General features: G+C 50.7%; 1 protein-coding gene across 3 annotated transcripts; it reads right to left on the reverse strand.

Moving 5' to 3' along the window:
- Positions 1–22,440: 22,440 nt before the first annotated feature.
- Positions 22,441–50,648, reverse strand: CXCL12 (C-X-C motif chemokine ligand 12). 3 transcript variants are annotated; one of them, XM_068981754.1, is made up of 4 exons: positions 50,523–50,648; positions 46,410–46,527; positions 44,227–44,313; positions 22,441–22,700 (listed from the first exon to the last, which is right to left on the reverse strand). In XM_068981754.1, exons 1-4 carry the CDS (start codon positions 50,581–50,583, stop codon positions 22,616–22,618), a joined length of 351 nt encoding a protein of 116 aa, XP_068837855.1. In that variant the 5' UTR covers positions 50,584–50,648; the 3' UTR covers positions 22,441–22,615. The 3 variants fall into 3 exon arrangements, with proteins under 3 accessions (XP_068837855.1, XP_068837857.1, XP_068837856.1); XM_068981756.1 differs by lacking the exon at positions 22,441–22,700 and adding an exon at positions 35,880–39,070; XM_068981755.1 differs by lacking the exon at positions 22,441–22,700 and adding an exon at positions 41,536–41,629.
- Positions 50,649–70,598: the final 19,950 nt, after the last annotated feature.

Below are 70,598 nucleotides of genomic sequence, written 5' to 3' on the forward strand. Positions count from 1 at the left end.
TCTTATAGTTCTATCAGTTGCTGAGAATGGGGTGTTAAGGCCTCCAGCTGGAACTGTGGACTCGCCTAGTCACCTTTCAGCTCCATCAGTGTCTGCGTCACGTGTCTGATGCTCTGGCATTTGGTGTGAGCATATTTAAGGTCCTTACTGTCTTAGTGGCATATTTTTTTTATCAGACATGACTGAGCGACTGAACTGAACTGAACTGAATGTCCCTTTTGGTTTATATTTTTTCCTCTGCAGTTTGCTTTATCTGATATTATTAGCAGCCACTCCGGATTTCTTTCTTAAATTACTGTTTTCGTGGTATGTCTTTAGCCATCTTTTTGCTTCAGCCTGCCTAGGTCATTGTGTTTGATGTTTGTATCTCGTTGTATTTGTGTGTCTTGTAGACAGTGTATCTTTGATTATATTGTTGAATCCACTCTGTCCATTTCTGACTTCTGACTGGCCTTTAGCTCACTTTCCCTTAAGGCAATCAATGTTCTCATGGGCCTTCAGGCTGCCGCTTCATGGTTTCCTAGTGTTTTCATCTATTTCTCATCCCTTAGTTTCCCTCTTCTTGTCTTCCTTCAAGTTACTTGAACACTATTTTAGGACCCCATCTTTATTTACTTGTAGTGACTCTTTCTGACTTGCGAGTAGCTGCCATCTAGCCGTCATGAGCTTTCTCTGTGGGCAAAGCTTATTTCGGGCGCTGCATGTGGCTAAGGCAGAAGCCGCAGCACCCATGGCCCCGGTCTCTTTGGGATGGGGCACCCGTAACTGAGTGCAGGGCTTTTCTTCCCCTTCAGCATGAGGAATCTTTGACAGAACCTGGTATCTGCAGCTACGGAGCCTCTGGATGACAAAAATCACCAAGGCTGATCTTCCAGAGCTGAAATAGATTTCTCAGGTTTATGATGGGAGGGAGATGCCAGAGTGGGGAGAGAGACTTTCCCACAGCTTGCAGGATGGGAGCTCCAAATTTAATCCTATAAAGCTGTATTGGCCTCGGTTTGTACCCTGAGCCAATGAAAACTATTCCAGAAATGCCAATGCTATCTCTTCCTTCTCCAGAAATAGCATCTAACTGCAACCTTCATGTAGTAACATTTGAAATCCAGATTGTCTGCCTCAGATGGTAGAGAAGAGAGGAAACCACCTCTGTCTCCCTACACACCCCGCAGGAGGTGAGAGTGCATGGCCCCCGCCCGGTGGCAAGCATTTTCCCTCAAGATGCTCAGAGCACTCACATAGCCCCCTTAGTCCTCGAGTTAAAGATCAAAGTCTCTGTCTTTCCTGTATTAGTGAGAAGATTAGAGAAGAACTGATACTTGCTTGAAGTCACATGCTAAGCCAGTAGTCAACTAAGAGTTAAACGCCCTCGTTGGATATATGAGATAATTGGCTACACCAGCTGATGTCTCCAATGCTAATTATTTCTGATGCTTAATTTATAAACTCTGCCTTCTCAGTAAGCAGCAGGTAGTCGGATTCAGGGAGAACTGACTGGGTCATGGTTTATTTAGCACGCTACATAATAATGTGTAGGATGGACAATGATTAGAGTTCACCTCATCCCAAAGGTTTGGAGACTTTTGCTTAGAGTTTCCTTGGATTTGTACATTCATCATGCCCTTCATTCATCAAACAACCCCTGTCCAACGCCTCTAGAGCCTCGGAATTCTCGAGTAAAGGAGCTATGGAGGTGACAGGTGAGGCAGGCAGCCAGGCAGCAGACAGTCAGAGACTCAAGGACATAAGCTGTCAAAAGGGAGCTGTGAACAGCGGAGACGAAGGGAACTTTGCAGATGTGCCTTCCCTTCATTCAGAAATGTGGCAGGCAGCCAAGGGGGCTGAAGCTGTTCTAAGTAGAGTGTGTTCCAGATCGAAGGGACAGCAAGTGCAAAGACGTCGACTTGGGACGTGCATCCATGAAAGGCGAGGAATTCAGCGTGACTGGAGACCAGGAAGGCGAGCGTAGATTTATCGAAGACCAGACCAAGGGGAGAAGCTGAGCCCAGGTGGTGGGCGGCCTTAAGTCTCTGCTGCTTCCCAGGCAGTGCGCGGGTGGAAAGGTCACAGGCAGGGGAGTCACAGCTAGTTTAATACCAATGTTGCCTTGTTTATGGGATTCCTTGCTTCCCCTCCTCCCAGCCACCCAAAGAGTTGTCCAAGGTCTAAGGCATTAGACAAAGAACGGATTTACAAAGTCATAAAAATACCAATGCAATGTCATCTAATAGTTTGTGTGTGTGTGTGTGTGTCTGGATTTAAAATCAGCCAAGTGGGGCTTGAAGCCACTTTGCTCTGGTTATAGGATCTGGTGAAGCTTAAGAGATTGGCTGGGGACCAGGTCGTGCAGAGTAATTGTTTGCCAGCATCTGCTTCAAAGGTACCTGGAGGCCCTGTCTTCAGTGATCAGATTTCCCCGCTCCCTCACCTCCCTCTTATCCTGGGGGTGTGTTCCCCGCTGCACAGCGCCGTGTGGGCAGTGCTGACACTCAGATCCAGGACAGGCTAATTCTGCCCAGTGATGGCACTTGCATTCTCACACTCTTCCTAAACTCCTCCCTGGGAGACAAGCTCTGGGGATCATTATCAGTCAAGACTGATGCCTTTTCTCTTTTCTTTCTTCTGTTTTATTCCTTTGTAATTCCTCCAGAGAAGATGATTTATTGAGAACAGTAGCCAAAAGTGGAAAACATCTACTACTGTGTCTATTAAAGCAAAACCAATGGACTTACCATTCCGTTTAGAAAGCTGTCTACACCTACGCTGCGTAACAGCTGTGTTGACAGTCCTGGGATAAATGAGGAAAACGTTAACAGAGATTTAAAATGTGTGACTAAGTGACTCAATTCTTCGATGCTCCACTCTCAGAGGAGGGCTTCTTGGAAAACTTGGATTTTTCTAGAGCTGAATTCAGCAACAGTTTGGGTGGTCACAGTTTTCCAGGTTTATTTAAGGATAGCCATTCAATGGACACACACTACTTTGTACACATCTCACACCTAAGAGTACATACAACACACAGACACCATATAATGTGTACATGCATCTTCCAAATTCAAAGGGCCAATGCAAGTATTACCAGTAGGCACCTCCCACTTGAGAGGAGCAGGTGGATCAACACTATAGCTGTTGTGACCACATATACAAGAGGCTTTAGCGTGCATGCTCAGACATGTCCGACTCTCTGTGGCCCATCAGGTTCCTCCGTTCATGGAGTTTTCCAGGCAAGAGTTCTGGAGCGGTTGCCATTTCTTACTCCAGGGCATCTTTCCAGCCCAGGGATCAAACCCGTGTCCCTTTCGTCTCTGACATCGGCAAGTGGCCTCTTTACCGCCAGCGCCACCAGGGAAGCCCTGTGATGGGCCAGGCGCTCATCTGACTAATCCTCTCAGCAGCATTAGTCTGAGAGGCAGACGGATTGTCATCTGTAGGCAGGCGCTGTCATCTTTACTCACAGAAAAGGGAAGAAAGGCTCAGTGAGGCTAAGTTATTGGCTCAAAGTCACACAGAAAGTGACTCTAAGTTTGATTTCGAGCCCATTCTCTACCTCTTCAGCAAACCAGGCCAGCCTCTACAGATGACTGAGGCAGAGAAACATATGCAGAAGCTTGACTCCCACAAAAAGTGGGGTGGTCTCTCCTGCCTCCCGTAGCCATCAGTCATCGATTAATCCATCCATTCGCAAGCATTAGTGCACAGAGTCTGCTGCATGCCAGACACTTGAGAGCCCTACGCCAGCCAGAGCCAAACGTGCTGAGAAGCAACTTCAGGCCTAGGATTTGCTTCATTTGCATTTCACATGCCAAGAAGCAGAGATAATTTCTCACATCTGGTCATCAAACGAGTAAGAAATTAGAGGTCTCTGGAAATGTCACCGCAGCTGTTTCAACAGGGATGTCCCTTCTCACTCCTGAGTAGGTGTATTAGTGTCCTGGGGCTATCAGCACAAATCACCGCAAATCAGGCAGCTTAACACACCAGAAATTTCTTTTCTCACAGTTCAGAAAGACATAGTCAGAGATCAAGGTGTCAGCAGAGCCACACTCCCTCCAAAGGGAAGAGCCTTTCTTGTCCGTCAGCTTCTGTTGGTCGCAGTTGACCCTTGTGTCCCTCGGCTCGTGGCAGGATTGTGTCTGCCTCTGGCTTCACGTGGCCTTCTTATCTGCATGTATTTCTGCATGCCTACGCCTATTCTTACAAGGACACCAGGCGTATATAGGGCTCACCCTAATCCAGGATGGCATCATCTTAACTATTACATCTGCAAATATCTCATCTCTAAATAAGGTCATAGTCTGAGGTTCGGGGTGGACATGAATTTGGGACCGGGAGGAACACTGATAACCCCACTGCAGTAGGAAAAAAAAGCAGGGGAAACCTAGCTTGGTTTCTTTTCTACTCTCTTGCTACCAACATGGCCATCAATTGCTTCCCCAAATTTGCATCTTGATGCCCCTTCTTCTTACCCTGTATCTCTTGACCTAAGAAAAATCTTTGTTAGGGAGTCCTTGGAATCACCTTGTTGCCGCTTGAATCTAAGCGCTCTGGCAAGTAATCTTCCTTCAGACCTGGACACCCAGGAAAGGGGACCCAGTGCTCCAAGACTCTAACTTAGCTGGGGAGAGTATAACCCAGCAGACAAGGTGAGATCCGGACTAGACTGGCGTCAGCTGTCAACTCTATCACCAACTGATGAGGTTTTAGGGAAGTCATTTGGATTCCATAAATCTCAGTGTCCTCATCTGTGAAAGGGGAAATGTATAACCCACAGGGTTACTGCAAGGAATAAATTAGGTAATGGCATGTCACTGCTGCTGCTGCTGCTAAGTCGCTTCAGTCGTGTCCGACTCTGTGCGACCCCATAGACAGCAGCCCACCAGGCTGTCCCATCCTTGGGATTCTCCAGGCAAGAACACTGGAGTGGGCTGCCATTTCCTTCTGCAATGCATCACTAGTAGCTTTTAGTGGCAGCAGTAAGAGAAAGAAGCACAAGACCCATGGGAAGGCTACAGAGAGCCCGCTACTCCTTTCACTGGGAGGGGTTCATCTGGCATGAAAGGAAATCAGAGCTCCCTCCAAGTTCAGATGTCTCCAGAAGTAGCAGGGCCTTCTACCTCCTGAACCAGAGAGACTTCTTTAACCTGAAGCAGGAGCTTGATTGGGAAAGAAGTGGAACTGGGGAGAGAGATCTGAAGAGCTCGAAAGGTTCGCCTCTATACTCGGGGCTTCTCTGGCGGCTCAGTGGTAAAGAATCCCCCTGCAAAGCAGGAGCTGCAGGACACCTGGGTTCAAAGGGCCCCTGGAGGAGGAAATGGCAGCCCTTTCAGTGTTCTTGCCTGGAGAGTCTCGTGAGTGGCAAAGAATAGGACACACCTGAAGTTCCTTAGCATGTGCACGCTTGGCAGAGAACCATGCTTACTGCTTTCCTGGCACCTCATGGGGACTTTGCTTCCAACTCTAGGCCCACTCTTGTTGCTGCAGATGGCATATGTATATATATATGATGAACACAGGGTACATTATCATGTTACATTATGCACTTATAAATTATGAGTTTATAAATGTGGTGTTTATAAACCTGTGTATATGCCTAGGGGTTGGATTACTGTGATCTGTCGATTCTTGACACATCAGGGGCCTCAAGTGAGACTCTTAAAACAGATTCTTGAATAAATCCCAGGTTTTGAGAAATCAGCATTTCTATAAGAGGTGAACGGACCCATGCGGGGAAAAGCCTGTCTAGGGGCAGAGATCTGTCGCGGCGAGTCAGGCAGGAGAGATTTGATGGGGTGGTGGGTGGCGTGGTTGGATCACAGAGAGATTTCTCTCTTAGTTGGAGTCTGAAATTTGGGCAAGTGGATAAGTAGAAGACAAGATCTGAAAGATAAGCCAGGGTCCTTTTTTGGAGGTCTGGGAAACTGGCACGTCCTCCTGTTGAGAACACAGACCGTAGTCCTTTTCCAGGCCAAGCAGAAGACTCACTGGGACTTGCTCTCCTGGCGATGCTAACTGAGCTTCCCAGGCTACAAGGAAAGAAGCACCTTCTACTAGCTCACAGAGCCCCGTGAGCATAGCACAGTGGCCGCACGCCTCGTGGGAGGATCTGCTTGTCCACACCTTGGGAAGACCTAGGTGCCGACGAGGAGCTCCCTGTCCTTGAGCCAGACTTCTGGTGTGTGCACGTCGCCTCTCTCCTCTCTCATATCCCATGTCTGTACTTCACCTCCCTTTATTTATTTGTATTTGTAATGACTCACAGACACAGACTGGCAAGGACCCAGGGAGCCTGACACTCCTGGCGTGTGTTCAAGCTCCAGAGAAGTGAGCAGGTCACAGAGACCCACCCACACGGTCCTCAGGGCAGCCTGGAGCGTGTGTGCGCAGGGCCCTAAAGCCACTCACTGCCTTCCTAGGAACGGCGCTAAAGAAACCCCCTGAGCATGCACAATGGTTTGTGCGAGGTGTTGGTCACAGAAGCAGTATTTACAGAAGAGATGGGTTCGATAAATTACGGCCCGTCTTATGGTGAAATGATGAGCATGCTCTAAGACGCCCTTTTTTTATTTTTAAGGAACTTGAATGATTTAGGGGGAAAAGGGACTTCCCTGGTTGTTCATGGCTAGGATTCCATGCTTCCAGTACAGGAGTCATGGGCTGCGTCCCTGGTTAGGGAACTAGGATCTCACATGCTGTGGTGTGGAAAAAAAAAACACAAAAACTGTGGGAAATTTGTTTCTGTTGAAATAATAAGTGAAAATCAAATATATATATATGCATATATATATAACTATATAGAAATAATATGGGGACTAAAATATTATATTTATTTAAATATATAAAACTTTATATAAATGATGACCCCCAGATTTGTTAACCATGTATGTAAATATGTGCATCCATAAAAGACCAGAAGAAGATATATTTAGATGCTAACATGTACTTATCCAAATTGTAGGAATTTAGAGTTTTTATTTTCCCCTCTACACTTTTCTATACTTTCAAGGGCTCCTACAGCTAAACTCGTATTAATTCCATAACCAGTCACAAAAGGTGTTATTTAAAAAGAAGACTGAAGTACTCTACTTAACAGCTGCTTCTTGAATACTTACTCCATGCCTGGCTTGATCTCTCCTCAGTGAAGAAATAGAGAAAGAGAAAGGGGGAGAAAAGGAAAACAAACAAAGCCTGACGCTCTTCAGAAACGGGAAAAAAGACGTTCTCTCGGGCCCTCCACCGTGCAGGAGGGTCACAGAATGGGCCGGAGAGAAAGACACGCCTCCTGTGGCAGAAGCTGAGCTCAGATGCTCGAAGCCGGGAAGCATTTCAAAGTGAGGGGCCCTTCTGGTCTGCAGGGTCCCGGCGGCACTCACCAGCTGGGAGGCCGGCCTCTGGTCCCAGGCTCAGCCCTGCTCCTGCGTCTGGGTGTCAGGGAGCCTTTTCCTAACCCTCCAAGACCCCTGTCTCCCTTCCAGTCCCCACTAAAGGAGACACCGAGAGGCTCCCTCGCTGTGTCCAGCTGTGAGGTTCTCCTGGATGACAGAGGCTTGCCTCCTTCCTTGGCACAGGCAAGCCTTTCTCCCTGATCCAGCTGTCAAGTCCAGATGCCCCCACAGCCCGGTTTACAGTCCAGGTCCGGACGTCGTGGAAGCAAGGAGGCCAAAGTTCAGGAAAGGTGGATTTGCTTTCTTCTTCTTGCTCAGCTATAAACGATGCTGTTCCGAATAACAAACCAGGAATAATTACTTTCAAACTCCCTTAGATACCCAGCATCACCACCTGCTTGATTTCCCAGGGGTGTAAGCTGATCCCCCAGCAGCTCCAATCACTTCCACGTGCCCGCTGAGCAAGGCCGCCTCCTTTCTGCACTTTCTTCCTTTTTTTCTCCTTCGTCTCAGTCTCTTCACGGATTCTTTTGCATAGACCATGTTCTGCGCCTTGTGCAGTGATGCATATTGGGAGCCAAGTGTCTGTCCCATCTGTGTGGTCTCTAAAAGTGCGCAGTCAGCCGCAATCTCAGATTCCACAGGCTCCACCCGCCCTGAAGCAGGCGTCAGGTTTCAAGCACAGGGCCAAGAAGCCACCCCCTCTGTCCCTTCCCTGGGCCCCTGGATGACCTAGAAGAGGCGAGTCAGCACTGCCACCTGCTTCCCTGATGAAGCCTCGAGAAGGAGCCCCTGGACTTGCCCCGGGGCGAAAGAGCTCTGAGACTCGTCAGGCCTTGTGCGGGGGGAGCCAAAGTTAGTATTAGCCGGCAAATGATTGTGACTCACAGGACACAAATAAGGACGGACTGCCCACGAAATCCGTGGCCCTGACCGCTGCTGTGGTTAAAAAATAAAAGACAACAGGCTACGTGAGGCCACTGTGACCTCGGAGTAGAGGGACAATGCGGGGAGGAGAGGAGGGTGGCCGGGGGGCGAAGGCCAAGGGGAAGGATGAGGGTGGCCCGTGCCTGTGCAGCAGCGCCCAGCGGCACACGCAGCGCCTGCCGATGCTGCACAGGCCAAGGCGCTCCGTCCTGTAGGGGGGTGTGTGTGTAAACTCCCAGTTTGGGTGTTTGTTTAAATTTCAGCTGAGAGTGGACCACAAAGTTTAAGAGTGAGACTGTGGTTGTGAGAGGGCTGGAGGGTGTGAATTTCAGTGGGTCATGCCTGCTCTGTGACCTCGAGGAGGTCACCTGCCTCCCAGTACCTTGGTCTGCTCATCTGCAGTAGACCAGCATCAGTGGGTTCCAGTTCAGAAGCTGTCCGCAAGAACAAGGGGGCGCTGGAAGGTGAGGTGGGGCCTGAGACATCCGGTCAGTTTGGCGTTTTCTCTGCCAGGTAGAAGGGGAGGTGAGCAGGCTCAGAGCCCCAGCAGAGAGACCCAGTGCAGCTGACGGAGCTGCTCAGAATCCTGCTGTTCAGTCTCACCTTCATCTCTTACTGACACGTGTCTTCACCGTGTTCCTCCTGGCCTACAGCCCTCAGTTTCCCCAAAAGTAAGCAATAGTGGAAACCACAGGGTGTCGCCCCCACCGCCCACCACCCTGGTAGGATCCTCCCATGGGGTTCACTGTACAGGATTTGAAGACAGGACCTCAGGGGTCATTCTTTCTATCAGACACTCCTTCTCCTCCGCCTCCCCCTCCTGAAGAGATGCTGGGGAGGTGAGGGGTTCCAGGCCCGTCTCCACTCTGGGAGCCCCCCCTTATTCCATGAGAGACGCCACAGGCAGCACACACACACACACTGGGAGGAGCCGCAGCTGATGGATCACGTAGTCAGACACAGGCCCCTGGCAGGGCAGACACAGTCACAGACACAGACAGACAGGGAGGTGAGGCCAGCTCTCCAGCCGCTCTGGGCCCCGCCTGGAAGCCGAGTGTGCTCAGAGGACACTTGCTCGTGGAGAGAGTGCCCTGGCCTTCACTCTTGACTTGAAATAGAAAGCTTGTTGAGACAGGTGGGGAAAATGGTAGCTTTAGGGAGGTTCAGACAGAGGAAGAGCAGAGAGGTTGCCTAAGATATTTCCAGGCCAGAATTTTCCAGGTGGTGCTAACTCCCACCCTGGTGTTGGGGGCCAGAGACCAGTTCCCCTGCCTCTGCTTCTGTGGCCTCTGCTGAGACACTGGTCAGTGCTCAGGGCTGTGGGCTCAAGTCAGAGCCCGGTGACTGTCGGAGAGAAGGCTGACACAGTGTGCTGAAGCCCAGGCTCGGCTCCATGTGCTCCTGAGTGGCTGAACGTCCACTCGGCAGGATCTTTCTGGGTGGGCCTCAACAAGTCCTCTAACACCAGTCGACCACTCACCGATTGGTGACTGGACCATTCAGCCCTGAAGGGCTAATTCAGGGTATTAAACTTAAAACATTTAATGTTTCAAATCTGCAAACTTGGAAGATTTACCAAAATATTTATTAATGTCTCCAATAACATATTTGATGCATTGTCAGGCCTAAGAGAGCTGTTAGAGGACTTGGGGCTCCGGGGCCTCCATAGTCCATATTCTCCGAGTACCCCCATCTCCTTTCTCTCTGAGTCAGGCAGTTGAGGCAGGGGTCGGGGGTGGTAGTCTGTGTGCTGACCACCTTTGCCCGTCCTCCATCAAAGAATCCCTCTTGGTGCTGGTGCCCTCCAGGACTCTGAGAGCAGCCCAAACGAAGCGTTCCTTAAAACATTAATAAGCTGATAGAATCATCACACCCAGTAAGAGTGCCAAATTCTCAATAAAGAATCAAAAGGAGCAAGTTGTTGGCAAATCTATTTGATATAGTCACTGAATCAGTCACCTGACCAAATAATTTGTGACTTAATTGACTTTCACTGAATGGGAAGGGTGGCTGGGGACAGCTCAGAGAAAGAGACATGAAGTCTGTAGCACTCCAGTGGGGAACACAGGAGCGAGGGAGGCGCCGAGCACACAGGCTGTCAGGCAGTGGAGGGGCGGTGGGGCTGCGGAAGGAAGGAGTGAGAAGCATGGGTTCTGCAGCACCTCGCTGAGGGTCCATGGCCTTGACCACGGTCAAACAGTAAAGAGCCATCTTCCCAACTTTCTCCTCATGTTATCCTCACACAGACTTGTGAGACAAGACCAGTCTTTTAATTTCATCTGCGGATGAATAAAGAGGCCTAGAGCTGTGGTCTTCCAAGATTAAAGTTAAGACTTTATAAAACTTACAGCCCAAATCCAATCTTTAGCATTTAAGATCCACACTCTTGTCCCTCCTACCAATGAGCTCTCAGCAAAGGAGAGACAGACCCAGAGAATGGGCCACTACATTCTCGGTGCTTTGCACACTATGGCTGCACAGCAAGTACCTCTTTGATAAATGAATAATGACGATGACAACAAGGAAAGTGATCATTAAAACATCTAATATACATTGAGTTTGCTGGAGTTACTTAATTTTCAACCGTGTGTGGTAGGTCGTATTGTTAAGCCCATTCTGCAACGGCTTGGTGGAGCCAACAGACACTATAATGAAGCGTGAAGAAGAAAACGCTGGACCAGGCAATGCTTTCCCCCAGGCAACCCGCAGAGAGTAGCTTGACTGTGTCACAGGAATCTGCGTCTGTAACCCAACCCCTGGGTCCTCAGTTTATATCCAAATTCCTGGGCCATGTGACTCAAATTTGTAGAGAAACTCTTCATAGCCCAGCGAGGCTATCTGTCCTTAGAGGGGATGCTGTGAAGGAGGAAGGGCTCAGAGCCCCACCGATTCCCAATAGTCTTGCCTCCGCCGCCACCCCTGCCCCACCCTCCCCTGCTCCTGCGCGCGTCCAGTTGCATATGGTGTCCTTCACAGACACGCGTGTCTCACGGAGACAAGCGTCTGCTCTCTCGCTTCAGTCTGCCCAACACACCACGACCAGCGTCCTCTGCTTCAAGACGACCTCAGCTCACAGCACTCTCTGAGGGATTCCCCAACACCTGGGAGCAGAGGGTCTCCAGTCAGAACCTGCTTTGGAGGCTGTTGGTCCCCCTCCCCAGGGTTCCTCATTTATTAGGTCTGGGGTGGGGCTGAGAACTTGCATTTCTGGTTCCCAGCTGATGCTGGTGCCGCCCATGCTTCTGATTCAGGGGTCACGCTTTGAGAAGCTTTCAGCCCAGTGTTTAAGCTGTTTTCATCATCAGGTGGCATTTCTCATGCCCTGCATCTTCTCCCAAGAAGTGCCTTATGCGCAAACAGCTGTTAATAGTTAGGGCAGCCATATGTGTTCCTGCCCGTGCATATCTGCTCAGACTGTGTCTCAGCCAGGAAAGCAGGTGCCCCTCCACCTGCCCCACTCTCCCCCAGCTTCTCTGCACATTGGCATCTCACACAGATCCTTCCCCTCTGCTCCAAGCCGCCTGCTTCAGGAAGCCTTTCCTTACCTCTCTGAGCAGACTACCTCACGCCTTCTTTGTTCTCAGGATAATTCATCAGTTCCTTTCCCCTCATGCGTGTCAGCTCCTGGTCCTGTGCACCTGTTTCGGTGCCCTGCTGGAACATGGGCCGCACAGAGGTCGGGCACGGCACAGGCCTTGGCGTCTGGCTGAGCTGGCTTTAGGTCTCCTCTCTGCTACTTACTAGCTGTGTGAGCCTCCTAGCTCAGCTTAGCCTCTTCGTCCTCATCTGTAAAAGAAGGGGAAGAAGGCTGCCTGCGATGGTTTTTAGCCATGTCTGAATGTGCTCTGATGCTCCTCATCTTGAATATGCTCCGACCTCAGTAATGCTCAGATAGAATGCAGTAGACGTATGCTACGTGAGTCTATGGTCTTGTCAAGTTAACACCTGAAAGTAACCATCACAGGCCCTTCCACCTGGAATCTGGCAGCCAAGAAAGGCAGCACAGAAAGGCAAGGGCTTTGTGCTGTGGTCAGCAGTCACAGTGGAGACCAGCAGACCATCCAGCCCGGCTGCCTGATATTCAGAGAAGGTACCTCCAGATGACCCCAGTTCAGCCCTCAGCTACAGGCATCACTCCTGGCCATTCAGATGTTTTTCTAGCTGAGGCCCCCAAGTGCATGAAGCAGAGATCAATCACCCCTTTCTTTCCTGTTCAAGCTCATGATCCAGAGACTCTGTGGGCACAGTCAAATGGCGGTGAAGTGGCTTTATGTCACTGTGTTTGGCTTGGTTGATAGACAGTGATATTAGGTTGGCCAAAACATTCATTCATGTTTTTCCATAACATTTTACAGAAAAACCCAATCTAACTTTTTTGCCAACTGAATGCGTAACTGAACTACTGACATCTTGAGGAGAAGTATTCCTGCATAGCCCTCTCATGTTGCTGAGGGGGATTTTTGCTGGTTTGGCTGAAAACCTATAACTCCCCAAACAGTGCTCATTGTACAAAATCCTAAGATTTCTCACCTCTTCCTGTCTCATCTTTCTTTATTTTCCTTCCCCAGAAGTACAGCCTTCTCTGAACCAACCCAAGAAGTCTCAATTTTAAAGCGTTAACTCCCCAGTCTCCCTCATTTCATCTTCTCATGTTCCACTGAACCCTCAACAAACCAGGTCTTATAGGATGGATCCATTTAAAGCTTAAAAAGGAATCCAATTATGTATAGGCTCTGGAATTTATATTTGATAAATTACTTAGCTGAGGATACATTGGAGGGTTAATCTATTAATAAAAAGAAAAAACATAATCACTAGAGTTAGTGAGTGATTCTTTCCATCTACAAGGGCTCTCTTGTGAATTTCACAGTTTGCCTTGAGCTGGCTGCCAGCCACCTGTAATGAAGGACACTGGGAACATACACAAATTATAAGATTGCTTTGGAGGGAAATGCATTTTTTAGGAAGGGAAGAGAAAGGAACAGGCTATTTATTTCCTGGTCTCCGCTGCCCAGACTGGTGTGAAGAGCCATGACCACTTTTGTGGAGGGGAGGGAGCAAGGGGACGGGAAACCTGACTCTCCACATCTTGACTTCAGCAGGACTCCAGGCCCATCCCTTCTCTTTAAATCTTTTCCGAGAAAGAATGTTTGGAAAAGTGTCATTATAACCTTTGGTCGTTGTCTAGTAGCTCAGTCATGTCTGACTCTTTGCAACCCATGAACTGCAGCACACCAGGCTTCCCTGTCCTTCAAATCTCCCGAAGTTTGCTTAAACTCATGTCCATTGAATTGATGATGCCATCCAGCCATCTCATCCTCTGTTCTCCTCTTCTCCTCTTGCCCTCAGTCTTTCCCAGCATCAGGGTCTTTTCCAATGTGTTGGCTCTTTGCACTAGGTGGCCAAAGTATTGGAGCTTCAGCTTCAGCAGCAGTCCTTCCAATGAATATTCAGGACTGATTCCTTTAGGATTCACTGGTTGGATCTCCTTGCCGTCCAAGGGACTCTCAAGAGGCTTCTCCAGCACCACAGTTCAAAAGCATCAATTCTTTGACACTCAGCCTTCATGATGGTCCAACTCTCACATCCGTACATGCCCACTGGAAAAGCCATAGCTTTGACTAGACGGACCTTTGTCGGCAAAGTGACATCTCTGCTTTTTAACAAGCTGTCTAGATTTGGCATAGCTTTTCTTCCAAGGAGCAAGCTTCTTTTAATTTCATGGCTGCAGTCACTGTCCTCAGTGAGTTTGGAGCCCAAGAAAATAAAGTCTGTCACTTGGTGTATCTCTAACATATGAAAATGGGGTTGCAGTGGGCAACATGGGGCATCCTTTCCACAATGAGTGTAAATGAGCCAGAAGCCAGCTGAAAGAGTCAAGGATGACTGTCAAATGGATGAGAAAGGAGAACCTCTGATTGTACCTTTTCCCCTGGGAGAGGGAAGCATCATAGTCCTGCTTTCCAGTCCAAACTCAATTCTGGTGCCATTTTTTAAAGGTGCCTAAAAACGTGTACAGCATGGAAGAAATCCATGGTAATAGAGAAAGAATTAAAAGACATGTCCTAAAGTCAGTGATGCCCTCCAACCATGACATGCTATTCATGACTCAAAGACATGAGTTTGATTTGGACACAACTTAGTGGCTGAACTACAAGAATAAAAGAAAAGAAAGGTTCAAAATGCAGGTAGTCCTCAACCTGCTTCCCAGCTCTCTCTCATCACCTGCAGACTAAGGGAAGAAGGGCAAGCTGCCAGAAGGGCATTTAAGATGTTGGTCCACTGTAGAAACTCTGATCAAGACTTCGTATATAGCTTGGAGGAATTTCAGATGCCTTGGATGAGAGAACCAAGATCCAAAGTTAACTTACCAACCCAGAGATATGTATACAACCCAGCAGAATGAAAGTTCAAAAGGAGAATCTTTGGTTTTGAGCGTGCCTCCCAACCCTGCTGCAGAGAAGAAGACCGGTGAGAACTTGAAAGCTGAGGACATCCAGCAGCGATGCCTCTTAGGGCTGCCTTGAAGGTTACTGAGACCTTGGGGCGTGTAGTTCAGCTGCAGCCCTCAGAATGCATGCATGCTTCTCCTCTACACGGTTCAGGGACCAGCCCTTTCACCCCATATTTTGCTGAAAGGGCAGAGATCCAGGAGCAGAGAACAGGGCAGCTCTGGGTGCATGGGCAGTTAAGAGTGTCTCCATGCAGGGTGCCAACGACACGTGCAGCTGGGAGTTGAAGCCTCCCAGACCTAGCTTCCCAACCCAATCTCCCACCTCATGTTTCTTAAACTAGCGTAGCTTCAGGTCCTAAATTTTCTTGCATTTAACTTTCTGTACTTTCCTCCAAGGTGGGGCTTAGGAGCATCAGACTAACACAGATTCCTCTGAATTTCCTGCACATTATTAAGTTGTCCCTAGGGCTCTTTTTCCTGAGGGGGTGGGGGTACTCTCAAAGGTTAAAAATGTACATGTCCAGTACTTTTAAGTTGTTATCAATTTGTTCTTATAAATTCATACCAACCACTTATCTCATCTAAAAAGAAGTTTTTTTTAACATTGTCACCTGGAACTTGACTAAATGTAGGATGTATGTTTGAATTTCAATAACCTGGCAAAAGAAAGAACTTGGATTTTGGGAGTTAAAGGAATCGGTAGGAATCAGCCGGTGAACTCTTAATTAGCATGTTGCATGTTGAAACTCAGTTATTTTTCATGACCTGGAGTAATGAATCCAAAGTTTAAAAATCCGCAAATTACTTAACTGGCAATAAAGTGAGAGTGGGTATTTGAAGAGCAACTATGTCTTTCTGCTCTTGAATTTATGAAGGCTTTGGACGTACTGACCTCCCTGGGTGCAGGCTGGTGAGATAAGGTTCCCCAGAGACAATATCTCTTTAAGGAATGCTCATAGTGAGCTCTGAGCAGTAACTTCCCTCTTAATCTGGATGCTGGGGAGAAGACAGCAGGGATGGTTGGGAGATATCCTGCATTTTGACCACTAGAGGGTGGGCATTCCTGGGAGAGGCACTGTGGTGCTGCCAGGACAACTTCTTCGGTAGGTAGGGGTGGTGAAAGAGGGCTAGATACTGGGTACACAGGAAAATCACATGGAAATACCTGCAGAAGGAGATGTCTTGTATTTATGCGATCTAGGCCCTCAACAAGGGATAGGGTTTGAATATGTTGAGAAATGACCCTTCAGGTTAGGGAAAGAGCAGAGGTAAGCATTGGGGGAGGGGCTCACAGGAGCCAAACTGGAAGGTCTCCAGGGACTGGCAGCCCGGGAAGAGGCAAGGCACAGGCTGGAACCTCCCGGGGATGCCGAGGGAAGGACTGGCTGCTACGTTCTCCAGTTCTGAGGAGCAGTGTTTAAGTGAGAGCCCAAGAGAGCAGTGCAGTGATCAGCGGTGACGTCTCCACATGCTTCCTGCCTCACCCTGGTGAGCTGTGCCGCCTCTGAGCTTGATTTTCCTCTGCCTTCAGTTCAGTTCAGTTCAGTTTAGTCACTCGGTCATGTCCAACTCTTTGCGACCCCATGAATCACAGCACGCCAGGCCTCCCTGTCCATCACCAACTCCCAGAGTTCACTCAGACTCACGTCCATCGAGTCAGTGATGCCATCCAGCCATCTCATACTCGGTCGTCCCCTTCTCCTCCTGCCCTCAATCCTTCCCAGCATCAGAGTCTTTTCCAATGAGTCAGCTCTTCGCATGAGGTGGCCAAAGTACTGGAGCTTCAGCTTTAGCATCATTCCCTCCAAAGAAATCCCAGGGCTGATCTCCTTCAGAATGGACTGGTTGGATCTCCTTGCAGTCCAAGGGACTCTCAAGAATCCTCTCCAACACCACAGTTCAAAAGCATCAATTCTTTGGCGCTCAGCTTTCTTCATAGTCCAACTCTCATATCCATACATGACCACTGGAAAAACCAGAGCCTTGACTAGACAGACCTTAGTCGGCAAAGTAATGTCTCTGTTTTTGAATATGCTATCTAGGTTGGTCATAACTTTTCTTCCAAGGAGTAAGCGTCTTTTAATTTCATGGCTGCAGTCACCATCTGCAGTGATTTTGGAGCCCCCCCAAAAATAAAGTCTGCCACTGTTTCCACTGTTTCCCCATCTATTTCCCATGAAGTGATGGGACCTGGTGCCATGGTCTTTGTTTTCTGAATGTTGAGCTTTAAGCCAACTTTTTCACTCTCCTCTTTCACTTTCATTAAGAGGCTTCTTAGTTCCTCTTCACTTTCTGCCATGAGGGTGGTGTCATCTGCATATCTGAGGTTATTGATATTTCTCCCGGCAATCTTGATTCCAGCTTGTGTTTCTTCCAGTCCAGCGTTTCTCATTATGTACTCTGCATAGAAGTTAAATAAGCAGGGTCACAATATACAGCCTTGACATACTTCTTTTCCTATTTGGAACCAGTCTGTTGTTCCATGTCCAGTTCTAACTGTTGCTTCCTGACCTGCATACAGGTTTCTCAAGAGGTAGGTCAGGTGGTCTGGTATTCCCATCTCTCTAAGAATTTTCCACAGTTTATTGTGATCCACACAGTCAAAGGCTTTGGCATAGTCAATAAAACAGAAATAGATGTTTTTCTTACTTGCTATTAAATTTTTTAAATTGAGATAAAGTAGATATACAACATTTTATTAGTTTCAGATGTACTATACAATAATTTGACATTTGCATGCGTTATGAAATGATCCCCAACATAAGTTTAGTTACCATCTGTCCCCTTAAGAAGTTACAATATCATTGACCTTATTTCTTATGCTGTGTATTACATCCCAGTGATGTGTTATGCAATTGAAGGTTTGCGCCTCTTAATCCCCTTCACCTATTTTATCACTGCCCTCTCCGCCCCCGACAAGCATGCCTTGGCCCTCTGTAGCTATGAACCTGTTCTTGTGTTTTCCCATTAGTTAGTTTTGTTTTCCAGGATTCCACATATAAGTGAAATCCTGCGGATTTCTTTGTCTTTCTCTGTTTGATATATTTCACTTAGCTTAATATCGCCTAGGTCCATCCCTGTTGCCACAAATGGCAATATTTCATTTCTCGTGAATGAATAATAATCCGAGGTGTGTACGTATACACTACATGCTCTCTATCCATGTGTCTACTGATGGACAGTTAGGTTGCTTCCATATCTTGGCTCTGTGGATACCTCAGACTCACCAAAATCTGGCCTCTGAGCATTAAGTAATGTACAGAGACAGAATACATCCAAAATAAGAAATAAGAAAATTGCTTGGAGAAGCAATTTTGTAATTCTGAAGTATTGTAAGTAATGCTACAAAGAACCCTGGAGCTCATATATCTTTTCAAATTGCACAGAGGGTCCCCTTGCCTGGTCCCTATATCTTCCCACACTGTCCAGCTTCACCCTCAATGTAAAGAAATCTCTCCATCTCTGGGCCTCTTCTGACCCCCTCTCCTCCTCAGTGGCGCCTCTGCATCCCAGAGTCTTTGTTTCCTTTGGGTGAGTACATAGAAGCAACGTTGTTGGATCATATGGCAGTTCTATTTTTAGCATTTTGAGGAATCTCTGTGCTGTTTTCCACAGCTGTACCAAGGACAATCCCACTGATATTGCACGAGGGTTTCAGTTTTCCTCTTGGCCGTAGGGATGGGGGAGAGAGAGTGGCGCCGGCCTAACAGGCTGACTTTGATGAGAATGTTCGCCACGCATGTGAGATGTTTAGCACAGAGCCAGGCACACATATGCGTACATGTCAAATAGGAAAGCTTCGCTTGAGAAAGATTAGCCAGCAAAATGTATTGGAGTGGAGAAGCTGAAGAGGGGGACAAATGAAGATGCTACGTGGCACAGTTCAAAGCAGAACACTTGAATGAGGGTAGGAGAGGAGGAACAGGGAGGATGGCGGGGCGGGGCTCGCGGGGCTTCACCATGGAGTGACTTCCGTTTGGGTGAGTTGTGAGGTCTTTTATCAGTTCATTCACTCAGTGCACAGCCATTGATCGACTGCACTGAAGAACCTAGCAACGTGTGGGGAGCTGGAGGAATACTTCAGAATTACAAAATTGCTCCTCCAAGCAATCCTCTTCTTTCTTATTTTGGAGGTATTCTGTCTCTGTACGTTACCTGATGCTCAGAGGCCAGATTTTGGTGAGTCTGAGGTATCCACAGAGCACCAGGCTGGAGACGACAATAGATAACGTGAGACTGACTTTTGGAAGTGAAATGAAGACAGAATGGAGATTTGGGAGCGATTCACCTGGAACAGTCGGGCCAGACGAGCTCTGTGATGGAGACAGCGTAGGAAGCAGGAAGAGGGCTGGAGAGACCCATCAAGGATGGCACTAAACTGCTTGACCTCTTCCCCACAGAGGGCACACACTAAAAGCCGAATTTCTGAAGAGAACAGTTTCTCGCAGAAGAGTGCTTCTGACTCGGTGTCTGCAAGCAAGGCACCCACAGAAGTGCTAACCTATGAAGCTTCACACACCGATCCCCTCACAACACCTCTAGCTTTCGCAAGGGTCCACTTTGCTGAGCTGGCGTCACTTTAGAGAAATCATGTGAGCACTCGGCTCCTCCTCGGCTCCTTCCTCCGTGTCTCACCCTCCCCTTCACTTCCCTCCTCTCTTTTCTGCCGCCTTCCACCCTCTTCTCACGCACCCCCGTCCCTCCCGCCCCTCTCCTCTTCCAGGCGTCCTCTCTCCGAGCCCCCTCCCGTAGTGCTGAGTCTGGAAGGAGGAAAGAACCTACACTTTCCAGCCTGTTTTCCTGCACCGGGGCTGTGGCGTCAAACCGACAGAGAGACTGTTTGGGAGAAAGAGACCTCCGAGGACTTGAGGACTCACACTTATCAAAGCACATCAGCGTCTGGGCAGCGGCAGCGGCTTCCTGTTTATACAGCTCTCCTCCTCCAGGGAGGCTCAGCTGAGCCTGGCCAGCTGTGGCCTGGGCAAGCCGCCTAGCGCAGAAGCCCAGCGTCCCAGCAGCCGGCGCCGGGCCCAGGAGCCCTGGGAAGCCACGGTGTCCTCGCCTGCGGCCCAGTGCTCCGCACACCTGAACAGGCTCGGTCTCTCAACACCCCGTCTCCTCAGCCTCTCTCCATCAGGTGCACGCTCTTCGCGAACCAGGCTGGGGCATCTCCTGCCCCCATTTCCCTGCTGGCAAGCCTGCCTGGGCTCCTCCTGGGCCCCTGGCCTGGAGCCAGGACCAGGCTCTAAACTGCAAGGCACCTGGGAAATCATTACCTGTCTTCACATATTTATTGAGTCCCTACTATGTTTTCTGAAATGTTCTAGGGCCCTGGTGATGGATGGAAATAGACAAGGCTCTCAGCTTTTATGGGGCTTCCCAGGTCGCTCAGTGGTACAGAATCCCCCTGCTAATGCAGGGGACGGGGTCTGATCCCTGGGTCAGGAAGATCCCCTGGAAGAGAAAATGGCGACCTGCTTCTGTATTCTTGCCTGGGAGATCCCGTGGACAGAGGAGCCTGGCAGGCTATAGTCCATGGAGTCAGAAGAATCAGACATGACGTAGTGATTGAGCACAACGAGCTCTGCCTTTACTCACTTAATTCACAGAAAGACGGTGAGGGAGAAAATGTCAAATGATACATGGGGTGGTGCAGAGGCACGGCTCAGGAGGAGAGGGTGGTCTGCTTGGGGGTCAGAAGAGGCCCAGAGATGGGGAAATTTCTTTAAGTTGAGGGTGAAGCTGGACAGTGTGGGAAGATACAAGGACCAGGCAAGGGGACCCTCTGTGCAGACATCCTGGTCCTGAAAATGGAGCAAAGAGGGCTTGGTCAAGGGACAGGAAGCCGTGGGGAGGATGGGTCACAGGAACAGGCGACAGGGTGTTTTTCCATGAGCACTGGGAGGGAACCAGAGGCTGAGCTTCTTGGGCCTGTGGGTTCTAGAGAGATGCTTGAATTTTATTATGACAGCACAGAAGAAAAAAATTGAAGTGTTTTACTCTTGGAAAAGGATGTGAATAATTTACATTTTAAAGATCAGTCTGGCAGCTGGGAGCCTTTGAGTACCCCGTGGAGGGTCTGGTGCCCCAGAGAACCCACTGGCAGACACACCTCCTATGACTGGAGCTGGTAACTGCACACTGGACGCCACGCGGATGCTACACCTGCGATCTCCACGATGCTCTGGCAGACCCGGGCTGTAGATGGGCCAAGGGAGAGCGGCCAGGGAGGGACTGAGGCAAGACTGCGGCACAGCCCATGGGAACCAACGGTCCTCCCCACGCCGCCCTGCAAGCCTCCGTTGCCACCCTTTGCTCCCAGTCCATGAAGCTGGACAAGGAACTGGCTTTGCTCTTTCACACCTGGAGACGTATAGCTTCAGAGTGACTCTCCCACCTTCACATAAGATGGCCCCCTGATGAACAGCATCAAACACTTTGCGCTTTTTATGCAAAGCTGTGGATGGGCCCTCTGACTGTGGCAGAGTGGTTGGATGGGCAGGAAGGACATGGTGCCCTTATAGGGGGATTGTCCCGTGTCCTCTTGCAGGCACTGAGTGTGAATCCCATTTAGGAAAAGATTCTTCCTGAAAAGCTAACATTTAAGATGGCGGCCCCAACGCTGCAGTGAGTCCATTGCAAAGCCCTCAGTGACTGACAGCAAGATGCTTGTCCCAACCGACCACGCAGGCCGGCGGCCGGAGTCCTAGGAAACTGGTTGGAGGGGGGTTTCTTCCTCAGACACCAGGTGGTAACGCATCTGTGCATGAAGTGGCCTTCTGATGATTGCAGACCTTCTTCCAGCTAGGAGGAGGGCTTGCTACCCCAGAGCAGAGCCAGCTGGGCCTCAGTAATTTGGGACCCACAACTTACAAAGGACAGACTAGCGGTTGAAGACCTTGAGGGAGCTCAGGCCAGACTGGGACCAAAATTACCTTGTTTCCATACACATCTTACAGAAAACTAGAGGCGAGTAGATCACTGCCCACCTGACACTCATCATTGCTAAGTTATAAATACATTTATAATAATTATATGAGAATTAGCTCTGCGTTTAGAGGACTTGCTGGGTGCTTATTGTGCTAAATGTTGAAAATATATTATCTCAGTCATTCCCACAGAGAACTGAAAAGGTTCTGCCAATGACAAGGTTGTTTCCAGAGAGGTTAAGTGACTTCTCTGAGATCACACAGAGCTGGACTGGAGCCCAGGTCTGCCTAACCCCAAAGAGATCTGCAGCCTCTGAACTTGCTGCAGACCGCGAAGTTATAACATTCTGTTTCCAGAGGGGGAATTGAGTTGTTACTGGCAAATCCTTTTGTACCATCATAATTTGCTGAATTAAAATCTTCCACTGGGTCACTTGTGCACAGATGCAGGGACCTGGGTCAGCTCTGTGTCCCCCTGGGGATGGAACCTGGGCCCAGGGTGAGCCAGGTCGGGGAGCAGTTCCCTGCCCCTGCCGCAGGCTGAACACTGCCTTTCCTGATTCTTCTCTTTGCTGCTCAGTTTTACTGTAGAAGTGACATGGGCTTGTTATAAGAAATGCAAACCGCATGGGAAAATATAATCTGAAAATATGAAAGTGAGTGTAGCAGCTAGGGTCCCAGCAGAGAAGAGACGCACACTCCAGTTAGCGTCAGCTCAGAAGAGTTTATTAAAGGAGCTAGTTACAAAAGTGCAGGCAGGACACGGAGAAGGGGGAGGAGGGGGCAGTCAGTCACCAGAGACAAAGGCAGGGAGGAACAGAGGGTCAGAGTTCCAAACTTCATCAGCAGAGCAGGAGCTGGGCAGGGGCAGGGGGGCTGTGGAATGACTTGGCTCAAGGCTCCAGGGAATAAGCCTCCCGCCGTCCTCAGCTCCCGCTGGTGACGCCGACGGTAGTCCTGGCCGGGTCGGTTCCCAGGGCAGAGGTCAGGCCCGAGAGAGTGGGACTGGGTCTGCAAGGCGACAGAAGATATTCCAAACAGCCCCCAGCATCCCATCCCATCCCATAAAGTAACCTCTGTTGGCAGCGGAGTCTCTGAAGACCATTTTAGAAACTGGGTCCTCAAGACATGCACTGAACCTGGATTGTTCCTCCCGCGTCTCGCTTAGCCCTTCAGCTCTGCAGGGCACTGGGTGCGTGAGCAGCGGTCTGCCGCATATGCCAGGAATCCCACTAACAGTGAGAGACACAGAAATTACTGAGGAGAAGCAGCCACACGGAGGCTGGGTCCATGGCGACAGGCTGCCGTGTGGAGGAGGAGGATGTCCAGGGCTTAAGGCAGCACATGGGCAGGGCACCTGCTTCAGTGAGGCTTCTGGACTGGCCCTGCCTCGGCCTCCTGACACCCCTCCCAACTCCACGTGCAGTGAAGGCTTCCTGTGCAGCCTCGGAGCAGGTGTAATGAGCCTGGGGATCCCAGGGGCTGCGGGAAGCTGTTAGAGAATCTGATTTAGCTTCCAAACAGTCCCTGCAGCTTTGTCATTTCTCCAAGGCTAAGCATCCCAAGTGCAGAGTCCAGGTCCACCATGGTCCTGTGTCCTGGGCCTGCAGCATCACAGCTTCTGGAAACCATTAGGGATGCACCTGTTTAGGTGTCACCCGGGCCTGCTGAGTCAGAAGCTCTGCGCTGCAGCCACGAAACGTGTCCTAAGAAGCCCTCTGTTCACCTCTCAAACTTGAGCACCTCTGGTCTAGAGCAGCGATCTCCCCACTGTGAGGGTCCCCACAGAGCAAAGCGTACTGCCACAGGGGCCCCAGCCCGCCTCTGACTTCGCTGGTCACAGTCTGGGAACCCGGACTGGGCCGCTCGCCGGGGCCTTCCCCCGCGAGGCCTCTGTTCTCTCTGGACTTCCTAGCTCTTTGCGTTTCTATATTACTTTCACCAACCCTTCCTCTTGGATTTGCCTTCTCTATGTCTCTCTCTTTTTTTTTTTTTTTTCATCTAATCACTGAAAATGAGTTAGGGTGATAATCTTCTTTCCCAATGTTTACTGAGACAAAAAAAAATAATAATAAGTGCCTCAACAAGATAGATTATTGTGAGTAAAGCCTCTGTCTGGGGATTTTGCACAAGTATGTTAAAAATGGTGTGTTCCATTTCTCCTAATGCTTCAGCCTATAGCCTTGGGGACTTACTGTGTTCCATATGAAACCTGCCAAATGATTTTTTTTTAATAAAATGAATACTATGGCTTATGTTCATATAGTAACATGCATTGCAAATGTAACCACATGAAAGTGTTTAGAGAAATATTAACTTGCCGCATTATTCAAATTATGTCAAATTGACCAAAGCAAAGCCCTCAGGGCACGTGAGCAACAGCGAAAACAGAACGGCTTTGTGAATAGTTAGCAGGTGACAGGCTTCCTGCTTGCTGCCTTCCTTCTCGGGATAGTAGATCAGAGTAGACAAACAAACTTGGACTTGGCTTCATGATGGGAGGAAACTTCCAGAGAGACAAGAATGAAGCATAGCAGCTGCCCTCACAGGGCGTCGCAGCAGGGGCAGCTGGGGCTGGTGCGGAGGAGTCTGGTGGAGCTGGCAAGCAGAGGGAGGACAGAACCCAGACAGAGACACAGATCGGTGAGCCTGGGGTGAAGATGGTGCGGGGATCTGGGGTTGTGCGGGAAACTGGTGGAGCAGAAACGGCGCTCAGGGAGGGCTCTTGGTGGAGCGGTCAGTGCAGTTCAGTTCCGACGCTCAGTTGCGCCCGACTATTTTTGACCCATGAACCGCAGCATGCCAGACCTCCCTATAAATCTCCCACTCCCAGAGCTTGCTCAGACTCACGTCCATCGAATTGAAGATGCCATCCAACCATCTCATCCTGTGTTGTCCCCTTCTCCTCCTGCCATCTGTCTTTCCAAGCATCGGGGCTTTTCCAATGAGTCACTTCTTTGCATCAGGTGGCTGAGTATTGGAGCTTCAGCTTCGGCATCAGTCCTTCCAATGACTATTCAGGACTGATTTCCATTAGGATGGACTGGTTGGATCTCCTTGCAGTCCAAGGGACTCTCAAGAGTCTTCTCCAGCACCACAGTTCAAAAGCATCAATTCTTCGGCGCTCAGCCTTCTTCACAGTCCAACTCTCACACCCATACAAGGACTTCCCTGGGGGCTCAGAGGGTAAAGCGTCTGTCTACAGTGCGGGAGACCCAGGTTCAATCCCTGGGTCAGGAAGATCCCCTGGAGAAGGAAATGGCAATCCACTCCAGTACTATTGCCTGGAAAATCCCATAGATAGAGGAGCCTGGTAGGCTACAGTCCATGGGGTCGCAAAGAGTGGGACACGACGGAGCGACTTCACTTTCCTTTCCTTTTCACATCCATACATACCACTGGGAAAACCATAGCTTTGGCTAGACGGACCTTTGTTGGCAAAGCACTGTCTCTGCTTTTTAACATGCCGTCTGGGTTGGTCACAGCTTTGCTTCCAAGGAGCAAGCGCCTTTTAGTGTCATGCCTGCAGTCACCATCTGCAGCGATTTTGGAGCCAAGAAAATAAAGTCTCTCACTGTTTCCAGTGCTTCCCCATCTATTTGCCATGAAGTGATGGGACCAGACGCCATGATCTTAGTGTGGAGTTGGTTTTTCTTTAATGGATTAATTTATTTTGATTGGGGGCCGATCACTTTACAATACTGTGCGGGTGTTTGCCACCCACTGACACGAATCAGCCACTGATGTACGTGTGCCTCCCTCCCCCCTCCCCATCTCGTCCCTCTAGGTTGTCCCAGTGTACCGGCTTTGCATGCCCTGTTTCATGGTTTGAACCTGAACTGGTCATCCATTTCACGTATGGTAATATACAAGCTTCAGTGCTGTTCTCTCAAATCATCCCACCCTCACCTTCTCCCACAGACTCCAAAAGTCTGGTTTTTACATCTGTGTCTGTTTTGTTGTCTTGCATATAGGGCCGTCGTTACCATCTTTCTAAATTCCATATATATGCATTGCTGCTGCTGCTGCTGCGAAGTCACTTCAGTCGTGCGACCCCATAGATGGCAGCCCACCAGGCTCCCCCATCCCTGGGATTCTCCAGGCAAGAACTCTGGAGTGGGGTGCCATCATTAGCGTACTGTATTGGTGTTTTTCTTTCTGGCTTACTTCACTCTGTATAATAGACTCCAGTTTCATCCACCTCATTAGAACTGATTCAAATGCATTCTTTTTAATGGCTGAGTAATACTCCATTGTGTATATGTACCACAGCTTTCTTATCTTATTTGTCTGTTGATGGACATCTAGGTTGCTTCCATGTCCTGGCTATTATAAACAGTGCTGCGATGAACATTGGGGTACATGTGTCTCCTTCAATTCTGGTTTCCTCGGTGTGTATGCCCAGCAGTGGGATTGCTGGGTCATAAGGCAGTTCTAGTTCCAGTTTTTTAAGGAGTCTCCACACTGTTCTCCATAGTGGCTGTACTAGTTTGCATTCCCACCAACAGTGTAAGAGGGTTCCCTTTTCTCCACACCCTCTCCAGCATTTATTGCTTGTAGGCTTTTGGATTACAGCCATTCTGACTGGCGTGAAATGGTACCTCATTGTGGTTTTGATTTGCATTTCTCTGATAATGAGTGATGTTGGGCATCTTTTCATGTGTTTGTGAGCCATCTGTGTGTTTCTTTGGAGAAATGTCCGTTTAGTTCTTTGGCCCATCTTTTGATTGGGTCCTTTATGTTTCTGGGATTGAGCTGCAGGAGCTGCTTGTATATTTTGATGATCAACTCTTTGTCAGCTGTTTTGTTTGCTATTATTTTCTCCCATTCTGAAGGCTGTCTTTTCACCTTGCTTATAGTTTCCTTTGCTTTGCAAAAGCTTTTAAGTTTAATTAGGTCTCATTTGTTTATTTTTGCTTTTTTCCCCATTACTCTGGGAGGTGGGCCATTAGAGGATCCGGCTGTGATTTATGTCAGAGAGTGTTCTGCCTATGTTCTCCTCTAGGAGTTTTATAGTTCATGGTCTTACATTTAGATCTTTAATCCATTTTGAGTTTATTTTTGTGTGCGGTGTTAGAAAGTGTTCTAGTTTCATTCTTTTACAGGTAGTTGACCAGTTTTCCCAGCATGAATGTGGAGTTTTAGGTCAGCTTTTTCTCTCACTTTTATCAAGAGGCTGTTTAGTTCCCCTTCACTTTCTGCCATAAGGGTGGTGTCATCTGCATATCTGAGGTGATTGATATTTCCCCCGGCAATCTTGATTCCAGCTTGTGCTTCACCCGGCCTTGCATTTGCATGATGTACTCTGCATATAAGTTAACAAAGCAGGGTGACAATACACAGCCTTGACGTACTCCTTTTCCTATTTGGAAACAGTCTATTGTTCCATGTCCAGTTCTAACTGTTGCTTCCTGACCGGCAAACAGATTTCTCAGGAAGCAAGTCAGGTGGTCTGGTATTCCCATCTCTTTCAGAATTTTCCACACTTTATTGTGATCCACACAGTCAAAGGCTTTAGTGTAGTCAAGGACGCAAAAGTAGATGTTTTTCTAGAATTCTCTTGCTTTTTTTATGAGCCAACGGAGGCTGGCAATTTTACTGAGCACATAGGGAACCCCAAAGCAAGGTGAAGCTGGTCTTCCTGCTCCAGCATGTGACATATTCCTACCTTTGAGCTACTTCTCATTCTTCCGTGAGGGAAGACAGTTGAATCCAAGACCCAAAAATGTTCAAGACCATTGCAAAGGTTATCCTCACACTGTTTAAAACTAAATGTTTAATAATGTTACTTTATAAATCGTGTCTTTCTTCCATCCATTTCAATTCTGTTTGCTTTCTCTCTTCAGGCTCATCTTAAATCGCTGCATATCTTTTCTTACTGTGGATGACCTCCTTGACCCACGTCCAGGGAATTAGCGAGGCTCTTTGTTTCTCTTTCTGGATGGGAAACACAAAGTTCTGAGAACCTGCCTTCCCTTGCCCTAAGCATTAAAGACATACCCAAAGAGCCACAGATAGGGCCAGAGCTGCTCCTAAAGTCTGGTCCTGACTCATCCAGGTTGGGTTTGACTGGGTCCCTGAGATGTGATTTCTCATAAATACCTTTAGTTCCTGCCACAACTCCAAGCCCAAACCTGCCAAAGATGCCTTTTTCTGTCTTGTTTTGTTTCAGTTTGATGCTGAATTGTGTGAGCATGTGAGAAACAGCAATGGGATGGGCGCACGTCACCGCTGAAAACTTTACACTGCTCCACTTTGATCCGATTCTTATAGAATCGCACTGTGTATGTGGAGAGGAGGAGATTCAAGTCATTTTCAAGCTGCCTTGGACTTCCTGCTAAGCAACCCCTGAGTGGGGACCAGGTTGAGCGGTGGGGGGTTTAGGTTGAGGGAACCAGACAGAGGGCTCTATCTGTCTTATTTCACTTGGGAAACTTATTTTAAAATTTTCAAAAAATCTTTTGCTCAGGAGGCCATCTGTCTGCACTGAAAGGGATCTATCTGTCTTTATTAACACTGGCATGAGGTGGTGAAAATTGGAAGGATGAAAATTGGAAATTTGAACCCCCAAGAACATGTATTTCAAGCTGTGGAGATCTGTGGTTTGTGATCTCTCAGCAAAATTAAGAAATGGTGAAATCCAGATGAAAAAATTTTCAGTTCACAGATAAAGGAGCAAAAATGATTTTCAAACCACACCCTCATCAGCAGCCTTGTAATCAGATGTGCCCCATGTGTGCTGAGATGTCACAGGGAGCTTTTAGGTCCAGCCCAGACCACGATTGTCCCAACCCTTCCGGAGGTACAAGTCAGGGAGCTGAAGCCAGTGGCAATTACATAAGCTCAGGTGTTTTTGTTTAAATATTCTGTTCAACAAATAGTTAAAATTTCGCACAATGAGTGAGTGGTGGCCCCAAGATGGACATTGAGGAGTTGGAAATTTCCATGAAACTGGCAGTTGCTGGTGACTCTTGGTGATGAACCCAGGGGAACAGGGGCCAAAGCCCCTCTACATAGGAAATCTTGGAGGGGAACTGAGCTAGGAGCTGAGGTCCCTGAGTATGGGTCTGAGATTGCAGACAGGGAGCAGCGTGGAGATGAGGAAGGGAGAAAGGAAGCGACGGGCTGAGCCCAGGGTTGGGGGACTGTGGGGCTGTGTACCCTAAGGCCAAGCACAGAGCCTGAACACATAAATCTGGAACAATTCCTGAACCAGGGCTGCATGAGAGCATCCCGCCCTGGGTACTTCAAACAGCCCAGCAGGAGCACACTGGAGACAGGCCTGAGGGAAAACCTGAAGTAGGGGGGCTTCAACCCTTTATCCCAGCCTGGTCTTCTGCAAAGGAACAACCTCAACACAGACAGCTGAGGGACAAATATCACCAAGAGCACCTGGTACTTCACTAAAACACAGGTTTGATTACAAATGGAGGGCATAGGAGACATCTCTGGAAAACGAAAGGGCCTCATGATGGCGGTTTTGAGCAGCAAAGCTAGGCAAGTGAACCCGTACTCAGCACTACACTCTCTGAAGCCCGACATATCGAGCCGCAAAACCCCAACACGAGCCTGCACACCCCACCATGCAGAGATGGGACGGATCTGGTCCTGCTCTGCTACTGATCCTGAGTGTCCCTTCCTCCTGGGTATGTCAGGGCAAATGAGGCCCCTGACCTGGGGCAGCCAGCCCTGAGCCTGGCACCTAATCAGCACGTGGACAACATTAGCTAGCATCCATTCTATCCTCATTATTGATATTCCTGTTATTTTTTATCAGCCTCTGTCCTGGCTCTTGGAGGAGGAAATGGCAACACACTCCAGTATTCTTGTCTGGAGAATCACATGGACGGGGAGCCCGGCGGGTTATAGTCCACGAGGTCACCAAGAGCCGGACGCAGCTGAGCGACTAAGCAATAGCTAGCCCTGGCTCCCTCCACGCCAACTGCTCAGGGCAAGGTCTAACTCTTCGTTTTTCCAACACAAGAGTGCAGGCTCACGTGCAGGAGACACTTGTGCACACCTCACGTGTGCAGGCCCCGTGAGAGTCGCAGCACCCAGCCCAGTGGGTGGCGAAGGAGTGTCCAGTGCCTTTTAGGCTCAAAGTGGCTCCCTCCTGTCACCACAGCCCCTCCCCATCCCAACACCTCGCTTCCATCCCTCCATGGCTAATGGTTGCTTCTGAGACACACAGGGAGAAAGACCACCTGGTGACGCGGATGTGGAGACTCAGGCTCTGCTACTGTCACACACACGCTCAGGAAAGCGCTGAACTTGACTTTTCTCATATGCAAAAGAGGAACACCATCTCCCTTCCAGGGGTGGTCTGTTAGCATGTACTGTGTGTTGGGCACGAGGAAGGATGCAGTGAATGGTAGTCTGTACCTTTCCTCTCACGAAGGCGTCAGCGCTGCCCACCTCCGGGGCAGTCCCTTGACCCTACTCTGTGAGCTGCAGATGAGGAGCCGCAGACAAGGAGATCAGGGCTCGGCGAGGTACACAGGCTTCCCTGGGTCCCCAGTGTGGTCTGTGGCAGGCGGGCATTCGCTACGGGTCCAGTGATTCTTCAAAATTCTGTGGACTCTCATCTCTCCTCTTCCTAGGCCAGCTGCCCTGGCTTGAACCTGGCCTCTGGGGAGAAAGAGGAGCCCAGCACTGGGCCAGGGAGTCACCTGCCCTGGAAAGCAGCTCTGCTTTGGGTGAACAGAGATGAAGGCCAGGGGACGGCATGGGACAGGCACCTGAGTCATGTTCGGCTTTTCTGAAGGGCGAGGAGGAGGCAGAGGAGAAAGGGGCTGGGAGAAGCAGGGGAGAGCTTAGCAGAGCTCACAGACTCATTCATTCTCTGATAATGTGTCATTCAAGCTGAGACATTTTGAGAGAGAAAGGACACTGTTGGTGATTTTGTTGGGACAACAGGCAGACACCGGCACTGTTTGGGCATATCCAGGTGGACTGTGACTCCATTTTTAAGAGCTCTCAAAGGGCATCTTCATAGCATCACTGATGTCTTTGATGGTCCAGAGGATATCCTCTTTGATTTCCCTCTTTGGGAATCTTTGGATTCAGACCCTCTCCTTTCTGGGACCCAGACTCCAGGTTCTTGCTCCTTGTGTCTTCCCGAGTGCAGACCAGGCTTTCAGAGGTCAGCTGGGGGCTCCATGAGCCTCACTCTTTTGGAACTGGACTCCCTAGAAAGGTTTAATGACAGGATCTAGATCCTGTCCTCCCGCCACTTGAGACATGGGCCAAGAAAGTACCTTGTGGATTAGGACTGATTTGGCTATAAAAGCTCTTTAAGGAAGGGAAACGAGAGTAGCCATTCGATGTATGCTGTTATTGTCAGTGTACCCTGATTTTAGAAACATAAGTGTTTGTTGTTTTTTTAACTCGTATTAAATCAAGGGACTCTCCTGCTATCCTCTAACTTCTTTCCTTGTACTCAGGGAGGGTAAGACCCACTAACCACTGGGTTTTATGTACACAGGACCTGTAAGTATACTTGTGATCACCATCTACAAGAAAAATTGCATTTGACATTGTGAAACACTCACAAACACACATACGTGCAAACTGTTCTTCCCTTTAGTGAGTGTGATGTATGCCTGCCTGCGTTTTCCAATTTATCTTTTTTTTTTTTCTATTTGATGCTATTTCATTTTTAAAGATTGCTATTTCTGACAGGCTGTACTGACATCACAGCCAGAGTTTGCCCAGCATTTCTTCCAAATTGTCTCGTTTGAGATCTGAAAACACCCCGGAATCATACAGGGCAGAACTCGATCTGAAGCCCAGGAGCCTCTGCCCACCGCCTCTTGCCTGGGGCTCCTCTCTGCAGATGGCAAGGACGACTTGTCTGAAGCCAAACAGCCCAGAATCAGATCAGCCCTCCCCGAGTCCCAGCTCTGAGACACAAAGGCCCGTGCTGGAGCCTGGTGCCTTGTCCCTCAAGCATGAGAGGGCTGGTCTCCCGCAGGACTGTTGAGAGGATAAGAAGATTGTATCTAGAAAGTACTGTCAGGGCCCTTGTAGGTGCAGGCTGCCCTGGAAATATCAGCGGGATGGACAGCGCCTGAACAAGGTGCTTGTTTGTTCCCACTGGGAACTCTGTCCTGCCCACATGAGAACATATGCCGTGAATGCATTAACCTCCAGTCCCCCTCGGCCTCCTGAGCAAGCGATCTATCCGCGGGAGAACTGGAAAGAGCTGGTCTCTCGCAGGCCTGGTTCCCAGGTGCCAAGGCCCCGGCATGGCTCTGGGGGTTCCCACAGCAGCCGGTCACCTCCCCCAAAGCTCAGGAATGCCCAGAATGGTTGTTTCCTCACGGCCCTACAAGCCCCCATGACCCAGGCTGATGTTCCCACGTTCAGGAAAATGCCTAAGAAGAGGCCAGGACAAGGTGAGAACCCCATGGCTGCATCTGGGGCCTTCTAGACTGACCAAGACCGGTCCCTCCTTCCGGGGACTTCCACAGCTGCAGTGCAGGGCTTGGCTGGGCTCAGGGGAGCTGAACACTGGGTGCCAACCTTCCCAAGCCTTCGGCCACTGGCCTCACCTCCTCCACAGAGGGTCAGCCATCCTGCCTAGTTCTGGCTGCCGGCATCTACCTTGAGGCCAAGCCAGCAGCATCCAGCTGCTGCCAGCAGAGGCATTGGGGCCCCTGTAGGTGAGTCAGGGAATCCCAGGGGTCATGGAGCTCAGACCTCCTCCAAGCTGTTACTCACTTGTGTCCATCTGCGGAAGGACACAGCCTCATTTCCCTGAAGCTGATCCCTGATGATGGTCCTTTTCTGCTCGGTATTCCTGGAATCACACTCTTCTAAGGGCCTGGCTGTGTCCTAAGGTGTGGCCAGCCAGCCACTGCCTGTGCTGAAGCACCAGCAGCAGAGATCTCAGCCCCGGGGACCCCACTGACCGTGACTCAGGGAGTGCGTGCGGGTCCCTCCAGTGGGGAGGAGGGGGCGCCTCTGAGGAGAGGGGTGACTCCTTAGTCTGGACTCACAGGGAGTGAACCACTCTAGCTGGTCATGTGGTGGAGATTCCGGGGGAAGGAGGACTCTAGAGAAGAGACAGTGTGTGTGAGCACTCATCTGCAGACATTAGCGTGAGATACACTGGGGTCCGAATCGTGACTTAGCAGCGTGGCCTCAGGTGCACAGAGGAACACAGTCTTGTGAGCATTGCTGTCTTTATTTTAGAGCTGAACAAAGAGAGGGTCCCATGCGTTAGCGTCTTGTTGATTTATCAGGCAGTCATTCTAAAAGTTTTCCTTGAGTGCCTTCTATGGACCAGCCACAGGGAATAAGTAGTGAGTGAAAGAGGCCAGGCCGCTCTCTTCCTGTGTGGTGGTACTGAGCCTCTCCTTCAGAGGTGCGGTCAGCAGGCAAGTGAACGGGGAGGGTGGCGCAGCGGACGGGAAAGCAGGGTGAGGCGCCGGGGCGCATGCAGGGGAGGGGCTGCTGTGCGGGGTCAGGGCCCACAAAGCCGCTTCTGACAAGGTGATGGCGACCAGAGATGGAAGGAAGGAGGGGCGAACCGTGTGAATCCTAGGCAGAGACCACCGACAGCTAAGTCCTCTAGAGGGGCAGCCCTGGCCTGTTCAAAGTCAAAAAGGCCAGTGTGGCAGGAGTACAGACGGGCGAGTTCTGAGCGGGGCAGGGGCCGCAGGTATAAGGGTCTGCTGGCCACTGAGGATCTGGGTAGGGTGACATGGCAGGGCCTGATGGCCAGCCACTTGCTGCCGAGAGAGGAATCCGCGGGACATGACGGTGAGCCAGCTAGCGGCCTGGTGTAGGGGCTTCAGATAGGAGGTGGCTGTGGCTCGGACCAAACAGGAGCATGAGGGGTGTCTGGGCTTTGGATGCATTTCGAAGGTAACTAACTGGGTTTGTTAATGGTTTAGCTGAGGGCTGTGAAGTAATAGGATAAATCAAAGATAACTGAAAGGTTTTGGCCTGAGCCATGGGAAGACAAGGAGTTGTTATTTGCATAAATGAGGAAGGCAGGTAGGGGGAGTGGGAACTGGGCGTTCTGTCCTGCAGAGGAGGAGGTGGGAGTCTGGGAGAGGGGTCCCTGGATTCCTTAGCTCTGGGCACAATAAGCTCCCATTTCTAACTCACAGCAGGACACCGCACGGGCTCACAACGGCAGTCCTCAGGGGTCAGTGGGTCGCCCCTCCCTGAGGGCGGTAGAGAAATAATCTCCCTCTCTCAAGGCTGGCTTCACCAGCACTGCTTTTAGGGAACCCTTGGTGGTGCTCTAAGTTTCCCTGATCCCTGGATCAGTCCTGACCTACAGTCACCATGCTTTATGAAAATGCTCACGTCATTGCAAGTCACTCCCCCAACCCCTGACTGTAGGTTCCGTGAAGTCAGCGGACAAGCCGGCTTGCTCCCCACAGTATTCATACCGCCTAGTGATGAGCTTGACGTGGCAGCTGTTGGCTGGCTAAATGAGGGCCACCAGTTGTGTACACATGGTAGGCCGTGGACTTTTTTTTTTTTTTTTTTAATGCAGCATCATTCTGAAGAGTCAATATCATTCTGTGGAATGAACCCAGGGGCTCGGCTGTGGGCCCCTCCCTGGTGGTGGAGCATTCCGGACCGGCACTGCACAGGCCCCAAGGCACCAACAACACTGGCCCAAAAGGTTCCCCATCAGTTGGCGAAGCAGGAGAAACTCAACTTTTAAGATCGCTTTCAGCTCCAGCTGGTGTCCAAGCTTTGCTCAGAGTCTAAGCAGAGGCAGGCAGGATCTAATCCCAACTCTGTAGACTCCAGGGAGCATCAGAGCAAGAGAGGGAGCAGGACAGCTTCCATGCACGCCAGCCGTCAGATCCATGCAAGTGTGGGTGATGCTAAGCTCCAGAGTTATGTGGGGAGGCTGAGACTCAGGCAAGGGTCTCAAATCACAGAGTGAGCAGAGAGAAGACCAGGACTCAAGAACTGGCCTGTCCCAGGACCCCACAGTGCCGCATGACATGGCCTCAAATCCCTCCTTCCTCCAGCCCGTCTGCAACTAGGTAACCGTATCGCAGTCACTCTATAAATGACCGGGATGTACCCAGCACAGGGTGACAGTCACACGTGGGCCTACGGGCAGGAGAGTCTGGAGCACAGAACACTCTGGACTCAGGATTTCGGGGCCCTTTGTGCTGACCTCTCCCTTCCAGCATGGTTGAGAGAAGGTGGTAGAAAAGTGTGGAAGGCTGACCGACCTCTGTGTGGACAGAACCCAGTATCTGTCGGGCTCTCTCCCTGTTCTCAGTGTCCAGGCCAGTGCTGGCTGAATCAGCATCTGGCATCCATCAGGGGCCCTAGAGCAGGACAGCAGAAAGTGCTGGGTGTTTGGCCCTGCCATCTGGGACAGAGGCTCTGCTGCCTTCTACTAAGCCTGAGAAGCAGAGTAGAGGTTTCCCTCCCCATCGCTGATGCACACTCAAGCCCTTACACAAAACTATCCCTTTGGAAGTAGAGGGCTGACTGGCCTTAAAGAAGGGCTTCTAGCAAAACCAGGTGCATTCGGGGAAGAGGGAGTGCCTTCCCCCCGCTAAGGATGCAGACTAAAGGATGAGGGTCTGCGCCAGGTCTTGCCTATGATGGATGAACGTCTGCCCCCAGGTCTTGCCTACGATGGATGAACGTCTGCGCCAGGTCTTGCCTACGATGGATGAACGTCTGCCCCAGGTCTTGCCTACGATGGATGAACGTCTGCCCCAGGTCTTGCCTACGATGGATGAACGTCTGCGCCAGGTCTTGCCTACGATGGATGAACGTCTGCCCCAGGTCTTGCCTACGATGGATGAACGTCTGCCCCAGGTCTTGCCTACGATGGATGAACGTCTGCCCCCAGGTCTTGCCTACGATGGATGAGGGTCTGCCCCAGGTCTTGCCTACGATGGATGAACGTCTGCCCCAGGTCTTGCCTACGATGGATGAACGTCTGCCCCAGGTCTTGCCTACGATGGATGAACGTCTGCCCCAGGTCTTGCCTACGATGGATGAACGTCTGCCCCCAGGTCTTGCCTACGATGAGCATCATCACTACGGCTTGTTCTCCACCAACTGTTGCAGAGAGGATAATATAACCCCTCCGTGTGTTCGGTTTGAGGAAGAAAAACCAAGTCTGGAGAGTTCCACATGGTTACACTAATTTCAAACCGTTGGCTGCTACATTTGAGTACATGTCTTTATTAGGAAAATTATAAGTGCACATACATCTTTTCATTGATATGATTTCAAAGTAGAAATTGTTGTTTCTTAAAAGGAGTTGTTACTTGTTCTTTTTTTAAAAAAAAAAAAAAGCACACTGCATACAGGAAGCTGCCTTCTCCGGGACCATTTTCACATTTTGTGGGAGATGCCATTTAAACAATACAAAATACAGTATTTATCACATTTAACACTGAACCCATCACTGCTCAGAGACTGAGAGTCCAGCGAGGTTGCAGGATTACAATCTATGGGATTTTTCAACTTGGCAATGCCGGTGGTCTCCTTAGGGGACATGAAGGTTTTTCTAAGGGATATTTCCAAGGGATGGGAAATTTCCCAGCGAAGATGCATAGAGGGATCAGGACCCCACCATTCTCATTCAGCTACAAAAGGGGGTACCACCTGGGAAAGGTGATAAGCGCCCACTGAGAGATCGCACGGTGATTACACCAGGCAGCACTCAGAAAAGGCAGGTCAGACTGGATCCTGTGACAAGGCGTAAGGTCTCTGGACTTCACGCGGGGGAACTACAGCCTTCTGTTACGCAGGCCCTCTCCTCAAAGCTGGCCCTCCTTTTTCTGGAGGGCCCCTCCTGAGCCTCGCTGGGGTCTTAGCACCTGGCCGGAGTGGGGCAAAGAACAGTGCAAACAACACAAGGCACAGATTCAGATTCCAACACGCAGCACGTCTGTGAGCTCCGTCCCCCCAGTCTTCCCTGCCCGGGTCCTGACGCAAAGGCTGGTGGCGGAGGACCACCCTGGGGTCACACAGAGCACAAGGGAAGGTCAGAGGGGGCAGCGCTGGGCCTGGAGGAACAGCTGGGTACTCCCTAATCAAAGTGATGCACAAGATTTGTATTTTGAAAGCAAAAGGGGATCACGAGAGTCTTTTCCTGTGCAAATGGACTATTTAAATGCATATTTGCTTTAGCTGGGCAGTCTCCACTTAGGAGCGACTGCAAGGAGAGGAATTGTCATACAAATAATTTTCCAGGCAGTTTCTCCTCTTATCTATTTTCCTCCCAATAGGGGAGAAACGAAAATTATTCTTTATTTAACTGCAGTCAAGATTTATTTAGGGCCATGTTAATTTTCTAAGAGAAAGAAATTTAACGGTTCTGGTTCATGGATTCCAGCGGAAGATGCTTCTAAATTTTCCATGAGATTTTAAAATATCTTGAATTACTTAGAAAACGACTCTCCCACTAACAGTTCGATCATTTTATGTATAATTCAGGAGCCCTGTAGTGACAGGTTAATTTCAGAAGAGGGTTTTGAAACCAGTTCTGTATCCCTTATAACTAATACAGGCCCCTCCAGACTCTATTTAATCAGTATAACAAAGCTGGTTTGACGATGTGAATTTTTGTTTGGTTGATGGATTTGCCATATACTGTGAAGATCTAATGTATAGGAATATTTATGGAAATGCCTAACACATGTTACTGATAACTCAGAGATTATTAAATCTGAGGACACCTACAATTCAAGATTATTTTACAACTATATACTTTCTGCATGTTATTTACAGTTCCTGTCAATTGATACATTTCCTGGTTTTGCCCTTTTTTTTTTTTTTTTCCTACTTTCTTAACTTAAAAAACCTTACTGGGAAGTTTAACCAGAGAGGAAAAGTATTAGTGAGACCAAATGAAAAGCAAAACAAGCAAAAACCTTTCAAGTGCCTAAACCTTTCCAGAAAGTGAGATTTTTAACTGTTTAATGCAATCCTACAAACTGCTCTCAGTAAAGGGAAACACGCTAAATGTCAGAATTTGTAAGCTACTTTCCTAACCAGCCCATCATTTTCTAAGAGGAACGCCCTGCTGCACATCCTGTAAGCACGAAATGGCAGTGGCAGCAGAGAAGGCCCAGGCCCACTGTGCAAGGCAAAAGTGATAGAATCATCAAATGGGGGAAAAGGTGAGCTTAGACTTTAATTGGGAAGGAATCCTCATGTTCAGCTTTGATTGTTTTACGGGTCGGGCTTTCAAAACCAAAAAAAGTTGAAAAAAATTTTTTGTTATTCCCCAAACAATGCTGACACCACCGTAAGAAAACCTTCTGTATTTCTGAGATATCAACAACTATAGAAGCCTTGAGGGTCTACATCCTCGGAGGTCCATACTGCTGCAAACTGAGTTCCCTTGGGCTCTGTTGATACAACCAGGGGTTTGTGATCACGGGGAAATCAAGGTCCAAACGGATCACAGCCCTAATCAGAAACCTGGTCAAAGGCCCCAAGGGGCACCTCCTCACTCTCAGCCTTTGCATTCAAGGAAGTGACAGCGCATGCACCAAGGACGTTGGCTTTGAACAAAAACACAGGATTGGACGCAGGACAGTATTCCAAACAAGACACAGACGTGCACAGGGATCTCAGGACCAGGTGACATGAGACATTTTGGGTTGCTTCTTAGTGCCCAGTTTAAAGTAAAGCTTTGGTCTTGAGAGAGTCCTTTTCCGGGGTCACGGAGACAGCCTTGGATACACATGACGATGGATGAGAGAGAGAATGATGAGAAGGACGTGATGGGATGTAGAGGAGAGCTCGGGATGAAGGGTGCATCTCACCCTACCCTGGCCTCACACTCCTGCCTGCTCAGCTCAGGGAAGCCCTGCAGTGCTCACCAAAAAGGCCCACCCCTGCTCTCACCCCCGAGAAGGGTGAGCCTCCCGCCTGGCCCCCTAGAACCTATCTCCTCCAGCACTCGCAAAGGCGAGCCTTCACTAGAATCTGCCCAGGCTGGTTGGTGCGAACCCCTCCCGGTGGCTCTCCACATGGTGATGTTGTGGGCCAGCCTCCCTCCCTCTGGGGTTCTGGGGTTCCGGCCTGCACAGCTCAGGAACCTCTGGCCAGATAAGGGGTTCCGTGGGAAAGATACAACAAAGCAAGGTAATAGAATGGTCTTAATCTAAGTTCCTATTTGTTACCAGTGACATTGGATAATCAAACTAAATGAGAAATAAACACCATATACTCTGCTACATAATCAAATGGTGAAGTAAGGCAAACTGTGCGCGACAAGGCCCTTGGAAATGCACTCAGCCCTGCCTGGGTGCAGGGGGGTGGCTACAAGCCCTTCCTAACTCTGGTTTCAGACCTGGGCTCCTACTGGGAGGCTTCCTCAGGCGTCTGACCCAACCTGCGCCTCTCACATCTTGAACCTCCTGTTGACAAGAACAGAGGGAGACACGTTAAGGCGGGTTCCCGCAGCGGCGGGGCAGCACGCTTGAGACGCCGAGACCCGCTCCAGCCGGGGACCCCCCTCCTGGTTTCCAAACGGCTGCGGGGCTTCTCCCTTCCGGGACCCTGAGCGAGGAGGCGGGAGTGAGAGAGACAGACGGCAGAGGCGAGGCACGGACGGAAGGCGGGACGCGGGGAGGGCAGGTGGGCACAGCGAGCTCGGGGCGGAAGGACGCACGAGGGCACGGCACGGCGGCCACGCGGCGGGACGAGGCGCGAAGCCCCGGCCCCGCACGGGCGCCAGCGCGGCCGCCGCGCGCCCAGCCCAGGGCCTCGGGGCGGCGCGGGGCCCGCAGCCGGGCGCCGGGACCGCGCATGCGCACGCGTGGCGGACGCAGGAGCGCCGCCTAGCGGAGGGTCCACCGCGGAAGGGAGGCCCGGCTGCTCGGCTCTCCAGGCGGCCCTGCTTCAGGGGGCTGGGGCTGCGCCGGCCGTCAGACACTGAGCGGCCCCAGGGCCAGCGGGGCAGTCTAAGGGCAGACGGAGGCTTGCCTGTGCTTCTTCATGGGGCGGGGGGCAGCTCCCGCAGCTTGGGCTGCCCCGGGATGGGTGGCAGGTGCCGTCTTCCCGAGCACCGCAGAAAGCAGTTTGCAGCCTCAGGGAAGCAACAGCTTGGCCCACAGTCGCTACAGGACAGACAGCTCTCCCAGAGCAGACCTGTCAGCCTCTTTGGCACAAAGATATCCTGTTCCTGAGGTGGGAAGAAGGGAGCATGGAGACACGTGTCTGGCCCACTTTTCCAGACACTTGTAACAGCAGTGCTACCCTGGCCGAGGTCTCGCAGACCACTGCTGCTGGATCCCACAGAAAGGCCTGCACCCCTAGGCAGTCCAGCCACCACCCAGAGGCCCTCAGAGGCGCCGAGGGCAGGACGAGGCAGATGGGCACCCCACACACCCGGGAGCAGGCCCCGTCTCCCCCGCCCCCGCCAGAGGGTACAGGCCGGGGGATTCGCCAGATACAAGGGCTGCGGGGGAAGTAAAAGGTCCGTGGCCGCAGCGCCCTAAGGGGTACAGTCCTCCAGTGGGGAAAAGTAACGACTAATTCTTAATTATGCCGTCAAGCAAGAGGAGCTCACAGTGCTCTGTGACCCGGGTGACAGGCAGGGGCCCTGAGCTGCTTCGCCTGAAATCCATGTACTCCGCCCTTCACCCGTGCCATCTTCTGGATCTGTGTACTGAAATCACGGTCAGGGCTGGGAGGCAGGGTGCATGTGCGTCCATGTGTGATGGGGGTAGGGAAAATAGCATATATCTTCAAGGGTTCCGTTTGCAAAGTATCACTGAAATCAGTCCTTCTCTCCCCTGGGATCCCTCCTCCTCCCAGTCCAAATTAGCGACTTGGGAAGAAATCTCAGCTATAAATCTGTGTGTGTATATGTGTCGGATTGGGGGCTGGTGAATGAGGACTGAGACAGCTGTGTCCCGGAACCTAATCACTCAAGGCCGGCAGCAGCGGGGGAGGGGACACACTAGGAGTCCCTGGAGCTACAGGCCCTTCACACAACTCCTCTGCTTTGGGGCCTCGGGGACCGTGGACAGAATCTACAAAGCGGATTAATTGCCCTGCAAAGAGGCTCCCTGAGAAGCATTTCCACAGCTGCTCTCTGGAAATTCAGAGCTGCCAGCCAGTTTCCCCACGTAGTCTGAGGAAACCCACCTGAGCTTGGAGGTAAGGCCACTCGCACAGTCCCAGGCCTGGGGGGAAAGGCCCGCCTCACATGGCAGAGCGGTGGAGGACCAGGCAAGGCACTTGTGGCAAGGTTTCAGTTATCACCTGCAAATGTCATGCCCACAGCCAGCTCTCCTCCACGAAGGCAGGGACGCCCCAGGCAGGGGGCAAGCAAGAGGGCATAACGCACATGCCTCTCGCTGGCTGTCGTGAGATGCCCCTGCTGGGCTATCAGACCGCTCTGTGCAGAGTTCAGGTGGCCACATGCTGCCCTCAGACAGGAATGCAGATTATAAGAGTGTGGAGCTGTGTCAGCTCTGAGGGATCCTGACCATGGGCCTTCCGAGAGAGGGAGTAGAGGGCTAGGTGGGAGGCTCATCAGCCCAGGGAGATGCTGGCGAGAGATGCCGGGTCACTCTAGATGGAGCCCTGAGCCACTCTAGAGTCCAGGCTGTTCTAGAGAGAGTCCTGAGCCCACAGGCCCCAACCCCCGTCTCTGCACAGCTACTTTCTTCTTAACGCAGCAAACCAGGAAGGGCCCTGAAAAGCACATAAACACAGGAGCCAGTGTGGCCACAGAGGCGGCAAAGCGCGGCCCCCCCTGGGCATCTGAAAGCCTGCCCAGGAGGCAGGGGGGTCTGCCCTGGAGGAGGCTGAGAGCAAATTTACAAAGCGCCGGAGCAGAGTGCACTGCGGTCCATCTCGAGGTGGCAGATAACTAGTGTTTCCTTTTCTGAGCAGCCTTTCTCTTCTTCTGTCGCTTCTTTTTTCCTATCTTTTCTTTTTTCCCCACTTTTTCTTCTCTGCTCCCCCTTAGATAGAATTAGTAGAACCATTAATAATGTTGAAATAAACAAGAGTACATGTCAGTCTGTGCAATATTTAAAACTGGCCCGTGTATTTGTTTAACCCTGTCTTTAGTCTCAGGCCTGGAGGCCCCTGGGCAAAGTACTGTCTGTCAGTATTTCATTAAAATAAATCAGACATTTTCCCCCATTCCAAAAAATATTACGCGGGCTTCCAGAACACTGATACTTGTGAACTGGTTGTCGCCATGGTCCACTGGCCGGCTTGACCCTGGTTCCCGCTATTGCCTGAGGCTTTAACAGGGACCAGGGCTTGATATCTGTAAGGGTGCGAAGGCAGGCCCAGGGCCAGACTGCGTCACCCCAGCCTGCTCTCCCAGGGCCTCTTTACATCTCAATGCAGAGCTGAACTCCCTGCTTTATCTTAAACATCTCTGCATTTCAAATCGAATAAAGGAGGCTGGAGGACCAAGGTTTAAATGACCGTCCAGGAGAAAAAAGAAGGCAGCCCGATCCCACCTTCTTTCTGGATGCCCGTGGACACCCCTGGAAATGACTGGGATTGTTCTGGAGAGCAAGGGAGAGAGCTGGTTAGCAGGATTTTATTAGAGCAACTTTATTAGAGCAATTGGCTCTTGACTGTCACATTAACATGATTCAAGCTGAATGGTATTTAATGATTTATGGGGTAAGGCCACCTGTTCCTGAGAAAGCTTGATATTAACCATGGGCTGGAATTATGGGATTTTTACATGGGAAAATGTGAAAGCTGGGTATTATGAGGGTTGTGTCTCTGGAGATTACATGGGGATGTTAGGAGAACCAGGTTGGAGGAGGAAGGGGAAAAGGAATTAGTGAGTCAAATATTATTCTTCAGAAAACTAGTGCCACTGATTCCACTGTTTAAAAAAAAAAAAAAAAACACAAACACTCGCGTTGCAGATCTAACCTGCTCCTGAGCAAGGCCCACGTTACCGTCACTTGCGATGTGAACGCAGCAGAAGGGAGGCAAGGCACCTGACCAGCAGGCCAGCTTATGTTTATAAATACCAGAAATGTGTGTGAGCCCCACGTCTGACAATCAGTGGCCTTTAGCTCAGGTAAATAAATTCCCACGTACAGTAGGAGGTTTATACCATGAAGCAATGTCATTTTATTGCTAGTACATATAATGTCACATTTGATACAGTTTTAGTACAAGTGAAAAAATACACTGTGGGTAACATTAAAAGGCTGCAATCACACTTATATATCATATATATTTCTTCACAAATTGCCAGTAGTTTACGATAATAGAGGAATGTAACCTACTGACATTCATATGGCTCCACTTCAAATATAGGTATTGTTAGACTATAAATATATTTTGAAATACATCTGTCTACTAAAGAAACGTTTAAAAAAATTGTGCACGAAAATATATATAAAAAATGCCTTGCAAAAAGTTACAAACACCACCAGGCCCATCTGTGGGTCCCATTTATGCGTGGGGATTTCATCTTGCCAACATTTCTGACTGGAACCTGAAACTGTGCTGTGGCTTCAGGAGGAGGGGTTAGTGGTCAGAGGCTTGTTTATTCATCTATTTTTTCACTTCTGATTTCAGAAACCTCAGAATTTGTAGAGCCTCCATGGCCTAAATAGGCTTCAGAGGCAATCACAGAAACCAAATTCCTCAAAGGAAACCCTCAGATTGAAAATTGCATTTGATTCTGCAAAGACCGTCTTCCATGGGAAGGCGGAGACATGATCTCATACCCCCAGCAGAGGGCCAGCCCCATTCTGGAGAAGGCCAGAGAAGGATCTCACAGAGGGCCTGTGGACGAGGGGTGGGCAAAGGGAGGAGGGGGGCCGCAGAGCTGGAGCCCGTGTGGCCACCCTCCTCCAGCTGGCTGCGTACAGAAATGAGAAGCAGGAGCAAGATGAAAGCATGCTCTGGGAAGCAGGGAGAGGCTGGGAATGACCCAGAGAGGGTCTCTGAGCACAGTCCCCAGTGATGGCAGTTCTACATGGAGCTCTGCTCCGATCACTGAGCCTGAACGGGGAGGAGTAAGGCAGTGGCCGCTGCCGAGCGGCAGCCAGCATCCGGGCCGTCAGCCTAGCGGTGGTCCCCCCTGCCCGAGCTGCCCCAGTCTTCCTCCCAGCCTCAGCGTCTGGAGGAAGAATGCTTTTCTCAGCTCCCTGCTTCGCCATCACCTGACTGTGCTCAGACTCCCCAGAGGAGAAAAGGAGAATCTCCAAAACAAACCAAATAGAGCTTGAAGTAATTATCAATTTAAAAAAGGATAATGAGTGATGATGACTGTGATGATCATGAGGTAACTGACTGGTGGGAAATGCTGATGGGATGATATAACTTCTTAGAAAAACCCCAGTTATAAAACAGCCAATGTGAAGAGCATGGGTGAGTACACGCTGCCGTATTGTACCACGTGCTATAAACGCAGTTGTCTGCGTGCTGGGCAAAGCTCACGTCCATCCCAGGTCAGTGCACTGCCCCCAGGCATGCCTTCCTCCCCCACACCTTTGCCCTCTCGTCTCGTTCAGGTCTAGCTTTCCTCGGCTGGGTCTAGTGGAAAGTCCGTTTTGGTAGCTGTGCTTACTTGTTTAAAGCTTTGTCCAGGTACTCCTGAATCCACTTCAATTTCGGGTCAATGCACACTTGCCTATTGTTGTTCTTCAGCCTTGCCCTGTCAAGACAGAAGAAGCGACAGTGTACAGCTGGACAGACAGGGGCACGGCTGTGACCTGGGCCACTGCTCACCCGATACCCGGGTTTGGACCCGACTGGAGCCTCCCAGCTGGCTCAGGCTCGGAAGCCCGAGATGTCCTCGGGAGACAATGCTGGCCACGCTGCAGCTCTCACCCCAGAGATACTGGGAAGACAAGGGAGTCTTGAAGGAGTCCAGAGAGAGTTCACACACAGAACATTTGCGCTGGCTTTCGAAGGATAAGTAGGAGTGGGCAAGTAAAGAGGGAAAGAGAAGTAGGAGCCAACACCCCAGGGGGGTGGCACTGCAGAGAGGGTGTGGAGGGACTGGAGAGACAGGACCCTGAGCAAGCCTGCGGCCAGGTATATGGAGCAAAGAAGTGGGGCTTTATCTGCAAGTTTGTTTGTGATGGGAACTCGTGGGGACTTTGAACTGGAGGGTGGCAGAAGCAGATTTTTATTTTGATGGATCATCTTCACAGTACATGGAAGACAGACTTAAGAGTAAGCCTGGGGGCCTGGAGATCTACAGAGAAGTCAGAGCAACAGTCTGGGGGATGGGAGAGGTGAGAGTGCAGTGCGGGCAGGGACAGTGTGCGGGGTGGGAGGGGTGGGGACGGGGCTGAGGGAGAGGATGTGTTGGCGGTTTGCCAGAAAATGGTTTCCAGAGAGATTTTACAAGTTCACGGAGTGTGCATGGTCTCATTTGTTCTCTGCAAGTTTGGTCTGCACCCTGTCACCTCCATTCATAGCCTCCCTTCCTGAAGGCTCTCGGAGGAGAGCCTGGACTTATCTCTGGATCCCTCTCCATAAAACCCTGGTACCAGGTAATGGCAAGCAGCCTGAGGACACTACCAGCCCCAGCCACTCGGCATCCATGAGGACCCCTGGGGCCAGCACAGTGGCTTGGCAACACTAACAGGAGTCTTCACACAGCCTGCCTGTTGAGCCAACACGCTGCGCAGGGGCCCGTCTCAGAGCAAGTGGACTGTGGTCCAGTGCTGGGGTCTGCTGTTTTTTAATGTTGTGTTTGTGCAAACAGATCTGAGGACTCTATTTGGCTTCTTCCAACTCGAGATGCAGTCCCAGGCAGGAAAACCTGCAGAGTCTCCACTGCAAAGTGGCCCATCCCCACTCAATTCAGTATCTGATTAAATACTTCTCAAATGACAGAGTGTTTTATTACAAGCAAAGAAAAAAATTCATCTTCTAGTGCCCTGAAACATAGTGTAAATGACAAACACATTCAAGGCAGCAAAGGCTAGGAAAAAAAGACAAAGACAAATCAAACCTAAAACCAGTTGCTGTCGGGTGGAAAATCGTCAGGTAGCTTTTGTTCCACCTTTTGCGTCCCCCACCAAGCTCACTGCAAGTGAGCACGCGGACACGTGGGCACTGGAGGTCTGAGCAATGGACAACCACGTGCGGCTTTCTTTCTGCACCCGGCCCAGCCTCCCGCACTCCAGGAGAGATCTTTGTCATCTGCATATGTGATTTTGGTGCGTCTCATTCCCGACATGAATGAAATCAAATGTTAGCAGCTGCCATCAACACCAGCAAAGCAAAAACCTTGTGTGTTGGGTTTCAGAAAATGCAGTTAAGTGAGCTGGTGATTTTGAGTTTCACCAAACTATTTAATGATGGCTTCAGCTGCATTTGGGTCTTGTGATTTTGCACTGTGTGATAATGGATTAAATGAGGGCACTAAAACCCTGAAACTGGTAAAACTATTACTAGCAAGGGGCTGGTTAATTTACTGTACTTCAGCAGAAAGAAACTTTGGTGAAGTTCATGTTCCTCCCATCTAAGGGGCGCATCGGAATGTGCTCCCATCTCTTACACTGAAGGGAGGAAGCTTGGAAAGAGGAGGCAAAGGCCTGTGGGAGCACGGCACCCAGGCTTAGGGCACCAGGGTTAAGAGCAGCTTCTGAAACCCCTTCCCGGAGGTAATATCAGCTGCCGCTAATCACGCCAGGTTCGAGGCGGGGCACTCGGCGTGCGTCATTTCTTAGCTCTAACACGTCTGCGGGTTAGGTGTCACTGTGCCCGTTTCTGGAGGATGACGTTGAGACTTACACGATCTGGAGGGCACAGTTTGGAGTGTTGAGGATCTTGAGGTGCTTGACGTTGGCTTTGGCGACATGGCTCTCAAAGAATCGGCAAGGGCATCTGTAGCTCAGGCTGACCGGTTTGGCTGGAAAGGGCAATGAGAACAAGGCAGCTTGTTATTTCCCTGCTGGGCCTTGGGGATACGAGGGTGACTGAGTCTGCAGCCGAGGGATCAGGTGGTGGTTTGCTGGGGAGTGATAGGAGGAGTCACGGGTGCCCGTGGCAGAGACCTTCACCTTGGGCCACGCAGGGAGCTCTGAGTGGGCTTGGGTTCAGCTTCGACAAGGCAAGAAGCCAGAAGGACCTGAGGAAGCCGGACCCTAGGAGGGTAGGGAAGCGAACATGAGAAGCCTCCTGCTCCTGCGTCTCAAGATAAAGGGCATGCATTACAGGAGAGGACTGCTTCAGTCCAAGGCACTGAGGTTCCCAGTGATTCTTTGCAAAATCAGCTCCTCCAGGGCCTACTGAGAAAGACTTCCCCATCCAAGGAAAAGCAGGAGGAAAGAAGGAGCTCTAGGCTTGCTCTCTCCCCCTCCTCCCCGCTCCTCCCCTAGAAGCCACTGCAGCCTCCCTGGGAATGCTGCCCTCCCCCACCTGCAGTCCCCTCTCCTCACATTTACCTTAAGCTCAGGCAAACCACAAAAGGATTCCCGACTGGCTTCCTCCCTGGGAACCCCCAGAGGGCAGGCAAGGGCCCACCTTCTCCCCCGCACTCCCAGGGCTTCAGCACAAGGGCGCTCCAGCCTCCTGGGTGGATTCCATCTTTGTTTGCCAATCCGCCAATTTGCAAAATGCCATAATTGCCACTCATTAGTGTGAATTAGCAAAGGGCTCCTGCAGAACCCACAGCTCACCCTGTGACTCTAGAATTGCCAGCCCGGGGGCAGGGGTGGGGGGTGGCGTGGGTGCGGGTGGCAGGTACGGCTGGGGGGAGTGGATCCTAGGACTTGTGTGTGGGGGTCTGCGTGCACATTTTCTGCAGATTTTACCCAAGCCCTACTTAATACCCCAGATTATGTGAAGTTGTGGGTCCTTTCATCAGGGATTAAATGTATGTCTGAGAATATTTAGTCCAGAGATTTTTTTTTTTAAAGTTTGCCTGTTTACAGAGCTCCCAGAAGCCTTCTGGTGGTTCTGAAGTTCCATGCTTTGGGGCAAGAGAGCTGGGGAAGCTTATGAGCAAGGGACTTTTTGTTTTTTTTTTTCTTCTAAAGGCTGAGTTTAGTTGAGAGAGGCCATGACCACCAAGTCAAGGGGTAAGCAGACCACCTGGCCCCTCCCAAGATCAAACTCGACTCCCTGAAAACCAGGAAGAAGAAAGCCTGGTTTCCAGGCGCTCAGTGACTGTGGCCCTAGGGAGCCCGGAGCAGCCTTCAGGTTCACACCTGGGCTGACTCCAGAAAGGCACTGCTGGGGCCGGGCTTTTAGCAACTGCACCAGGTCCCTGCACAAGTCTTCTGTAACCAGAGCACCTGGGAAAGTGGCCCGGAGCTGGGGGCTGGGCTGCCTGAATAAAGGATGAGCAGAACCAGGCCGTGGGTCCCAGTGGTGAGGCAGGACTGGTCCCAGTCCCAGAGCATCAAGCTGGAAGGTGCACCGCGTGACGGCTGCCGGGGCGATGCTGTGGACAGTGCGGGCTGCTCCTCGCCCCTGTCCCCCAGACGCGGCTTGGACTCCATTAACCAAGCAGTGAGATCAGGCCAGAAATCAGAGCCCATTCTGAGCTCAAAACACAAGCTTTCTCTTTTCTCCTCTCCCCTCTCCACCCCCCTGGGATTATCCATTTCCTTCAAAGGCAATTTTTCATTCTTGCTCCCAGGACCTAGTTGCCTGCCTATCAAGCAGAGACTTTCAACAGGTTTTTTAAAGTGACAGAGCCCCAAGTCTTCTCACCAAGAGAGCTAGGTGCTGTGTCCACCTGGCAACCTTCCTGCCAGCTTCTTACCAACATTACTAACTTTTCCAACTGTTTTGCATATGTACAGGCAAGAGGCCTGACTGCCTCAGATGTTACCCAGGCAGGAGTGGGGTGAACTTGGCTTCTGGTGAAGCTGGCATCTGGTGAACTGGGTTCTGCTCCGCAGCAATCCTTCCACACTAATGCAGAGACAGGAGCCCCCGAGTCAGCCCCTCCAACCAGGCCTGGGAATGGGGCCCAGCCTGGCTTTAACCCCTAGAAGCCCAGGGCATCCAGGGACCCAGCTTTGTGGTTGAGGTCAGCCAGTGGGATGAGGGTAGAAGCCAGAGGCAGAGCCTAAACATGGGGACTCAGCGTGAGCACCCGGCCTCTCGGCGGTCACCAAGTGCCTCCTGATCTAGGCATGCAAGGAGGGCATGACCATCCTGACCTGGCCACTCAGCTGCCAAGAGGGCAACTCAGATGGACAAGCAACTAACACTTCCCAGAGTTAGAAGGAGCCTATGAACGAGGCCTCCACTCCTTCCGTGTTCCCCAGGGTCAGCTGAGCCCAGAACTCCAAGACCTGGGTCCCTGCATTCCAGTCATTTCTGCAGTTCCCTAGGGGAGGTGGCAGCCAGAGGAAGCACCATTTCCTCCTCCAACAGCTGGATGGTAACACCTCCACTTTCGCCAAACCACTCAATTGTTAACAGCCTCAAACCAGAGCGTTCCCCATGACCTGGGGCCAGGACTGTGTAAAGAAAAGGCTAGGTTACTTTTTCACCTTACAGAAAACAAAACAAAACAAAACAATCTAACTTCCCTTTGGGAGCAGTCCCACTGTAGCTTTAACCAGCAACTTGCTACACTTTTAAGAAACACTTCCCAGGTGGTCAGTCACCAGCAATGGAGAAGGCAGCCTGTGGTCTTCTGTGGGAACCCAACTGACTGCTCCAGGGTCTGAGCCCCCAGACTGACCTCAGCTGCAGGGAGATCTCAGTGTTCTTCAACCCTCTCTGCAGGACTGGTTAGAAACTTCACAGCCAAGAACTCCCAGCAGGGCCTGACCAGGCTGACTCGGTTTTGTTTTGTGTGTTCAGAGGCAATGGTTTATTTTGGTTTGCAGCACTGGTGTCCTGTAACAGGACAGTGAGTTTTCTCTTAAGCCTCAAAAGGGAAAAAACGCTCTCTCCCTCTCAGAGTGAAATGGGACACCACCTTTCCCCGTGGCCTAAGGCGTTGGCGATTGAATTTTGCAGCAGCGCTCAGCTCGCTTCGAGGTAGAGAGCTCAGCCGGCTGGTGACAAAGCCGCCTGTCTGCAGGTGTGCTTAGGGGACTGGGTAGGAGCATGCATGACCCGAATGGCGCCTCGGTCTCTCTTGGGTGACCCCAGGAAGAGGCAGGGAAGGCACTGGCTGGGTGCGCGTCCAGCTTCGCCGCGTGACTGCGGACCGCACTACGGGTATGGAAGCGCAGCCAGACGTTTGGCTCAAACTCGACAGCTGCTCGGAACGAGACGCCCGCGGAGCCCCACGTAGGTGGGTGCAGAAAGAGGGTAGGCCTCGCGTGAATGGCACACCTCGCAGCTTACAGGATCGCATCGCCACCACAAACAAGTCGCGGTGCCAGACTGGCTTGGCAAAGCGCTCTCTCCAACACGACCCGCAGATCGCATGTCCAGTGCGATGCGATGCGGGGCCTCGGAGCCCATTCGCCTCCGGAAACTCAGCTGCGCTCGGGAAGGCGCTAATCTGGGAGGTGGGTGGTCAAGGGCCAGGGACCCGCGGCTCCCGGTTCAGCTCCACACCTCTGCGCCCTTGCTCGCCGACTCCGAAAGCGCCCAGGGCGCGCTCGCACCCAACTATCCTGCGCGAACTCGCTCTGCAGCCCGCCCGAGGTCGGGCGGCTGCTCCCGGGTCCCGGAACCAAGCCCTGTCGCGGAGTGCGAAGCCTCGGAGCGGGGGGCGCTTGGGGAACGGGGGGACTTCGAACGCCGTACGCCGAGGGAGTGCGCCCTGCGAAGCGGGCTGCCTCAACCTCCGGGCTGCAAAGCGGCGCGGGCTGGGCTCGCTCGGGACAGCTCGGGCTGGGGCGTCAGAGCCGGGGCCCCTCCCCGAGCCCGGAGCCCGGAGCCCGGCGCCCGGCGCCGGCCCACGCCTCGGTCGCGGGGCGCACTCACCGTCGCTGAGGCACAGCGCAGTCAGCACGAGGGCCAGCACGACGCAGACCTTGGCATCCATGGCACTGGCCGGCGGCGCGCGGACGGAGGCCGGGCGCGGCGGGGAGGCGGCGGCGGAGAGGCGGCGGCGGAGAGTGCGAGTGCGGCGGCAGGAGGCGCGCGCCCGGCGCTTTAGAGGCGAGAGCGGGGCGGGGCGGGCGCGCGGCGAGGGGCGGGCCTGGAGCTGAGTCCCGGCGGCGGCAGGGGGCTTGGACCGGAGTCCCCTCCCAGCCGGCCGCTCCCCCTGTCCCCTCCCTTCCCACCCCTGCCCCGGCGCTGGATGCTCCCGGGACTGCGGAGAGCTCCAGTTTGTGACCTCTCGGTTGCGCTGGGTCCTGCTTTGGAAATCTGACCTGCACGGAGGAAGCCAGTGCCCAGGGAGGGTTGGAGACAGGGCTGGTAACTGTTCCCCGTATGCAGATGGAGAGATCGAGTCCCAGAGGCTAGAACTGAATGAGAACCGAGCGAAAACAGGTCGGTCCTAGAGGTAAGGGCCAGCCAGGCCAGTGGCGGCCTGAGTAGGCTAAGAGCGTCCTATTTGGGGAGTGTAGGACCTGGAAGTGACCACCGGCCTCGGCTTGCTGCACTGCGGCCAGGTAAACTGGAACCAAGGGAACCAAACTGGTCTTTGCATCAGAGCTTCTCTTATTCCAAGCCGAAGCTATCGCTTATGCCTTAGCCGAGTCTCAGTTTCCTAAAGTATGGAGTTGAAGCTTTAAAATAGAACACTGTGCCAAAAGGAAGCAATGCCAGTTCGCCCCAGAGGCTTTTAGTGACCATGCATTTATTCAGCCCTTTGCACCTGCTCTTCAACTGAGAAATGGGTTAGTTTCCACCCTGCGAAGGGGAACTGTGGGAATTGACTTGAGACCACCGCGAAGTGCTCAGCATTCAGTCTGACACATAGTCAGTACGCAAGAAATGTAATCTAGAAATAACTGTTTACACTTCAGTATTTTCTCCCTCTTCCCATCGGATGTTCTTACCACCTGAAACAATGAGAAAACTCTCCTCTCCTCCCCACATCCAGGACGGTGCTCCTGGGGTTGGTCTTTCTGGTTTAGAGACTATACCAATAGGGTCGTCCCTCGGCGGTGTCCAGCCCCCGCAGCAGGCTGCTGCGCCCCAGCGTGGACACATGAGAAGGTCCCGAAGTGGACAGGGGTCCAAGCAGGCGGTCTGCAAGGCGCGGGGGTCTCCAGTGATCACACGCCTCCCCCGCCAGCTCCGTCTGCTCTTTCCCTTGTAACCTGACAGCGGAGTGGACTCTGTCCCGGCGTCCATGCAAGGGGCGCTTGCTCGCTGGGGACAAGTCTCTGGAGCCCCGAATCTCTGGCCTTGGGGGAGTGGGCGGGGCCTGCCGGCCCTGGGCTCAATTGCTCCAACTGGGGGCCAAGGGAAGGAGAAATCAGCAAGGACCAGCGAGAGCTCCAGGAGTCCCGTCGTGGGGATGGGTGCCTTTTGTTTTGTTTTTTCCAAACTACTGTCGCGCCCAATTTGATGCCCTGTGAATCCGTGTTCATTCATTCATTCACTCACTCCCGGACGAGCTCACTTCTGGGTACTGGGCGTTGAGCCAGGACTCTCACTGATTTTGGTCTCTGCCCTTAAAGAATTACCAGTCCAATGGATAATACAGTCCTCGGGCAACCCCCGGCCGGCCATCGCCTGCTCTCGGGAAAGCTGGAGCGGATAATCTCCAAGTTCCCGAGCCCAGCCGACTGCGGACAAGCCAGAGCGCAGCGGCCGAGCTCGGGCGCCCTCTGGTGACGATGACTCTCGTTTCCCCTCTACCCCTGCCCCATGCCCCTGGTGCCCGAGTGGACCCGGCCCCAGATCCCTGGGCAGACTGCCCCAGATCCCTGGGCAGACTGCTGAAGCGACAAGGCTCAGTCTTAATCGGGCGGTGGGGGCCTAGGGGCACATCACGGAACCTAGAGCCCGGCGAGAGATGTGCGGGTAGAGTTTTACCTGCAACGCCGGCCAAAGCCAGTGTAAACACTTCTTGCTTGCTTCCTTTTTGTCACAGAATCGATAGCTGCTCCCAGAGTTTTAGGGAGTCGCTGGGAGGGATCCGCGTGGCCTGGTGGGAAACTAGGGCCTTCTGCGTGGCCGCTTCCCGCTATCCCAGAACAGGCGTCCGTGTGGACAGACATCACTGACCCTTCCCTCCCTCTGTTAATTCAGGACAGTTCTTCCTGAGCGCCTGTTATGTTCCAGACGCGAATAAGTGTTTGAGATATGTTAGTAAAGGAAGTACAAACAAACGAAACACCCCAAACCCCTGCCCTCCTGGAGTTTACGTCCTGGGAGGCGGGGGGAAGAAAACGGGCGCTTCAGGTAAGTATGCGCATCATCTACAGAAAATCGTCAAGTGAAAGAGTGAACCAGAAGGAAGGGGAGTGAGTTAGACTTTTAAGTAGGGAAGCCAAGGGTCTGTAAAACGTCCAGTTTATAAGTTGGCAAGCTATTTAAATTTAAACCTCTGTGCAAGTCGACACTCGGGGGACCAGGGACATCAGACTGTCTGCCCTTTTAACCTGGGCTCTGTGCTCTGTCCCAGGGAAGCCTCCCAAAGTCAAGGCAGCAGGGCACACCACCCTTTCTCTGTCCTTTGCTTGTGACACTATCTCTGCATAAAAGGCTCCACCTTCTTTCTCTGCCGGGAAACTCGGTTTCCTATCAAGGCCCAAAGCAATGCCGCCTTCCCTGTGAGACCTCACGCACACTCAGCACTCAGAGCTCAGCTCCTCAAGGACACCCCAGTCAAGAGGAGTTGAAGGTTAGAAGGAGCCAAGGGTCTGGCTGCTGAGTTAACAGACAGATATATCTCCAAGGCTATGGGCTCTGGACCCCTGGTGGGTCTAGAGCCTCCCTGTGGCTCTCTGCCCAGCCTGGGCTGTTCATACCTTCAGAATTCAGTGGCAGGGTTTTCGGGGGACGACCTTAGCACAGGGTTGAAGGTTGGCACCCAATCATTGTTTCCCAGTGTGAAACCATCAAGGTGACTTTAGGTAGTACTCTGAAACATTATTTTAAAAACCATGGATTTATATATTTATTTTTAAAGTGATAAGAAAAATGTATAACTAGCACCTTAAAGCAGGCATTTCAAATATTGCTCAAGACATTTCATTTTAAAATATATGATTTAAGTTAAAAAAATAGATTTAAACTAGCAAAGCAGTCAGTGGTATAGGTGATTAGGGAAAGAGCAAAACATCAGTGATACAAAAAGATCTGAAGTTTGAAAATAAATAAAGAACATTTTAAAATTACTTGATACTGCCACCCTTTTTAAAAACAAACTGTTTGGTCTTAAAGTGGTAAAACCGAATCATGCAAGGGAGATATGGCATCTTCACTCTTGCCATCCAGACGAGGCCAGAATGTGCCCACCCAGGAGTGCTCACTCAGGTTGGCAATCTATGAGATTCCAAACTCTGGCCCTGGAGACTCATAGCCCTCCCGCTTCAGCCATGAGTCTCCCTCCACACATCTCTGAGTGTGGGCCTGAGGGGCTCAACCAGGGGACGTCTGCGTGTGCTGCATAACCCCCCTTCCATCATTGACATCTAGGGGTTCACCAGGATGTGTCCCACTCTGCGAACCAGCAGGCCAAGGAAGAAAGACAAAGCTTCAGAGCCTGCTGTCATCTGTGGAATGGGTATGTGAGCCCTCCCGTTGGCTTTGGGATTTGCTAGGTGTGAAAGAGAGCACTCGGCACAGAGAAGGCCTCGGGAGGTATTTACACAGGACTTCAGTTTGCTTTCTCTGAATCTGTTACGTTTGGTTCTTACAAAGACGACGCCTGCAGAAGAAACCCTAATACCTCGGTTCTGTAGACAGGAGGCTGAAGTTCAGAGCAGTTCAAGGCCTTGGCCAACCTGGCAGAGCTGGACAAAGACAAAGGCATGACTCTCTGGACCCATAATCTCTGGGTTCTGAAACATCAGCGTGTGTGGGGATGGAGGTCACTGTCATGACAGGTGTCTAGGGAAGCCTCTTGTAGCCCTATACCCAAAGCCCACACTCAGAACCTGTCAGGCTGACTCTGTCTTCCTTGATTGGACCCTAAATTGGCCTCAGGAGCCAGTTGCAGGAGCCCCAGTCCATCCCAGAGGGAAGGAGCCAGGGAGGCTGAGGCAGGGCGCCTGCATGGGGTCTCGCTCAGTGCTGGGTCCTGGCAGGCTTTGGGATCCACATGCAAGGGGGCTCACCCTAGGTGAAGGTGCGCCTCCTGCAAGTCAGATCTCCTGTGGGAGGCCCTGGACCCGAAGACTCTCCCTCGATGAACACTCCTAAGGCAGGGGTGGTATTTTCTGGGACATCTTCATGCCCCCAGCCCACACACGCCAACACAACTCTGCCTGCACCCATTGCCCAGATCAGTAGGGTCAAGCCCAGACTTGCTCTGCTGGTCCTAATGTTTCCGCTCCTCTTCCTGTGTCCAGGGGTAGCCTCTGGGCAGACAGGGCTCAGCATCCGGAGCTCCATGAAGTTTCTGGGACTGGAGTATCCCCCAACCTCTACCATAAACCCCTGGATGCTAGGAAGTGTGAGCCCTGGGGGATAAACAATGCTTACATAGGAGTTCCTCAGCCTCACATCTCCCTATAAGGCAGGTTCAATGCTAACCTCTATTCCCAAGATTTGGGAACTAAGATCACATAGCTACTCTTTGGCAAAGCCAGGATTCAAATCAACTCAGCCTGGCTCTAGAGGGGCTGTTCTTGGTGAAGGATTGAAAGGTGGGTTTGTCACATAAAATATAGGACACCCCATTAAATTTGCATTTCAGATAAATGTCTCTTTTTTTTAATATAAATATGTTCCAAATATTGCATGGGACATGCTTACACTAAAAAGAATTATTCCTTGTTCATCTGAAATTCAAGTTTAACTAGGTGTGCAAGAGTTTTATTTGTTGAGTCTGGTAACCTGGCTCCAGAGTCTACACTCTTCTCAGCACCATGAAGCCCCTCTTGGTGGGCTCCCTGCCTGGGAATTGAGGACATGTGGGCAGAGGGTGGGACGAGTATTGGGAAGGTAAATTCTGAAATCATCCACTTTCTCAGTGAAGGGATTTCTTGAATTTTATTACAACAGAGTTTTATTATGCTGGAAGCAATATGGGAATGATCTTTTCTGTTTTCCTCTCTGCTGTGAATAGTTTAATGACATGCTAACCCCAGCCCTGACCTTCCAGAAGTTGTCCTGGTCGTGCCTCAGGCCTCTTCTCTCCAGCGCCCCCAGCCCTCCTCTTCCTCTGGTCTGGGAAGAAGTTCGCAAAGCACAGTCACTGACACCCTTTCTGTCTCAGACGCCCTGAGCTGTGTATGGGGAGGAGGAGGAGCCACCATCCCAGGAATGAGCCTCACACGGGCGGCATCCTAGCTAGCGGCATTTGCAGATGAAGAAAGAGGTCAAGAGCTGCTGCGGTTCATGGAGGAGGAGCTGGGCCTACTGCCCACACAGCTGGGCCCCTAGTCAGAGAGGCCAGGATCCCAGACCCACCGGCCCTCCCTGTTCAGAGGAGGGGCTTGAACATCTTTCTCCACCTTACATCCCCGTGGCCAGAGTCTGAAGTCCTTCTTCACAGATGTGCTGGACAAGACCGCACATGGAGGCTGCCCAGAGAGCCTTTCAAGGCTGAGTGCGAAGGCAGGCTGCACTGCAAGCCAGGGCTGGGGGATATAAGCGGGAGATGGGCTTGGGTGGGGAGACTTGCCAGCACCTCTAAGGTATGCAACACCCACCCCACTGCTCAGAAACAGACTGAGATTAAACAAATGGATCATTAAGAGATTTTTGCTGTTGTTTGGGAATAATTTATCAATTAAACTTTGTAAATTAGGGATGGTGGTGTTGTCTTTAGACAAGCCAGACCCAAGATCTTGACTGGGAATTGGGTCTCATCCATGACGCTCACTGGCTTCCAGCTTCCAGCAGCCTTTCTCTCCTTAGGTTCCAGGGATGAAGTTCCTACATTTGCAGCCAAGTTGACTGATCCCTGGTGTGCCCTTTGTCTTTGTGGAGTACCCAAGTTTTGCCTCATAGCCCTAGGCTTGCCACCAAGAGGTGCCAGTCTTCCTTCATAAATCTGCAATCCAGCCTTCCATCCATCCATCCATCCATCCATCCCTCCATACCCCCACTCATCCACTCATCTGTTCAGCATCCACCCGCCAGTGCATCCACCCATTTTGCCCCTCATCCATCTATCCATCCATCCATTCATCTGCTCAAGCAGCCATCCACCCATCCACCCATCCTTCTGGCTCTTCCCTTCAACCACTCCCCACCAGTTCTCTCCAGGTACTACTCTAGCCCTGAGATGCCTATTGCACCAAGAAAAGAAAGATGCACCTCCTGCTTTCTGGGCCATGAGGGAAGAAGAATCAAGCATCAAAGGCCGGAAACCCAGAGGTCACCCAGTAAGCCCTCACCTCGATACAGATCAAAACCTTTGCTCTCTCCTCATCAAAAGGGTAACCTCTGAAAGGCAGGGAGGGCTTCCTGGCTTCCCACCCAGGCAGGAGCTAAGGACGGACAACATCTGAGTATTCTTCACCCTCACTGCCCATCTCATGATTTTCTTCCATAAATCACAAAAAAAAACAAAAAGCAAAGAAACAAACCTTTATTTCTCTGTTTACTCCTTTGCATTTAATGAGCAGTTGTTAACATGACTGAAACCATCTGACGATTTTTGCCAAATGGAAAAATCTCCCTTCAGGGGCAATAAACCAAATATTCAGGATAGAGAGAGGCAGTCATAAAAGGCATTACCCGGTCGTAAACAGAGGCGGGTGGTGGTGATGTATTACCCTTGCTTCGGCAGCTTTCAACAAAGTTTTGAGATTCCAGGAGGGGCTCTGACCCGAGGCAATATTTACTTCTGCGGCTTCTTCCGCAGGTCGGTGTGGGTATAATTCTGTCTACCAGTTGACTGCAGTTGAGGTTTTGAGCAGGAAGCTCCAACCCTGAGCATTCATAACTCAGTAGGATTCAGTCACACCCTCGCAGAACATGCCAAGAAAAGCCCATTGTACTGTCCTGGCCAGGTGGGGTGGGGGTCTCTGCACACCCTGGATGGAAGTGCAGAGCCGGATGGCTTTAGTGTGTGCCTGGCCCCATAGCACCACTTGTCTGTCACACCGAAAGCTGGGCTTTGTCCCAGCGTGCTCAGAAGGCCCGTGCTTTTCTGATGTTCCATCGTGCAGAGATGGCAGTCTTCGCTGTATAACAACTTCATGGTTTGGTATAAAAAGCCCACTAGACTTCGCACAGATCTTAAAGTCTGAAGTCAAAGCAAAACTTAAACTTACGAGAACAGGAGTCCGGCTGTAGGGTCCGAGCACCAAGCTGCCTCGTGAGGCTGCACCTAGCCTGCAGGTCTTGTGGCGGCAGCTGGGGTGTAACTGAGAGTCAGACAGATGCTGACACCTCCAGAGATGGTTTTTCCAATTCCACTGCCATCTGACAGCGTCATGGCAGGGTAAGCACGCGTGTCCCCGACTTCAGGTACAACCACTAATGCCCAGAGAGCAAAGCGACTTCCCGGCACCTGCCGAGCTCACAGTGCAGACCAGACTCTGCCCAGAGCTCCTGTGATGGCCCCCGTGTTCCCATCACGCTCTAGCCTGGGTGTGGAGGTGCTCGACCTTTGGTCGCTTTGGACTTAGAAGATCTGCTTCACCCTGACCTAAAGCCCCTTTCAGGGGGCACTGACTCGTGTGCAGTAGGGTCTGAAGCCTCACAGTTAGGCTCTGCCCTACAGCCAAAAGGATGTAGCTTAATAAGTCTAACAATAGCTGACCTCGAAGACCGGAATGAAGTCTTTGGTCTGTGTCTGGCGCCTGCCGTGGGGTTTCCAGAGCCTCAGAGGCCCAGGCTGGCTGGGAGCCCCAGTGTGGGCCGTGGGCTCCCCTGTTTCATACCCCGCTGACTCCTTCCCGGGGGACTCAAGGGGTCCTGAAGGGGCGCCCCCTCAGCCCTGCCCTAGCAATCTGAAATCCTCATGGCTAAGGTCATGCCCAGGAACCAGCTTCCTAGGACAGGGCAGTCGGTACTGGGGCTGGAAGAGGGGGTGGGATCTGCTCTGCCCTTCTGGTGGGGCTGGGAGCTGGGGGAGTGGTGCTCCTCCGTTCTGTGTGTGCAGGGAGCGCCAGCACGCAATTTTATCTGCATCTTCCCAGTTTCCATCTCTTGTTTTATGAGGCAGTTCTCTCATGCATTTATCTCTCCCATCAAGCTAGGGGTTCTGATCCCCCTTTTGCTAACAAAGAATGAATCCAGGCTTTAAAGACTTGAGGGAGGCTGTGCAGGTGATGAGTGGAGACGCAGGGTCCCGGCGGGCGCCCTGCCCTCGGCTACAGCACCTTTAAGGATGATTGGGAAGTGCTGTCAGACAGAAGCAACTCATGCAGGGCTGAAGGTGCTCCTGCTTCAGCAGATCTGACCTCAGCAAGATGCCGGGAAAACAATTCACTGTCCATAGTCACTACCGGCCCCGCAGTTCTACCAGGAGGCTTCTCAGGCAGGTATCTGCACAGGACTGCTCCCTGGGTCAGACCTGATAGCAAGAAAAACAGGTTTTAAGCTCCCACCCCTCATCCCTGCCCCCTTGCTGCTTTCATCCTGGTCCCTAAACATGCTCTTAGGTGGGAGCTTATTTTCTGCCAGCTCCAGCCCCTGGAATTTGGGCAATCATGGTTTCTGGGAGAACCAGCCAGCTGCAGCCTAGGAGCTGATAGGAGATGGGAGTGAAGATAAATTGATCTCTTTACCCAGGGCCAGCTCCCCATCAGAACTGGGGAAGGGGAGGGGGAGGGGAAGGAGACAGAAGGAAGGTGGTCCCGGGAGAGAGGGCACTTCCCAGGAGTGCATCTTAGTGGGAGGAAGAGGGTGCCCATGTGGGCCTGTCAGTCATCCTCTCTGGAGCAAGCCTCCAGTTCCAGGAGTCCAGGAAGTGCAGTGAGTGCAGGGCCAGGCCAGGGTGGGCTGCCACCCACCTGTCCACCCTCCACCCTGAACAAGAGCAGCCATTTTCCACCCAGGCCACAGAGTTAAGACCCGCGTTTTCCCTCCTCTCATTCAGGTGTGTCCAGCCCAGATGTGTCTTTACCCCAGAGTACTTCTGGGGCCAGGAGGTGGTCCTGGCCGAGAACAGCTGGATCGATTCTGAAAATGAGCCTGGATTATGGAGGGGAAACCTTTTTCATTTAGGCAGAAATGCTTTGTGTATGCAAAATTTGACCTCCATCTCCCCTCCCCAGGCTGCCAGATGGTAGATGTGTTTAGTTTGCAGATAAGATAAAGGCAGAAATTGGGCTGGATGGAGAATTACCTGTCAGGCTTCTCTGTGGCCCGTTGCCCACTTCAGGCTCCCCTTCGTCTGTGGCCAGTGAGGAGGGGCACCAGTAGGTGGCATGACCCAGGGCATCCCAGGAAAGATCCTTAACCTCCCTAACCTGGCCCCGTCCGCCTTCCCAGCCCCACCTGCAATGTCCACTGTAGGACCCTGTGAACCGCTCAGCCAAGGCTAAGGTTCAACTCAGATCACAGCGGAGGAGGGGAGAGAGGCACTCAGTGCTGCAGGCAGCCACAGTTTCCACCCAACACCCAGGCACCTTGGACAGAACCCATTTGGCTCAGGTAGCTGCAGATTGGGATGCTTTGCAGCTTAGCATGGGTGTGAGCCCCACACTTTCCGCCTCTGGCAGGTCAGCTCAGGGAGGGTGAGTTAATGGTGAGAATGCTAGCCAGCAGCCACGAAGGCTCTGTGTTCCTGCCCAATAAGCCCCCTGCCTCCTGGGATCCATTTGGGGAAAGAATCTGGAAAAGCACCTCTCTCTACTCCTGTCCCTGGGCACTCAACAGCCTCCTGGCCCATCTCCCCACTCTCTGCATGACCCTGAGTTGCTTTCCCCAAGAGACCAACAGACCGAGTAGTCCCAGCAATTCCGCACCTCCGAGCCCCAGACACAGCTGGGGCGAGACTCACCTCCTGGGCACCAGCACTGCCCGCGGATACTCCTGGCTTCCAGCCTGCCCTGCAGTGGTGGAGGCTGATTCCCAAGGGTGTGGCTTTCAGGCAGAAGCTGAGTGAGCAACCCAAACCAGCCGTAAGCCCTCTGCTGCCTGGAAGAGGAGTCCTTGGGGCTCACCAGGCACCTACAGGTCGTGGCTCTTCCCTCACTGCAGATGAGGAAACTGAGGCTCAGGGAGCTGGTCTCAAGTCAATGGGAAGGAAGGGATCTGAACTCACACTCAACCACGACCCCCAGATTCTCCCTTCCTGTTTGCTGCACACACCCTCTCGGGGTAGGAGGAAGGGGGTAGCTCATCAGGATGGGCCTGGGGTCTTGAGCTACAACAAGGAGGGGAGAGAGCAGAGGAGAAGCACATTGTGGGGGAAAGTTGAAAAGGTGGATGAAGAAGGGGGTTTTTGAGCTAAGTGCTGAAGACTGAAAAGATCTAAAAACTAAAGAGGCAGGTGGAAGGAGAGGGTTAGGGAAGCGAAAGGAGGGTGAGGATGCTGGGGGGCATGCAGTGGGCACCGGGGGGGAGATGAGGGGGAGCAGTATCAGGTGTGTGAGAGGACATCACAGGCTAAACAGGGAGGGCAGGTTGTGACCAGGTCACAAAGACCTCGAGTGCCTAAAGTTTTCCCACCTTTTCCAGCCCGTGGGCACAAATGGGCTTCATCTGCAGGAAAAGTCACTCTCCCCTTTCACTGGAGCCCCTGGCCTCACAAAGCCCCTGCTCCCAGAGCATGTGACTGCAGCCAGTCATCCCGTGTCCAGCCCACACAGCTATTTGAGAGCGCGCTGACATTGGCCTTACTGCTGGGACTGACCCACAGCCACGGGGGGCCCCCTGGGTGAGCCTGAGTGAGCCAGCCAGCTCCAGCTCTCGAGGCAAAGGCAGTGCTCCTTCTGTGCCAGCTGCAGCAGCCCCTGCCTGCCCCCTGCCCCACACTCCACCCCACAGAGCTCCCCGCTGCCCACAGCCCCTCCTCAACCGTCTCAGACCTCCTCAGGGGGCTTGACCAGCAGCCAGAATGCGCTCCTGTCCAGCCACCTACAGTTTCACAGAGCTTTTTTTCTCTCCAGACACCTTCTCAGGCGTCTGAGTCCAGCCCATCCATCCCTGGCATGACCTGAACCTCATGAGTGGCCTCATCGAACCATGGCCAGGATTACTGCAGAGCTCTGGAGGATAAAGGGAGTCCCCAAAAACATTTAAGCCCAGAACTATTGGGATCAGAGTCAATGTCTTCTTCTGTGTACTATGTTAATACCCAGTGAATTTATTCTGGAGTGCCCCCAGAGGTGATACCTGTGGGAGGGGAGGGAAGGGAGCAGGACTGAGCAGAGGAAGACACGAAGCTGTGGTGTGGCTTTAAAAGGATTCCCGGGTGGCTTGATGGTAAAGAATCCACCTGCCAGTGCAGAAGACGCAGGAGACGTGGGTTCAGTCCCTGGGTCAGGAAGATCCCCTGGAGGGGGAAATGACCGCCCACTCCAGCATTCTTGCCTGGAGAATCCCACGGACAGAGGAGCCTGGTGGGCTACAGTCTGCGGTGTCACAAAGAGTCAGACACATCTGAGCATGCATCCAACAACATAGCCTTAAACAGGTTCCAGTAAAGAGCCCTGACTCTGGAAAAAAGTGTCCCTTGCACTCCCACTCTGGAAGGTATGCCTGTGGGTGAAGCTACTCCCCTCAGTAGAGGACAGTTTCTGATGGGGTGGCTGCAGGGTGGCCTTCAGCCAATGGCACTCCCAGCATTTGAAGAAACAAGTGCTTCCGGTCAGAAAGGGGATGTGGTGGCCCATCACACATCACAGCATCTACGACAGTCCACCCCTTGCCTTGCCAAGGCCTGTCTTTCAGGGAGAATTTTCTGTTAGAAGGGGATGGGGCCAGTTAAGGTGCTGGACGTAGACAATGATGAGAACCCACACATGCAGGCTCTTGGGTGTGGGTGGTCTGTTTGGACAAGCCAGGTGGACAAGTCCTCTGAAATCTCAGGGTGCCTGATTGGAGTTTCATGGGTCACCTTTCAGAGTAGCGGTTTGGCTTGGTTTCAGATGAAGTGTAATTTTAAGAAACTTTTATAATGGAAACAGCAGGAACGTAAAAATTCCACCAGCTTGTAAGAACAGAATGTCTACAAACCTTCTGCAAGGGTTCTTGTATCAGCCAATTTTTACAGTCACAAGTGACTAAAACCCAACTGAGTAAATTCGGTCTGGGGAGGGGAAATTTACTATTTCCCATAAATAGGCAGAGGAAAGGAAGGGTGGACCTGCCTCTGGGAAGGTTAGATCTCAGGTTCTCTCCCCCTTTGCACATTTAGAGTGGAGAATGAGCCTTAGCTCCAGAGAAGTGGGTGCAGGCCCTCTCCAGTCTTTCATGCCTGGGCCTGGTCCTGAGGCTTGCAGCGGGGGTGGGGATGGGGGGCGCTGAGGGCCCCTGAGCACGGAGAGGCAGGAGCAGGGCGGAGGAGGCCTGGGAGTGCTCCCCAGAGAGCCCGGGCGGCCCAGCCCCAGCGGTTCAGCCAGGGGTGCCGTGGATCTGGGGCTCGTGTGGCTGCTGTCCAATCCTGGTGGAGGGTCTTTGCATCTTAACCCCCCTCCACTCGGTTTCCTTCCCAGCTGCTGGGGCACAGACGAGGCCAGGCCCAGAATGGGGAGCTAGCGGGAGCTAGAAGCAGGGCTTTGGCAGGGCTCGGAATTCCACTAGACTCCTACAGCTGGCTTTTTCCTTCCATATTTCTTACTGCTGGATTTTTTTTTTTTTTTCCAAAGTCTATTAGGATACTCAGGACATGGGGTCTGAGGCAATAATAACCCTTCCTCTGAGTCCTATGGCCTGGCAAGACCTCGAGTGGGTGAGGAGCAACATTGCAGGGGCTCACAGGGGCGCTTTGAGGGGATTGGTCCGCACAGGACCCTTAATCTTGAGCTCACAGTAGATAGCGCCAGACAAGGAGAGCGCGAAGGACACCAGCCACCAGGTGGCCCGGGAGCTGGGCATGGGCCTCACCAGCCTTCAAACAGATGCGCCAGCGAGTGCACGGATTGATCGCTCTCTTCTGGTTGCTCTTAATATCTGTGCAGTACCTCCAGTTCAGGAAGCCCGGTAGTGAGAGAAGCGAGGAGGTGAACTTCGGTCTAGTGAGCATCTACCAAACGCTGTCCTGCTCCTGGGAGATAGACCTATGTCGGATTTGCAGTTGACACAGGAACTCTACAAACAGGCCATCTCATTGCCATTTGTCAACCTACGAAAAATACAGGCATAGCAGACATAAATAACTTGCCCAACCCTAGAACTGGACAGGGGCCAGGACTACACTCTGGGCTGTCTGACTGGAGCCTGGGAGGGCCACACTGCCTGTCTGTCTCAGGCAGCACTCTCCTGCGCTCTCGGGAAAGTCCCTTTCACACTGCCGAGCACTTTCAGCAGGCTCACAGCGCTGAGTCCCTACGCTAGCGCCCACGCCTGCAAATAGGGCTGACCAAAGCCTTCAGCTGCAAAGAGTAAGTTTAAGTGAAAGTGCTTTGTCAATTGTGACATGGTGTGCACATTGCACCTCAAGATGTCACAGTTCTTACCCTCTCATCTCATCACAACACCACTCCCTCGAGTGTACAAGGGCATGTCTGTTTATTTGCTTTCTGTTGATTCACAAAAGCCTCAGAGGGTAACAGGAACATCAACTCCTCATTCCATTAACGCATCCTTGGCCTGTTTTCTGCAGTCAGGGGCTGAATGTGAAGCTCAGAAGGTGCACTGGACCTCAGAATCACTGGGGTCATCAGTCTCTGCTTTCCCAGTCTTGGGACCCTGATACCCAGTGGATGGCAAAGCACCGAGGACCCTTCTGTGAGGCTGTTCCAGGAAGCGCTTGGTAAATGAACTGAGAGATTGGTGAGAATAGAGATTAGGTGACCTGTCCTAAATCAGTAAGCCTGGGGATCTGACCCCAAGTCTCCTGATGGCCTGTATGGGCAGATTTGACCAGGAGAGCTGTCAAAATAGAGGGAACTGAGCCCCCAAACAATTATCTTTTCTTTTTTTTTTTAATTAATCCTGGTGGGCCCAGCAATGGAAGGACCTGAGTTCCCTGTTACAAAGATCTCAGCAAGCCCACTCCTTCTTCCCACTGATTTGCAAACACCGAGAGCTCAGAGACGTCATAGGCGCCTGAAGTTCCTCCTCCTCAGTGCGGCCTGGGGAGCTCTTCTCCTTCAAGGAAGGCAGAGCCCAGGCGTGCTTCAAGGTAGACATTTCTATTTGTTTCTTCCCCCAAGAAAAGCACAATGAAAGGCGCCAATGCATTCCACACCCTCTTTTCAAGGCCTATTAATAAGGAGCCTGGGGCCAGATCATAAACATGGCAAACTCCGTAACCACCAAGGCCAGGAGAGCGAGGGCTGCATTAAAGGGGGAATTTCAGCGAAATGCCGCACAGGCCCTAAATTCGTACCAGATGAGTTCCAGAAGATTAAAGTTATTATAATAAGGCCCCAGGGAATCAATCATGCTCTGCCGGGTAACCTTCTCTCTTTTCCTCACCATTCACACACAGCACTTTCTCCAGGGCTTCGAGGAGGATGCGGAATTCGTGGAGTTAAATGTGGCAAAGGGCAGAGGGACAAGCTTCACAGGTTCAGAAGACCCTGGGGCGTTCCAAGCTGGGCTGGACTTCAGACTGGAAAGCCCCAACAGTGGGGAGGGCTTGGCCTGGATGGGTGGCTGGGGCTGACTTGTGGCTTATTTTGTGACTTATAGTTGGGGGGGAGGGCAGAGTAGGGGAGAGATATTCTTCCTGACTTCTCAGCCTGCCTGGGAATGATCATTGCCCAAACCTTGATAAGCAACAGGCTAAAACCTGCAAAGAGGCTTGGTACATTATGAAACATGGCTCAGTTCTCTTTGTCTTTTGATGCTACTTTGATATTTTCACTTTTTATAGTTTTATTTTTCTCCAAGTTCCTCCCTGCCGTCTGAGATTAGGAACTGAGTCCCCTGGCTCTGGGCTCCAGGTTCCTCTCTTGCAGAAGACCCTGTTTCCACTTGGAGGAGAGTTCTGTCTCCCAGAATCCACCGTGGACATGCCACACTCCTGCACCTCTGGAGTGGAAGCCCAGCACTCATTCCCCACCGAACCTCTGAGGCCAGGTGTCAGTCCAACAGAGTCCTGGAACAATTCACAGAGAAGTTGCAACCTCTCAGACTCAGACCCACCTAGAGTCTCCGCCTGGCACTTGCATCTTGCTCCAGCCTGGTCCTCTACAAACCTCCCTAGCTTGGCCACACACCGAAGGACCTGGTCCAAACGCTCTGTCCCGTGTTCATCCCTGCTTCGTGCCTCTGAGTAGGACCTTCCATTCCCTTTAGATAAGACGCAGCTTTCAGCCCCAGAAACATATTTGGATCCCAGTGACCAAGCAAAGTACTCCCAGATTGACTGTCCTTGACACGTTGCCCCACTCCTCGTTTATGCCTCCTTACTGACGCTAATATTTAACAGGGTTTGTGCATCAGTAGCTGGGAGAGTTTTCTGTACTTTTCTTTTTTTTTCTGTGCTATCTTTTTTAGTTTATGTGTCAGAACTGTGTTAGCTTTCCAAAGAATAATTGAGAGACTTCCCCGTCTGCCATTTCTGAACTCTGGATCAGCTTAAATTCGGTGTTTGAAAACTGCTCATCTAGAAAAAAGTTTGGATCAGATGTTTGACAGGGTGTAGTTCTTTGAAAACTGTGTTTTCTCTTTAGGCTTTCCTATCTCTTGAGTCTATTTTGATCATTTGTATTTTCCTAGAAAAAAGGACATTTTCGCCAGGCTTTCAGAGTCATTAATGTGTTTGCATAATTCTCTTTCTTCTTTTTAATACTCATTTGGATATTTGTACTTTCTCTTACTCTATTTTTTTCCCCATTTTCCTTTCTTCTTTTTTTTTCTCTTTTATTAGTTTATTTTTGTTTTTCTTGACTAGACTAATAAATACTCTATTCTAGTCTGTTCTATTCTCCTTCCTCCATCAAAGAAACACATTTTATATTGTGATTAACTAACTGTATGCTGCTTTTCTGTGTTAGCTTCTTAATTTGCTTATACTTTAATATCTTTTTTAGCCAATTTAATTTTTTTTAATTTATTGAATAGAATGCTCAATTCGCTTGTTTTTGTTTTGCCATATTTATTACTAAAATATTAACGGCTGTCCATTTTCTCAGGATTATAGTTATAAACAAAATCCCAAAAATTTTATAAGGAGTTTTGTTTTGAGAAAGTTCTGTGAGCTATCTTAAGTTTTCTTGACCAAAGTATTGTTTGGGAAAGGGTTTATGAAACTGAAGAATTGTCCCTTGTTATTATTGGCAATGACTAACCTTTGTTATGTATTTCTACTTTGATGTTATACAGAATAATTTCTGCTATTTTTTTCATTTTATTTTTTAAACTGAGATCTTTATGAAATAATATTAAAAAATGGACTATAGAAAAGAATGTAAACTTTCTTTCTGCAATGCATGGAGACCTACTCATATAAATAAACACAGTCGAGTCTGACTCTGTGACTCCATGGCCTGTAGCCTGCCAGGCCCACTCTGTCCATGGAATTTTCCAGGCAAGAACACTGGATTGGGTGGCCATGCCCTCCTCCAGGGAAATAAACATATGTTTACATAAATATATGTCTGTGTTATGTGTATTACCAATCTAATTAGTTATATTATTTAGATTCTTAGTATTCTACTCATCCTTAATTTCTTGACTTAGTGGTCTGAATGAGAGAACTATATTAAAATCTTCGGAAGGTTTTATGTTTTGCCAAATTTGCATTTCTGTTTACTCTGGCTTTTGCTGTCTTTATTCCTGCTATGCTATTTAATAAAAATCATTATAAATATTAACAAATATTAACCTTGACGGTGTGCAGGTTGAGCTGGCCAACAGAAGCTTCTAGTCTGCTGCAGACAGCTGACGGTCAGGTTGAGACCCACCACAGTTGCTACCAGCAGGCCATATGCCCTCCCTTCGTTATAAAAACCAGTGTGGATAATGTGACCCTTTGTCTCAGTCTTATCTTTATTGTAGCTGATTGTACTCTTTTGAGATAAGAACCCAAGTGCATTGTATTAAGTGAAATAAGCCAGACATAAGGACAAATACCATATGTGGAATTTTGTTTTTAAGTCAAATTCATGAAAGTAGAAGGGAGAATGGAAGTTGCCGTGTGCTGGGGAAGTGGGGAGAATGGGGAGATGTTGGTCTAAGAGTACGAAGTTCCAGTTGTGTAGGGTGCAGAGATTCTAGAGGTGTAGTTCATACCGTGGCGACTATGGTTAGTGATATAGTGATGGATGCTTGAAGCTGGTTAAGACAGTGGGTCTCAGGTGTTCCTACCACACACAGAAAAAATGATAACTAATGAGGAAGTTGGACATGTTAATTAGCTTGACTGTATCATTTCACTATGTATAGGTGTATCAAAATATCATGTATTAAATATATACATTTTTTAAATTTTAAAATAACTAGAAAATTCCAAATACCTCACCAGAAAAGAAGAAAGCTTTCTTTTTTGAAAAGGAAAGATCCACTGTTTAAACAAGTGTGTAAAAAATTTTAGGGTGCGTTTTCTTGTGATCTTGATTTGTCATAAAAAAAAAAAAGTCCAGAATTCCTCGGGAAAAATAATTAACGGCCAGAGTTCCAGATGGAAAGTTTAACTTCACTGAAGAGCCATTTTCAAGTTCATATAGGCAGTAGATTAGCCTCGGGAGCAGGACTGCTGTCCTCAGGAATCTCACCCGTCTGGAGAAGTGGTTTCCAGGTGAAAATTTGCACTTGCTTGATGGCATTTTAGCGCTTTTAGTGTGGGTTCTCTTGAGAAGTCTCCTTCCGGGGATGTCCCTTGAATTCTGATGTGGCTTGCGTGACAACCGCAGTTTAGGTTCTCATTCTAAGAGAGTCAATGCCTTGTCTCTATGTAGATGTCCCCTCCTTTTGATGGAATTTAACCTGAAAATGGACGTCTGTTTTTTCTAAAATAAATTGCTGTTCTAAAATAGTCAAATTAAACTGACTATTTCCAGATTCTACTTCAATAGCACACTGACAAATGCTGGTGTAGAGATCACTTTCCTTTCTCTTTCTCCTCTTCCCCTCGCCTTCCCTCTCTTCTCTCTGTTTTTGTGGTCAGGAGTGATCCAAGGATTAGTAATTTTAAGGATTTGATGTTGTATGAGTAAGAAGATAATTGGGTACATGCCTATGTCCCTATTTGGTAATTTTTCATTGGAATCCCATGGACTGAGGAGCCTGGTGGGCTGCAGTCCATGGGGTTGCTAAGAGTCAGACATGACTGAGCGACTTCACTTTCACTTTTCACTTTCATGCATTGGAGAAGGCAATGGCGACCCACTCCAGTGTTCTTGCCTGGAGAATCCCAGGGACGGGGGAGCCTGGTGGGCTGCCATCTATGGGGTCGCACAGAGTCAGACACAACTGAAGCGACTTAGCAGCAGCAGCAGCAGCATTGTTTAGGAGTGAAAGATAGACAAAAATATAAAAACTACCAATCTAACATAGAATATTAGAAACAGTGTATCTTCCTATTAATCAGTATGCCACATTATATAGGTTTTGTTTTCATCAATAAAGTTTTGTCAAACATGTCTCATTTTGTTGTAATCCCTTGGCCATTTTTAACATAAAGGACTAGACACAAAACTGAAAGATAAAGAAAATCATTCAGTAAAATCATTCTGTGAATGGAAAACTTGTCGAGTAACAAAGGGACGTACTCATTTGTGCGTAAACTAAGGGGGAAATGGCAGTCGTGGAGACTAGGTTTCAAGCAATATGCTCGTTTTTACCCAAGAGATCATCCCTCTACCCATGACTCCACCGCCTTGCAACTCTGCTTCCCTCCGTGCCTCACCCAGCTGAAAGAAACCCTCAGCTAATCTGTTTTGAGCTCACGTTTTGATCTAAGTACATCTATATCCACACCCTTTAAAACTCCACTAGTCCTTGCACTGCAGAGCTGTCACTCCAGGTGTGTCCGACTGTGTGTGACCCTTTGGACTATGGTCTATGGGCAGGCTCCTCTGTCCGTGGGATTCTCCAGTCCCGAATACTGGAGTGGGCTGCCAGTCCTTCTCCAGGGGGCTTCCCTGCCCAGAGATCAAGCCCTTGTCTCACATGTCTCCTGCATGGGCAGGCACGTCCTCTACCACTAGTGCCATGCGGGGTCCCACAGCTGCATGAGAGCTCATTTAAAATAATCGGAGTTCACTTTCCAACAATATTCCACCCACATGTCGTATAAGGATCTTCATCCCCAGTGCTCCTCCCGCCGTTAGTGCTATTCCGTTCAGTTCAGTTCAGGCGCTCAGTCGTGTCCGACTCTCTGCGACCCCATGAACCGAAGCACGCCAGGCCTCCCTGTCCATCACCAACTCCCGGAGTTCACTCAGACTCATGTCCATCCAGTCAGTGATGCCATCCAGCCATCTCACCCTCTGTCATCCCCTTCTCCTCCTGCCCCCAATCCCTCCCAGCATCAGAGGCTTTTCCAATGAGTCAACTCTTCGCATGAGGTGGCCAGAGTACTGGAGTTTCAGCTTTAGCATCATTCCTTCCAATGAACACCCAGGACTGATCTCCTTTAGAATGGACTGATTGGATCTCCTTGCAGTCCAGGGGACTCTCAAGAGTCTTCTCCAACACCACAGTTCAAAAGCATCAATTCTTCGGCGCTCAGCCTTCTTCACAGTCCAACTCTCACATCCATACATGACCACTGGAAAAACCATGGCCTTGACTAGACGGACTTTTGTTGGCAAAGTAATGTCTCTGCTTTTGAATATACTATCTAGGTTGGTCATAACTTTTCTTCCAAGGAGTAAGCATCTTTTAATTTCATGGCTGCAATCACCATCTGCAGTGATTTTGGAGCCCCCAAAAATAAAGTCTGACACTGTTTCCACTGTTTCCCCATCT

The sequence above is a fragment of the Capricornis sumatraensis genome, chromosome 10, assembly GCF_032405125.1.
Source record: "Capricornis sumatraensis isolate serow.1 chromosome 10, serow.2, whole genome shotgun sequence".
Lineage (NCBI taxonomy): Eukaryota > Metazoa > Chordata > Mammalia > Artiodactyla > Bovidae > Capricornis > Capricornis sumatraensis.

Excerpts from the sequence above, each read along its gene's own strand:
- CXCL12 (XM_068981755.1), bottom strand. The coding sequence starts at position 50,583 with ATGGATGCCAAGGTCTGCGTCGTGCTGGCCCTCGTGCTGACTGCGCTG. Across the intron at positions 46,528-50,522 it reads TGCGCTGTGCCTCAGCGACG|CCAAACCGGTCAGCCTGAGC; the intron begins GTGAGTGCGCCC and ends TGCCCTTTCCAG. Across the intron at positions 44,314-46,409 it reads AACTGTGCCCTCCAGATCGT|GGCAAGGCTGAAGAACAACA; the intron begins GTAAGTCTCAAC and ends CTGTCTTGACAG.